Here is a 69764-nt window from a genome sequence, read left to right as displayed (position 1 = left end):
AGGTGTATTGAAAGTTCTAGAGAAGCATTCACTCTGTGGTCTGATGGCCGTGCTGTAATAAGCAGTTTGCTTTTGTACCTATTGATTTTATTGTGCAAGTTGAAGGTCGAGGAGGAGTATTGACAAAATACATTAATCATGTTCTCTGACATTGCAATAATATACTGACTAATTCCTCTCTGCCTCTCTCTCCCCTGTTTGTGTATGTGTGTGTGTGTGTGTGTGTCTCTCTTTGTCCTGTCCATGTCTGGTCTGTCTGCGAATGTTCTGCTTCTCTGTCTGACTTTTGTCCGCTTGATGGAATTTCACTTTTTCCTCTCTCCTCATTTCTATGATGGAACACTGCTGTTTGTATGTGTCTGTCTGTCTGTCTGTCTGTCTGTCCTGTGCGTGCCAGGCGGCGGAGGATGGAGACGACCCGACCCCACACAGAAACTACATCAGCACCACCATGCAGACAGGCCTGTGTGACTGGAGCGCCAAGTACTTCGCTCAGCCCGTCATGAAGGTACTCGCACACACACACACACACACACACACACACACACACACACACACACACGCGCGCCCAGAACTACATGCATCATCTGTACTCAACAGTGTTCAAACCCCCGTGGCCTTGCTCTGCTCTATAGCATGTGATGGCTTGAATGCACCGTTACCACATTTCAGACAAAACAAGTGCAACAATGCTTCTGGTTCTCTCTAACACCATGTAGCCCGTTGAGATGATCTGAATGGGTTTCTTCACCAGAGAGGAAAATGCACAGTGACCGTGATGAGAGCATGCTGACGGTCTCTGTTTGTAGACTGACAGATAAACAGATGAGCAAAACATAGCATCTGAGCACATTTCCACGGGGGCAGCCGTGGCCCACTGGTTAGCACTCTGGACTTGTAACCGGAGGGTTGCCCTTGAGCAAGGCACCTAACCCCTCACTGCTCCCCGAGCGCCGCCGTTGTAGCAGGCAGCTCACTGCGCCGGGATTAGTGTGTGCTTCACCTCACTGTGTGCTGTTTGTGTTTCACTAATTCACCGATTGGGTTAAATGCAGAGACCAAATTTCCCTCACGGGATCAAAAAAGTATATATACTTAATACTTATATACTTAAAGAGGCTCTTCTGAATGGTATTAAAAGCTTGCTGTAAATCATAGATCAATTTGTGATTTCATAGAATGCAACTGCCACTGATTGTAACCACAAACAATCTTGGGACTTGTTTTGAAGACTCGTTAGCACGTTGGATTAGCCACTTGTCTCCACAGAGGCCCTTCCCCCAGGAGGAAGCGAGCGCATCGCTGCCCGCTAGCTATAGATCCAGTCTAATTGGCAGGGTGGCCTGTGATGTAATTAATAATGCACTGCATTATTATGCTTGAAGATCAGTGGGGAATGTTCATTACCGGTCACACACACACACACAGACAGACAGCCCAATAAGACGTCACACACACACACACACACACACACACATCTCCGCACCGTTCTACCTACTTGCGTCCTGGCCATTTCAGAGGCCCCGCCCAGCAGTGGACTAAGTCCTGTCGAACATGCCCACGTGTGCCACCTGAGGAGGTTGGCCACGTTCAACTTCAACCGACAGCTTCGGTGAAAGTGAAATAGTCCTCACAGCACCCACGTTTTCCATGAAGCCTTGGCTTGTAATTGACATTGACAAAAAAGATTGACATAGTCAGTGATTTGGAATCAAAGCTTTGTGCCTTTGATGTTGGCGTCGTATAATGTTTGTCTTTAAACACTGGATGGAAGACGCGGCGTTATTTGATTGGCTTTGTCGTGGAACACAGTTGAGACGTTGTTCCCGTGTGACGCAGTGCATACTGAGCACGTTGGCTCGCTTGCCTTGACACTCTGCTGACAGTGGCTGCAAGCGCTAAGTCCTTCCTTGTCAACTCGGAGGAACCTTGAAGTCATGTGAGGCTCTCATCACCGGCGTTTGCTCCACCCAGCAACTCAGCTGACCTCCACCCACCCACCCACCCACCCCACCACCACTCCCCCCTCCTCTCTATCCCTCCCTCCCTCTCTTCCTCCCTTCTTCCCTTACCCTCACATCCTTTCATCCTCCCAGCACTCAGAGAAAGAGGAGGGAAGGCCTGTGTCAGCTCGTCTTCTCCGACTCGGCTGAATCTGCCAAACTTCCTCCGTGCCCGCGCCTGGGCTGCGACTGGGCCGTGTCTGGGCCGGGTGGCTCACCGGCTCCTCCTCACCACTCCTGCGCTGGTGCTGGAGAAGCTGCTGCTGCTGCGTTGCAGGATTTTGAGTGCACCCCATAAACTTCCCTTTAATATCGCCGGCCACCACTCACTTCCTCCCTCACTCACTCACTCGCTCGCTCTCTCGACGCCGCGCAGGTTAGCGGATGCCTGTGTCAGCAGTGCTGGCTTGTGGGGATCGGTGGCTGGTCGGTCAGATGTGGCCATTTGTTTACTTTTTTGTGTGTGTGGATGGGATCGGTGAAGTCAAAGTGGACCTTTCAAGAAGAACCGCTCAGTGAAATTCAATATTTTTTTGCACTTTTTTTCTTGCCCAATTGACTGTGAATGGCAAAGAGCAGGGTGTGTGTGTGCACGCATTGGTTGTGTGTGTGTGTGTGTGTGTGTGTGTGGGTGTGTGTGTGATGCATGGTGTGAGCACACACTGGTGAGTTGTGGCGGTGCTGCTGTATATTTCACGTTTGCATTAGCATTGGTCCCTGTGGCCCCGGGGCTCAGAGTGTTCATGGAGCTGCAGATCAGACCGGCCTGATCTCGCTTTCTCTCTCACTCCCTCCTCCTCCTCTCTTGTCTTTCTCTCTCTCGCCTCTTTTTCCATACGCTTGCTCGCTCACTCGCTCCCCTTGTCTCACTTATTCTGCTGCACACATGCACTACCATTTTTCACCACCTCTCTCTCTCTCTCTCTCTCTCTCTCTCTCTCTCTCTCTCTCTCTCTCTCTCTCTCTCTCTCATTCTTTGTCTCACTTATTCTGCTGCAAACCTGCACCCCCATTTATCACCTTTACCTCTCTCTCCCTCTCCCTCCCTCTCTCTCTCTCTCTCTCTCTCTCTCTCTCTCTCTCTCTCCTCTCTCTCTCTCTCTCTCTCTCTCTCTCTCTCTCTCTCTCTCTCCTCCCTCTCTCTCTCTCTCCCATCCTTCTCTCTCCCTCTCTCTCTATCCCTCTCTCTCCCTCCCTCTCTCTCTTTTCTCTCTCTCCCTCCCTCCCTCTCTCTCTCCTCCCCCCCCCCACCCCACCACACGCCCCCGTGGCAGAGGCTGGTGTAGAGAGTACATGTGCTGGAGAATATCATACATTAGCACTGGGCTTGTTTAACATTCCGCTCGTTTCCACCACCCTGGAAATGTGCTTATTAAGCATCACGGCTGGGCAGAGAGGGAGGGAGAGAGAGAGGGAGAGAGAGAGCGTAAAAGGATGAGGAGAAAGCAAGAGAGAGCGCAGCTCCATTAGGGTCCATTAGCGTGATCCTCGTGTTATTGCCGGTTGCTGTCAATAATGTTAATGTGAGGCAGTGCTGAGGCGTGAGGCAGAGAGGTTGCAGGAGAGGAGAGGAGAGGAGAGGAGAGGGCAGGAGAGGAGAAGGCAGGAGCGGACAGCTGTGGACAGCACCTCCTAAAGCCCTCGCTCACTCCAGCACGTGGCCTTTTCATATTCACTCTCTCTTTCTCTCCTTTGTCTTTCAGCTTCTCTCCCTTGCTCTGTCTCTTGTTAAGACACACACAGGTACGCATGTGGTGTATATCCAGGCTTGGGCTTTTGTCTTTCTCTTTTCTAATCATGTATTTTTCTTTCTATTTTCATCTCTTCCTCACTTTCTCTCTCTCCCTCTCTCGGTCTGTCTGTTCACACACAGCACTGCTCTGTAAGTAGCACAGGCCGCCATCACTCTTCACGTGACCCAGTGGATGTCTAATCCTGGAATGGAGGGGGTGGATGGGCTCTTGAAACAGACACTGGGTTTCCTCTATCCAAAAGCGTCAAAATATTTTTTTATCAGAGCTTCACAAACAGCTATGAAAGTTTATCTCTTGCCATACCCCCAACACACACACACACACACACACACACACACACACACACACAGAACATAAGTCTCCCACTGTCAGGGTCTGTCCAAGTGAACCACATGGATTTGTCACCGCATGGGCCCGGTCAATAGCAAACATCCCCACTAGCCCTCAGCACTGCCCTCCAGTGCACCGGCTCTCCCCACGAGTCTGATCGGGTTACTCACTCAGCCCACTGTTAGGAGCACAAAGGCTGGCACAGTACCACACCAAGTCCACACACACACACACACACACACACACACACACACACACAAACACACCCACAAACACACACCCACAAACATACACACACACACACACACACACATACACACACTTCTCCCGAGGCTCCCTGGCTGGTGGAGACGCTGGAATCGATAAGTGCTAATTAGCCGGTGCGGCTCGCGCTCCCCTCCGAGGGCGCCGTGGCGGAGGGAGAGGCCGCGGCCCGAGGAAGTGCCCTCCCCGATTCACCTCATTAGTGGGAGCGCGGCTAGCGGCCCAGGCGGGAGGAGAGCGAGCGCCAGGGCTTCTGTAGAGGTGGAGGGAGACGACAAAGCACCGGGGCTGTAGAGGACGGAGAGGTCGAGGACGATTGTGCTCATCAATGAGATGGAGGACTACACGAGCGAGAAGGAAAACAACATTTTGCGCGTTGAGAGATCAATTCCAACGGGGTCGCTTTTAGCACCTCTCTGCCTGCGGCTTTGAAATGGGGTGTGTGTGGGGGGGGGGGGGGGGGGGGGGTGTGTGTCGTCGTGTGTTTCTGGGGGGAAATGACAGAAGGGAGGAGTAGAGTCTGCCTTGGCGGAGCTCGCAACTGTATGTCCTGCTGTGGTGTTTGAATGTGTGGAAAACGTGTGTATTTATTGACGTCCCCATTTGCGTGCTGTTCCGGCAGATTCCAGAGGAGCACGACGTGGAGAGTCAGGTGCGGAAGGAGCGGGAATGGCGTTTCCTGCGGAATGCTCGCGTGCGGAGGCAGAGCCAGCGCATCACGCAACGGGGTGAGCAACTTGCGCGCGTGCGCGCACACAAACACACACACACACACACGTTTGTTGAGTCACTACCTAGAAACTCAGTGAATGCATTAAGGAAGTGATGTAGAACTCATTTCAGCTCTCATGTCTTTTCCTGGGTTCCTCCTGCTCTCCCTCGCACGCCTCTCTGCCTGACGTCACCCTGATGCGTGCGCTCACATGCACTAATCACCGGATATGAGGCCTTCCCTTTCAAATCATCCCTACTTATTTATCTCACCAGCCGTGATGCTGCAGTACTGCCAACATGATTTCTGCGGAACTGATTGTAATGGACCTTAGTCTCATAGTGGGTGTCTTTAAATAACGGCGACAGCCAAGTTGACTGGCTTAGAAAAAAGAGAAACAGGAACGTTTTGAGAGGAAAGATAAGCTGTGGATTTGGGGTGGTGAGTAACGGCGTGGAGAGGCTTAGCTGCTGCAGCCACTACTGACTCTGCTGACGCAAATGCTGTCTAAAGGTTTGTAAGAGAACGCTCCCCGAGGCAGAGAAGAGGAGACGAGCGTCCCCCCCCCCCCAACCCCCCACCCCGCTTAAGGCACGCGCAGTAAACACGTCCGAGTGGGAGCCCCCATCTCTCTCTCCTCCTCTCCTCTCATCTCATCTCTCTCTCCTCTCCTCTCCTCTCCTCTCCTCTCTCTCATCTCTCTCCCACTCTCTCCCCCCAATCTGGCCCTCTGAAGTCAGTGGAGGCTCAAACAGAATGGATAACGCACCCACGTCACTCTCATCCCCAAACACACATCAGCACATGTACTCAATCACTCTCTTTCTCTTGCATACACACACACACACACACGCCACATGTGCTCTTGATGCCGTAAGCCTGTGTGCGTCAGAGCAGGAGAGCCCGACGCATGCACCCCCCCACCCCCCCAATTCCACTCACGACTCCCTTCATCCAGGCTCGCTTCCATCCTCTAAAGTTTACACTTGAAAAGAGAGAGGGACACGGCTGCCCTCATTCAAATGAAAAGGGAGGGAGGGGGAGAGGAGAAAGGGAACAAGAGAGGGAGGGGGGGGGGGGGGTCACCAGGCCTTTCATTCTGCTGGTATGAAGACAGATGTGAGACTAAGGGCTGAGCTACACCAGGCGCGTAACTGAAGCATTCCGTTGCGTCTGCTGCAACAATTAGCTTCCATTATAATCAGTGGAAGTAGCTACACCAGACGTGACAGTGGGGCGTACGTTCGAAAAAAATAGACCATTCATCTAAAATGGATTTTACGCGTCGCGAACGGAACGCTTCTGTTATGCGCCTGGTGTAGCTCATACCTAATGCAGCCAGGCATTCATCTCCCTCATCTAATATGAGATGTTTGTTTAAAACACCATTATATTATTCAGGCTGCGCCGCTCTGATGTTTATTTCCACGCCACCAAAAAGAACAAAGTTGCAGAGCGAAATGCAGGAAACCATCGATCAGCAGCACGTTCTCCGCTCGTGAGGTCGTTTCTTCTTCTGTTTGAGGTAGTATCATGATAAATGCGATCCAAGCCTCTAAAGATGCCACTGGCCCCCAAGGGGCCTAGATCAGAGCACAGTACCAAACTGAGAATCTGTTCTTGCTGTTCTTCTTCTTCCTGCTGCGACAACAACCCGGAACATTCTCCCTGTTGCCGTGAAACGGGCTCAATTTGCACCAGGCAACCTGGAATATTCTCCCTGTTGCTGTGAAACAGGCTCGATTTGCACCAGGCTCAGATTGAGTTGTAAGACTAACTGCCGTCACCTCTGACCAAAAGTTCCTCTGTTCCAGGTGTGTCTCGGCTAGACGACCAGATCTTCATCAACCGGAACCCTGGCGTTCCGTCAGTGGTCAAGTTCCACCCCTTCAACCCCTGCATCGCTGTGGCCGATAAGGACAGCATATGGTGAGTGTGGAGACCTCAGGTGAACGGTGACGGTGAACCTCATCTTTGGCATACAACACAGCAAAAGCACAAGCACCAACGGTCCAAATTGATTTCATATTTATCCAAAGTGCTGCTCAGCAATACCTGAGAAGTGGTTTCATACTACAGTAAGCAGCATCTTCCATAGATCCATCATTAAGTTGGGTCTTTCAATCAGGTCTTTTGACACAATGCATCCCAGGCAACTTGGGACACTTCAAAAGCACTCTGGCCAGGTTTTGGGGTCAGCGCTCCATCCATCGCTCACATTTGGGTCACTTCCTTCAGTACACCTCAACAAAGTTTGACAGTCCCCGAGTTTGCAAAGCTTGCCCGGCTGATGAGAGGTGACAGTTTGAATGCCGCTGACTCAAGTTCCCCTCAATCCTCTCGTCTGTCAGGAGCGAAGAGAACTCAAGATGGAGCTCTGAATGACAGACGGGTGACCCACATATGGGAAGTGGCACAGATGGATATATAAATATGATATACTGATGCACATAGCCTAGGCTCACCCCGCCACCAACTCCAGGCTGCTGTTTGATGTCCCGAATTATTTTTGGGGCAAAAGTTTTAATGAATCTCTAGAGATTGTTTTCGAGAGCCCCAGATGGCTTCTGGGCCGACGTGTAACTGAATAACAGAAATGTGTGTGTGTGTGTGTGTGTGTGTGTGTGTGTAAACATATTTGTAGCTTTTGGGACTGGGAGAAGGGAGAGAGGCTTGATTACTTCTACAACGGCAACCCTCGCTACACACGCATCACAGCCATGGAGTATCTGAATGGACACGACTGCTCACTCCTGCTCACAGCAACCGGTCAGTCCGCCTGTCCGCACCGCGTGTCTGCACAACATACTGAATGTGCTCATTTAGTAGCGCACTAGTGCCACAGTACAGATTTACCTATTTTAACATGTTTTTCCCAGATGTATTAACAATAAGGGGATAACTTCTAACTGCTAAGATAACTGCTTGCTAACTGCTAAGAGAAGTTTTTTCCTGTAGGGATGATTCATAAAATATGAATATAATTATTATATTTTACCTGTATTAAAATATAGTGTAAGATAATTGCTAATAGGTCACAGAAAATATATTTCAGTGATGTCAGTAAAGCCAGTGCTTTCAGGAAACTTGAAACTTCCTCTTTATATATATATATCTTTTCTGCCCTTAAAATTATACAAAAGTTTTGTTAAGATTAATGCCAGTCTTCTTTTGTAATGTGTATGCACCAGCAGAGTTTATATACAGTCTGTATCTATGTTGAGCTCTCTGTAGAACTTGCCATTATTCAGCCTTCTCTCTTCATCCTCTCACTTCTCTCTCGCTTTCTCTCTCTCTCTTTCTCTCTCTCTTCATTTTGTCCCCTATCTCCCTCTCGCTCTCTCTCTCTCTCCCTCTTGCTCTCTCTCGCGCTCTGTCTCTCTCTCTCTGTCTGTCTCTGTCTCTCTCTCTCCCTCTTGCTCTCCCTCCCTCTTTCTCGCTCTCTCTCTCTCTCGCTCTCTGTCTCCCTCTCTCTGTCTGTCTGTCTCTCTCTATCTCTGTCTTTCTCTCTGTTCTTCTCTTCCTCTCTTTCATCTCCCTGTCTGTCTCACCCACACTCTCTCTCCACACTCTCTCTCCTTTCTCTACATCCATCCTGTTCATCTTTCTTTTTTCTCTCAGTTTCTTGTTCCCTCTCTCGCCGTCTCACTCACACCATCTCTTTGATGTCCCCTGTCAGATGACGGAGCCTTGAGAATCTGGAAGAACTTTGCCGACCAGCGGAACCCAGAGATGGTGACAGCCTGGCAGGGTCTATCTGACATGCTACCCACTACAAGAGGTCTGCGCACACACACACACACACACACACACACACACACACACACACACACACACACACACACACACACACACAGTTGCACTACACACACACACACACACACAGTTGCACAACACGCCTACACACACACAAACACACACACACACTCACTCATTCATTTCTATTTGCCCATCTCCCTTCTGTGTGCTCAAGTCCAAACTCTGCGCTCTGATAAATGACTTCTGTCTGCTTACCTTTCACTGTACGCCTGCCCGCTGGAAATGCAGTGGGAGTTGCTGGACATCAGGGAACTGGTGAGATTTCTATCAGAAACCCCAAATCTGTAACGGTGTTGTTATGCCTTTGATGTGAGATGTTAGTCACAAGTAGGCTCAGCCCTTTGTGTCTCAACAACCTACACCCATACTGTACACATCAAAAACCTCACCCCCCACATTGTCAAGCATACTGTACGTGTTCATGACCAACTATTGTGTTGTGTTGTACTGTACGTGTATCTGTTATCTGTTCTGTTATGAATGTCGTTTGAAATTCCATTTCACATTTGAGGGAGGGCCAAAGTGGAATCTGACTCCTCGGGTTGGCAGGTTGGCACCAAGCGGCGTGCCCCCAGTCAATCATTCAGCCCAAACACACAATTACATCCAATAAATCCAATAAGAGTCAGTGTGACACCTGCCACAGACACAGCACCTGCTCCGCATGTGGGCCCCTAATGAAGCTGGGGAGCGCGCCTGCACGCCGCAGGCAGGGAAGGACACCCACCCCGTCAGCGCTGGTCTGGGACCTGTCACATTTGGCACACCATGTAGTCGTCATGCTGTATGCTCCGCCACCCACACTGACCCCGAGCCAGCGCTGGGATTCCAAGCTGAAGCTGACACCGGTGATGCTCCACAGCACTGAGGGGTAGACACGGGCGTAGGCTGGGCCTCCCACACATAGGAAATATGCTGTCAGTGATTCAGACTAGAGATGCTGTTTTCATGGATTTCATGAAATTCATTTTATCTGAGAGAAGGACCACAGTTGTAAGAGACTTGCTCCTTCGTTTTCATAGAGAATAACCAGTGTGGCAGGTGATTTCTCTTTGAGAGGAGTTAGAGAATGGCATGTATAGCTTTAGGTAACGTTAGACTATAGTGGCATTAGGTCTACTTTGCTAGTTTTCTTATTTTATTAGACATAGATTTCCTACCAGTGCAGAATTCTTAACCCATATAATCTCCAACATCTCTCTGCTGACTGCTGAGTGGCCTGTTTATCTCTTTAAGAATGGGCTTGATGTTTGTTTTGTCTAGTGCTGTCTCTGAAGGGTGTGTGTTGACCTCATTGTTTAGTCTAACTCTTAGATGCTAGCACACCCCAGTGGGGATGGTTTTGCTGAGAGGAAAGGGGGGTAAATGTCCACCTCACTGTGGTTGTGACCTGCTACAATGTGCAGGACCAGCAGTTGTCTTTATCAGTTGAGTTGAGGTCGATCAAAGGTAGTTCTCGGTGAGGGGCACCATACCTTTGCTTCGCAACAAACACACACATACGCACACACATACACACACACACACACACACACACACACACACACCTCACAAACACACACACACACTCTGTCTCTCTCTCTAAACCAAAATCCATAACAGTCTACTCCAGGCTCTCCCCCCACTCCAGCTGATCCCCTCTCTGAAGGCTCACTGGGAAATTCCCCTGCATCCAGTAACAGCTTCTCAAGGCCTTTCTTTAACCGTTTCCATCGTGGCTTTTTGAGGCTCTTTGACATTGCTTATTCTGTGCACATATGTGTGTGTGTGTGTTTTCTGTGTGTGTACGTTCAGTGTTTGTTAGTGTGTGTATATATTATCCTCTCCACATCTCCGTTGTTTTTGAGTTTGTATCATCCAAGACTCTTCAGGCAGGCAGAACAAGGCTGGGCAACTTCACTCCTTCTGTAACGTCTCCAGATTAGCTAAACACACAGGCCCTCCCCTCCCCTCCCCTCCTCTCTTCCCTATGCTGTATGTCTGCACCAGGAGAGGCCTCTTCCTGCATTAGCTGGTTTCCTGCGGGCGTGGGGCTGCCATGCGAGGGATTATTGTGGCCTCCTCCCTCAGGCGCTCTCTAGACGAGATTAAGGGCTCTCTCTGCCCTTATTCCCACCCCACCCCTCTCTCTCTCTCTCTCTCTCTCTCTCCCCACCCCACCCCTCTCTCTCTCTCTCTCCCCACCCCACCCCTCTCTCTCTCTCTCTCTCTCTCCCCACCCCACCCCTCTCTCTCTTGGGTTTTTGGAAAATGGCAGAGAGGCTTTTGGGAGCGGCTCCTTGAAATGCAGAGGGGGGCCCGTACTAGAGGAGTGAGCAGGGTGTTTAATTGGCATATGTCACAGCTCCAGCCTTGTTCTGGCTTTTGCCATCCCCAAGTGTGTGTGTGTGTCTGACATTGTGTGTACATCTGTTGCTCTGTTTGTGTATCGTGTTTGTGGAATATGTGTATTGTCTTTCTGTCTGTCTGTCTGTGTAACGCGTGTATGGAGTTTGTTTGTTTGTTTGTTTGTGTGTGTGTGTGTGGGTGCGCCTCCTTGACTCTGCTAACTCTGTGGTGTCCTCTCCTGCTGGTCTGATGTTCTGACCCCATGTCCGGCCCCTCCTGGCTGAACCGCTGCCCTGTCTGCTCCCCCTCTCGCAGGTCTAGCGCGACGTGTCTCCATCTATCTTGACAGGAGTAAGCAGGGAGGTGAGTGCTTCTCTCTTTTCTCTTCTCCTGTCTTCTACACACTTCCTCCCGTCCTCCTCCATACATTTATTTGTGTTCTGTTTGTGTCGCACTAAAATCAGCGTCATGCTGTGTGCTGTTGTACCCCCCCCCCCACACACACACACCCCACACCTCCTCCTCCTTTCACAAACAAACCCATCTTTCATCCAATCACATTCTACCTACAGTATAAGCACATTGATTGCCAGTCACTATACCCTCTCCTGTTGGCATGTACACTGACATGATGATTATGCATTGTTCTGTAAGGGACTGTTGATTCCTTTAAATCACCAGTGTGAAATCAGGCACCTTAATCGTTCTGTGACTTTTCTCCTGATCAATCGTATGCTGACCAGTTATGGCTGACCAGTTAGGACTGTCCTGATCATTTCAGTTTGATTGCAGTTTCATGTGTTAAATATTACACCTGCCTTCACAGGAAACATTTACATTCTACTTGACTTGGTCCTGAAATAGTCTTTCTCTCAATAAGAACACCAGAGTCTCACTAGTAGTCTTAAGACCCTAAGAATAGCCTCGAGTCCTTAAAACAAAAGCAGCCTGTGAAAGAGACAATATCTACAGGGCTCAACATCTTTAGCCTTCACAGTTCTCCACCTGGCATTGGATAAGGGGATGAACAGGAACTAAAAAACATAAAAGGGAAAAAAAAGTAAACGAGTAAACAAGAGTAAACAAAACAGCCCCAGTGCCTCCGCCCTGCTCGCGTGTGGTGATTGTTTGGTGTGTGGGTTAGCATGCAGAGCGTGCAGGTGGAGCCGGCAGGAGTGTTTGTGTTTGGGCTGAGGGGGGAGTTTAGCGCGCTCAGGCCTCATTACACGCCCGGCCGACGCCAACCCCACCGTGCACCCACCCCCCTCCCTCCCTCTCCACCCGTGTTTGTTCAGTATCTAATCACACCACTCTGCTCCTGCACCTGCAGATGGCTCAGAGATCCACCTAATGAAGCCATTCACCAGACACCCCATGATCAGGTGTTCTGGAGACCGCACACAGTAGCAGCCATTTTGTGCCTGGCTAGGTGCAAGTGTTGTAAATGGGACATGATGGGGGCAGAGTCCATTCGCATGGATGGGCAGCCCTGTTTGAGGAAGTTGTTGTCAGATGAAGTTAGTTTGACTGGAAACTTGTGTGAATTTGGACGGATGGAGGAGTTGTTCAATTAGGCCACCAGCGTGGGTCTGGTCTGTGTTTACCGCCCGTGGCACAGTTGGCACCGCGGAGAGTGTGCCCTACTCCATATAGCTGTTTACTGGCTTCTCATTAAAGGGGAATCCTTGGCACTGCAGGACCGGACTGGCCACGACACCGCCGGCTCCAGCAACATGAGCCGTGCACAACATGGGCTCCAGCAACATGAGCCGTGCACAACATGGGCTCCAGCAACATGAGCCGTGCACAACATGGGCTCCAACAACATGAGCCGTGCACAACATGGGCTCCAACAACATGAGCCGTGCACAATATGGGCTCCAACAACATGAGCCGTGCACAACATGGACTTCAGCAACATGAGCCGTGCACAACATGGGCTGGAGAGGACTAGGGCCAGTATCAAGGAAACAGTACAGTATCGTTTGAAACAGTAACGTTTCAAAGACAGTCGTCGTCACACGTCAGTGGTGGTGTAAGGTGCTCGAGAGAAAACACCTTTGGTGTGAGAAGATTCTGATTAGTTTGGGAGTGTCTGCTGCTCCGCACAACAGACTGAAGCTCCAGAAATAAACGCTGAAAGACAGAGATGAAAATGGGGAATAGAGAGATAATGAGAGGAGAGGAAGAAAAAAAACACTGCAACTCAATTAACTCCAGCTAAACAAAGCCAGTCTGCGAGAGAAGAAATATATTCCTTGGAAAGAGACACTTGAAAGAAAGAGTGTGGGAGAGATTTGGCGATGTGGACAATAGAGAGATATGAAGGCTTTGTGATGTTGAATACCAGAGCGGCACAGAGGCAGGCGAAGATTTGGTGTTCTTTGACAAACGAGAAACAAGAAACAGAAAGATGGGTGTTGAATGGCTGATGAGCAGACACCGCAGCTTAGCCAGGCGACGCGGTTGAATCCCGCTCCCCAGCGCGTCTCTACGGATGCGGCAGCTATCGATCTCGGCGTGGGCTGACCTCAGCTCGCTTTGAAAGGCAGGTGACGGCAGGCGGGCGGGCGGGCAGGCATTGGGCATAGCTTCAGAGGGGGTCATCAAAAGGCCATGGAGGCGGCAGAGGGCCCTACAGCTGTGTGCAACGGCTTCTCTGAACCCCAATCCTCAAAGGTTGATTAGAGTCCACAAAGCGCTTGGCCATGTGCAGGAAATTGCATAAAACCTGCGTGACTTTTCCTGTATCGGTTTATCTAGGGATGCTCTACTCTCCCTGGGAAGAGTCAAAAGGTTTTTGAAGCCGATTGTGACCCGGCACCCAGGGTTGACCAACACATTGATTTTGTCCCCGACACTAGTAAATCCTTGATCATGCAAGTAATTACCTAACGCCTTAAAAGACTTATTAAGCCACACCAGTTATCCTTCAAGGTCGTGACACCTCGTCAGGACTCCAAGCCTCCATCTCTCTGTGTCCTGTGGAGCGGTAATCCAGACCACTGATGCTCCTTGTCCTTACTAGTGAATCACAGTGACTTAAAACCTCCGGGTTTAAGAGTTACAGACAGGCTACACCAGGCACATAACTGAAGCGATCTGTTCGCGACACGTAAAAATTCCATTTTAAATGAATGGTCTATTTTTTTCGAACGGACGCGCCGCTATCACGTCTGGTGTAGCTACTTGCTTCAGTTACGCGCCTGGTGTAGCTCATACCTAAGAATGGTTTTAGAAGACTTGCCTATTGATTTTGTATGCACGCACTGCTAGCATGACTGGTGTACCAGTTCCATTGATTATAGTGGAAGTTAATGGTTGAAGCTTACGCTCCGTGAACAGAATGGTTCAGTGACGAGCCTGGTGTGGGCTAGCTGTTAGACATCAAAGTCTAGACACAGCAGAATTAGGAGGAGTCACTCACTCACCAGCTCCCCCCTCTCCTTCCCCAAACTCTCCAACGTCACCTCTGAGTTTGAGTGTTTGGGCACCTCTGCTGCCCTGGGTCACAGGGAGCCGGTGACTTTGATGTGACCGCTGCTCTGCTCCGCTCTTGACAGACAGCGACTCCTCATCGGAGCGAGCGCTGGGTCTGCGGACCACCCCGTCTGCCACTTTAACTCGGCACTCAACCCTGTGACACAGACCACCTCAGGCTGCAGCTATGCTGGGAGGCCGCTGTGCACATCCAGCCACTGCTAAATGGTGATGATATTTGGAAATAACATTAAACTCACGAGGACCAATGAGGAATGCTAATGTAGGGCGTCGTTTTTTCTGATCTATTGACGAGAAGTAAATATATTTATTGGCTGTGAAGTCGTACATATTAATGAGCTTCCCGGATCGCTGTCTGAGCCTCACCGAGCATCCCAGCATGACTGAGCCACGGAGGCGGTGTGTTTGTCAGAGAGATGCCACAGAGAGGGCACCTTGCCAAGACGCCTATGGGAGGCTGGGGTTCAGGTGGATGCCACGCAGGTGCCCTGCTGAACCACAGAGTGTTCTAAATGTGTGCCTGTGTGTGTCTGTTTGTTTGTGTGTTTGTGTTTGTGTTTGGCTCACTCTGTTGGATAAGGTCACACAGCATCAGGTTCCATGGAATGACGAGTGAGGTTGATATTAAGGAGCAGTGCTGTGTCATGCTCACTTTAGGGTGCGTGTGTGAGTGTGCTAATTGGTGTGTGTGTGTGTGTTTGGGTATAACACCCCGTCTGTGTGTGTGTCCTGGCCCCAGGCGTAACCCCTCGTCTGTGTGTGTGTCCTGGCCCCAGGTGCTGGCATGGTGGTGGACTGGGAGCAAGAGACGGGTCTGCTGATGACGTCAGGAGACGTGCGCATCATCAGGATCTGGGACACCGAGAGGGAGACGAAGGTTCAGGTGAGCGCAGCGCCCACACTCACGTCCGTACGCCACGTATTCCTCAAACCCACTCGGACACTCCTCAGCATGCAGCTCCTGGAGCTCCTAGCAGCGTAGCCATGTGTTGATATGGCTACAGTGGTGGTTTGCATCCATGCGCTGCCCATGATTATATTAACATCTAAGTAGCATTTTACAATTTGAAAGTGTACCTGTGACCAACCTACTGTGGCAAAATTCAATCAACAGATAGTTGAGTACCAGGTCCCTTAGGACCTCCAGAGAGAGTCTACCCTGTTGAGTTCACTAATTAATGTGTCTGTGTGTGCGTGTGCGTGTGTGTTTTCCCAACAGGACATCCCAACCGGAGCGGACAGCTGTGTGACCAGCTTGTCGTGTGACCCCCAGCGCTCCCTCATCGTGGCTGGCCTGGGCGACGGTTCAGTGAGAGTGTACGACCGGCGAATGGCTCCCAACGAGTGGTGAGTCGCCCCGAGTCCGCCGACGTACAGTACAGGCCAAAAGTTTGGACACACCTTCTCATTTCAATGCATTTTCTTTATCTTCATGACTATTTACATTGTAGATTCTCACTGAAGGCATCAAAACTATGAATGAATGCAAAGTTATTTGGCCCACAGATTAATATTTGTCAAGTTATGGCTTGCTGAATATGGTATTAAATAATAATAAAAAAAATAGCAACTTTGAAGAAACTAGAATATAAGACATGTTTTCAGTTATTTCACACTTTTTTGTTAAGTACATAATTCCACATGTGTTCATTAATAGTTTTGATGAATCTACAATGTAAATAGTTATGAAAATAAAGGAAACGCATTGAATGAGGTGTGTTCAAACTTTTGGCCTGTACTGTACTGTATGTGCACCAGTGTGCATCTCTGACTGGATCATTCAGTATGAATGAATGGCCGCCATATAGACTGGCTTTACATGTCCATGGAGTGGGAAGGTCTGGGAGTTCGGAAATCCCAGCGGTGTGTGAGTCCGTAGCTCAGAGAATCAGAGAATTACGCCGAGTTTCAAGTGACTTGAGTCTGGAGGCTCTCTGGGGAACTGAGTGGCTGGCAGAGTTTCACAAAAAAGTTTCTCGACTTCGCCGCGGAGAAGAAAAATGATGCCATCCTTTTTGTTCGGAGAATCGGAGAGGCTGTCTGGCTCCGCTGCAGGTTCATTCGAGGAGACTCGAGCATGGCTCGTCAAGGGCACAGCCGTGTGTGTGCGTGTGTGTGCGCGTGTGTGTGTGTGCTCATGTGGGCGCTTATGTATGCAAGCAAATTGCATTTTGTCGCAATAATAACTTTGAGTGTAAGATTATCAACCCCAGCACAAAAACACTGTAAATCTTCCAGAGCCATTTGTCGTCGTCGTCCTCCTCCTCCTCCTCCTCTTGCTGCTGTTGCTGTTCTTGTATGTTAATAGAGTAAACAACCCCAAACGTGAAATCATGTATTACCTTTCTTAATTATTCAAACTCCCAACAAAGCATGAGCACTGAATATGCTTACCTTACGGTTCACGTCGCTGGGGGTAGTGTGTGTTCTATAGCCTGGAGACAACACACACACAGACACCCGCAAGGCCATTAGTCATCAAAACATCTTGCGTTTCCGCCAACCTGTTATTCCAGCCCCTTCCTCTCGATGAGAAAACAGGGCAATTAAGCCATAAAGCAGCCCCATGAATCTTTAACCAGTGCTAATTTAACCGCTCCCTGGGGCACTAGCATTTTAGCAGCGCTAGCTCTCCACCCCTTTGCTACGCCCCTCCAGCCAACCCGCCAAATGTCCCTCGGTAAACCTCCCCCCTCCCCTATCCCCCCCTCCACCACCCCAACCCCCCACTATCTTAGCCTGGTGCCCTTTTCACATTCTAACATTTTCTTTTCTTCCACCAGCTCGTTCTCCAGTGCCTAATTTGTTCCCCTGTCTTAGCTCAAGCTAGTTTTTATAATGGAGCTTTGCAGTAGGTGCTCGCTGGTGTTAAGACAGCTTGGGTATTGTTCAGAGTGTGGATGGCGGTGGACAAGACGAGACGGAATCCTCTCCTCCTCTCTGCCGTCCTGGACTGATATTAAATAGAATCAGTCTTCAGTCCCTCAAGACTGTTTGTGGGCACAATAACGACTTTTCAAGCGCCGCGTTCCTTGAGTCGGCCTTCACTAGCCCTTGGTCGCCAGCGATGCCTCCCGGCTGACCCCAGGTCTGTGGTAGTAGGGCAGAAGCTGCAGCGCAGCTCTGCAAAGGGCCCTCGGATGCTGTTGCCATGGAGACGGTGCACTCTGCTGTGTAGATGGAGCTCTTTTTGTGTGTTCTTATAGCTGCCCCTAGTGGGCAAAGAGGGGGACTACATACAGCGTGCAGACAATGCCAGCCATGTAGAAACACATTTGAGTAGATGCACAGTTCTATGAGCAGTGGACATTTTGTAAGATGTTTCTGTGTGTGTGTGTGTGTGTGTGTGTGTGTGTGTGTGTGCAGTCGAGTGATGACGTATCGGGAACATGGTGCCTGGGTGGTCAAGGCCCATCTACAGAGGGAGACGGATGGCCACATCATCAGTGTTAGGTACTTGTGTCCTTCTGTGTCCATTCATTAGTGTTTTTACTCCCCTCTGTCTGCATAGCATGTTGTGTCCACATGTTTGATATTATTAAAACATTGCTGTATGATATCTGGTCATTCTCACCGCTGTACAAAAATAACCCATTGCCATGTTGGATCCCGAGTTGTACGATGGAGTGCATTTTGTATTCTCTCCTCAGTGTAAACGGAGACGTACGTTTCTTCGAGACGCGTGTACCAGAATCTGTGAACGTGCTGCAAACAGTGAAGGGTCTGACCGCGCTGGACATTCATCCACAGGCCAACCTGTTTGCTTGGTCAGTCTGAGTTTTGTGTGTGCGTGTGTGTGTGTGAGAGTGTGTGAGACGTGTTTCAGCTGTATGGGATCCAGTTCTGCAGTGTTTAAAGCATCTAAAGTGTTGTTGAACTGGTGTTGGTTCATGTGTGTAAAGTCAGATGTGTTCTCTGGTCCTCCTCTGCCACTCCTCCCCCTCTCTACCTCCCAGTGGCTCCATGAACCAGTTCATAGCCGTGTACAACTCCAACGGCGACGTCATCAGCAACATCAAGTACTACGACGGCTTCATGGGCCAGAGGATCGGGGCCATCAGCTGCCTGGCCTTCCACCCCTATTGGGTACGTACGACGGCGCACACACAGCTAAATGCACATGACTCCTGAGTTTGACTACATTTACTCTCGAGAACAGCGCTCTTTTTTTTAATCTCTTGAACGTTAACATGGGCTCAGAAATTCAGTTGACCTGTGCCTAGAGTCACTGTGGCGTTTATATCTATTTTTAAAGTTAGCCTGGGATGTTGGGAATTGGCATTGCCCGACAGCCTTGTTTAACCATATGTTAATGCTAATGCTAATATGCTAGCCCGTGGCTGCTGTTTTGGTGGTGATGAGACTGACACTCACAGGCTCTGTTCTGTACTTGTTCCCCCTGCAGCCCCACTTGGCCGTGGGCAGTAACGACTACTACATGTCCATCTACTCGGCCGAGAAAAGGCTCAGATAACACCGCGGCAACACCCAGGCCCCCTCCCAGATGCTGAGAACACACATACACCACCACCACCACCCTTCTACCCTGGAGCCAGGATGTAAATGACTTCTGATGTACATATGCAAAACTACCACCCTGAATGTCCAGTGATGGCTGCTCTATCTCTCTCATGTGATGACGACCTATATTATTATTATTATTATTATTATTGTTATTATTATGATCGTTACTACTAAGCATTATTTTGGAGCTAATGATTGTAGACTTTGGCTGTGCTGAAGAGTGTACATTGAATTTGCATAATATAATGTTGAAAGAGCTAGAGGTTCTATTTTAAAAGGTACAACCTGCGTGTGAGGGGGGTCTGAGCGCAGACTCACCTCCGCCAGTGTTCCGGCCTGTTTGATTTGAACTCTGACCCTGCTTGAACCCGTGACCTGTGTGGTGAAAAGGGGGTGTGAAGGAGAGCAAAAGAAACGGACATAAAAAGAAAAAACGGAGGCGTGAAGAGGTGGAATGGAGCTGTGAGAGACTCCAGGGCGAGACCGGGTGGATGGCCGCTGATGTGCCTGAGTGCTCAAGGTGTGGCCTGCCTACCTGGCCTGCTGCTGCTGCCGCTGCTGCTGCTGCTGTGGAAGATGGAGGCCACCTGTGTTTCAGGTGGTGGTTGTACACACACACACACACACACACACACACACACACACACACACACACACACACACACACCCACCTATGATGGGTCCCAAAGCCCTATCAATCATCAAACCTCCTGTCTGTTTACACACACACTTGGTCACATCTCACTCACAGACAGAGACAGACAGACAGACAAACACACACACATTCACTCTTCCACACACACAGGCACTCTCTCTCTCACACTCACACACAGTGCCAAACCAAGCATCTCCCCACCCCTCCCTCTTCACCACCTCGGCTCTTTGATGCATAGGGCCGCTCGTCCTGAGGTGGACCTGCCCGCTGTTACCCTCCGAAGCCTCCGTGGAGGCTGGGGGTCACTACCTATCTTCCTGTGTGCCCTGCTAAGCAATAAGGACCCCAGGGTTGAGACTGACACGCTTCAACTGGAGCACCTCACTTTAAAAATCAAAATGGACTTGGGCCTGACAGAGGACTCTGACAATAGCACCCACTGCATCATAGCTGTGAAGATCACAAGCTTTGATCTCTTTTTTTTTTTTTTTTTATGATCCTGCTGGTCATAGCGCATTTTGTTAGAATCCAAGCTGTGGCTGTGTTTTGGCATGACGTTCACTGCTGACCACGTGGTCTGCTTTTGTCTGACTGACTGAGGGACCGACTGATGTGGCCTGTTTTTGGGTCGTCCAATGGCTGGTCAGGACTGCTAGAAGATCCGAAGGCCGACCAGCTGACACACAATAAGCACCAGGACCATGCAGCCTCATAACCTGTCCCTATCCCCCCCCCTTACAACCAAGGGGTGATGAACTCTGGACTCACAGCTCACAGCCACACCAGCCTTTTAGCTCGACCCCAGCTTTTGTGCCAACAGCCCCCGTCATCTTCTCATTATTTTGGCCCTGCAGGCCGCAAGGGGATCATGGGAAACGCAGTTTCCCTTCAGCTTCCCCACCCTCAGCTCTCTCTGCGTTCATCTAGATCTAATTATCCTCCGTTCTCTTTGTTTCTTTTGAATTTTATTTAAAAGTTTACTTTTACTTTTGGTTTCATTTTAAATCTTGATTTTATTGGGGACTCGGGGACTCATTGTGTGCTCCTGGTTAGACATCATTAAACAGGGTGATGCCAGATGTCCGTAGACTGAGGAGAGAGGCGTTTGTGGAGAGGAGGCCGTTAGCCTCAGACCTCTTTGCCCTCTCTGGCTGCCTTACGCATAGCTGATTGCTACTTCATGGCTTCGTAGCTGTTGATTGACCGTTTCTTGTGACACACTAGAACCAGAGTGCCATCTATTGTACACGTATTCACCGACCACACTGACCATTTGCATGTTCCGCACCTGCTGCTTTTCGTCCTCTCAGACCACCCTCCATGTTTCAGTGCACCATACACATAATTGTTCACTTCTATAGCTCGTTTTGGGTGCTCAATTGTAATCAACAGAACCAGCAACGGCCCAGACAAAAGGGATGCATTAATAAAATCACTGGGAGAACAGTGTATTCATTGCTATCCAAGTTCTTTTGAAAAAAGGCTGTGTCAAATTTAATGTTTTTTTAGGCCTGAGGGTCGGCTCTCTGCTCCCCTCACAGTAAATATTTCTTTACACCGAGGAACTGCTTTCTAATTCTTAAAATGCCTCCCTCCAGGGAGTGACAATTCTTAAACAAGCTTATCAATTCTTGACTTACTTCCCAGAGTCCTCTGATGAAATTATTGTAAAGATGGTCATCTAGAAGAGCCGCCAAGTCTCTTTGGTAATGAAATGTGGCATATCTGGTTGGAACGGTGCCGCCACCACATAATAAAGGTTAGACTATGCTCCAATGATAAAAGTATAATAGGACCCAAGCACTTGTACAGTGAAATTATTTTCTCTTTTTTGTGCGTCACTTTCCCCCTCTCCCCCCATACTCAATATATATATAATTTTATTTTTGTCCTTTTTTCATACCCTTGAGGGTATATTGTAATTTGCTTTCTCTCATTGTGGGTTTGTGTTTTAATTCTATGGTCTTTTTTGCTTGTCTCCTGCCTTGGCGTTTTTGTGATGAGGGGGGTGGTTTGGAATGAAGTAATTGCATCACACACCACTTGAGTTATTCCCTGGCTTAACCCTGTCATGAAATTGAAGCCCTTACTTTTGCCACTTTATCTTGCTTGACTCCTGAGGATAAAGATGAAGAATGGACAGAAACACTTGCCTTGTAGGCAAAACTGGCAAACACTTGACTGTGTAGTAGTCACAGTCCTACCCCAACCAATGCTCTCTGGACTGTCTCCCCCTGGGGTAGTGGAGGAGGTACTGCAGTTTTCACCGCTTCACAGTCACCCTGCTGAGACATCTCTAATATCCTGCTCTGCGTTTTAACATTTTAGATAAAAAAAGAAGAAACTAGTAGAACGAGTTTGAAGAGAAAAAACAAAACAATCAGGAGTTTTCTGTGATAGGCTATTTGCTGACTGTGGTCTACAAGACAGGGGAAGAAATCCTTGAAATAAACCAAATACACAACCCAGTGCGTCCGTGTTTCTGTTCTCATCTGTTTCCTTGGAGATTAGATTTGTTCTTCAAGGACCATGCAGGTTCCTTGGTATAGATTCTGAATATGTCATCCATATATATAGCCAAGGAATCTGATAAATAATTTGCTTTGAATGATAAAGTTGTACTTTATCATTCTGTGATGATGTGTTGATCAGATCTAAATGATGACCCTTTACACCAATAAAACAAACAAAGTGTATTGTTCCCACTCACAATAACATTCAACTTTGATATGATTATGACAAATCATAACAATCTGTTATGAATCACTTAATATGACCTCACTCCGGTCACGATGAACCATCCTTACTGCTGCTTAGCATCACCTATTTGCCCATAAGCTATCTGATGAAGGTGGAGAAATGTCTGAGTCAGTCCACATCCTCAATTACTGCAAAATCCAAAGTTGACAAAAGAAAGAAGTTACACATCTGGCAGAAAACATGGGATAGTGAAACTGGCCACTTCTTCATAGAATACCGTACAAATGGCATATAGGCACAGAAATGTAAGCATATGCTTAATTGTTTTGTTTTTTAGATCTTAGTAGGGTTGGGTACCGTTTCAAATTTTATCGATTCCAATTCAGGTTCCTAACAATTCCTCATTTCGATTACAACATGTAAAACTTATGATTCAGATAAATATATATTTAGTCAAGGAATGGGCTATACTGTAAGCCATAACTGAACATTTTTAATACTGATCCTCAGAATATGCATTAAAATACTATGGTCTTAATATTGCACAGATCAATCTAGAGCTGCTAATTAACTGCTAGGCGTTTCAGAGAGTCTCAAAATTGGTGACATACTTGTGCATCTTTATTTACCCTTCTATGCAATAATAAAGAGGCTGTAGTGTTTATGAATTAAAAGGTATAACTAAATTGAAAAAATGTAAATTGTTAATGTTTTTTTTTTTTTTTTTAAATTTCGGTTTTTGTTTTTCGTCTTATCTGTTCCGTTTCCAGTTCTTATCAATTCTGCTGGATTATAACATTTCGGTTCCCAATCTTAGTCCTCGGACATTTTTTCTCCCCCACAAAGGGTCCTTGGCGGCAACAGTTTGAGAACCCCTGAATTGGTGCATTCCACTTACACAAAGTTTACGTGAGCCACATTAACACAGTTCCTCTGAGGAAGTATATGGTACAACTGTAATTTATTTTGATGAGTAAAACAAAGTTCAACTTAAATCATTTCCATGGATCACAATTTATCCCCCAGACATACCAAGCAGTTAACATGGAGTCAACAGAGACATATTATCTCATGAATATTGAGACTGTAATATTTTAGAACTTAAATATTAAAAGGAATCAGTACAGGGATGTCCGAATCACAAGCTACAGTTAATGGTTCCCCATTTAAACATTGCTTTTCAAAAAAAGCCTATGAATATCCATTATAATGTTTCTTCTGGAATAGGGCTGTCCTCCATCTCTGTTGGTTATTACTGTCACTGGTTTTGCACTGTTAGACATTGAATTAAATTTAAAACTCAGATAAGAGTACCTTCCATGGTGCGGTTATTGCTGCAGTTAGTCTGGCCAAGTTCCTTCTCCTGGCCTTCATACATCAGCAACTTTGAGCAAGTGAGGAAACCCTCAAGTGTAAATATCAACTGACTTTTCCTCCCTTAGTTCCTTGGTCCTTTGGGAATCAAACTAGGAAAGCCTCTTTGGGCAAAGTTCACATGGGCTCACACCGAAGACCATCCCCCCTCCCCTCCCCCAGCCCTGTCAGTCCTGTGAAGTACCTGTGCTAGCTGCAGGTCAGAGGCTGAGCTGGGGAGAGCGTCCAGCAATCTCCACAACGCCATTGGCCAACATTCCAAAGAGGCCGAGAGCCCTGGCCCACTGGTGCTTCCTGAGGAAACAACAGTCACTTCCTGCTGTATTAGGGAAAGCTGAGGCTGTGCTCAGTGATAACCGTGCTGAGGTAGAGACCAAACACTCCCACCTCACCACCCATAACCACCACCTTCCTCTCTCTCTCTCTCTCGCTCTCGCTCTCTCTCTCTCTCTCTCTCTGACGTTTCTTTTTCTCGCTTTCGTTGACTATTCCGCCCAGTGTGAAGTTGTCGTTGGTCACTTCAGTGCGTCTGTGCTTCTCTCGACAGTCACCTCTGCAGTCCGCCATGTGGGACCACCAGCGGCCTTCGCACAGGATGGCCACCTGCAATCTCCTCTTCCTCCTCCTCTTCACATGTAAGGATCATCTACTTTTTTTGTTTTCATTTTCACACATTTGATACATTGGATCAGGGCTCTGGGTTCAAAGAGGTTTATGCTGGTTTTGTTGTGCATTTACCCTGTTGAATATGTTGTCTGTGTTTTTATGTTTTCGGTTCTGCTTTTTGGATCCTCCATTTGTAAGGCCAAAGAGTAAAAGCGGGTAAGAACACACTTCTTCTACTACAGTTGATGAGCAAGGGTCAAAAAAAGCTTCTAGTTGATCATATGATAAAGATTTTCTGGTATCCTCACTGTGATTTGTTGTAACCCAAGCGTTCAGATAGAGAGCACAGTAACTTAGTTAGTCATCAGGGGAGAGGCTGTTGTCTTCATTAGGCTTTCCAGATTCCTCTCGGGAAACGGCCGGCCACCTGCGTTGCCCCAGTTGCTCATGTGGTAGCTGCTGATCGAGATAGCCGGTGCTGCTGTGGTCCTCCAGGAGCTAATCTGTGTTAGGATGAGGTGGTGGAAAAGCTTTGGCACTTGCTGCTTTGGGAACACGTCTGTCCCTGTTGTCCCACGCCGCCTCCAGCTTTGGAAAAAAAGACAGAAAAAAAGAAGTCAGCACGTGGCCGGAGAATGAGTCAGTCCAGCTGCATAGGTCCAGTGTCGGTCAACACCAGCTCCACCTCGAGCCCAGCGCCTCGGCCTATCTTACTCTCATTAAGACTCCAGTGCTTTTGTGTGCCTCAAACAACACTGGAAGCAGCACTGGGATGCCTTTTCCTTGCTTCACGCTGTGTGTGTGGGAGCTGGGAGACTCCAGGCCCCGGGTTGGGTTTGGCTCCACAGCCTCTGGGCTTTCTGTAGGAGGGCTCTCCCCATGTGTGGCTGGTGGTATGTCTGATCGGGTGAGGCTTATCTGGTGCCTGCTGCCCCTGGTGTGGTCTAGTGGTGGGGGATTTTGAATCTAAAATAGCGCAGATCTCCAGAGACGCTCCGTGGTTTAGTTTGTTTAGGAAAGTACATTTCCTTCCTCTGCAAATCGGCTCCCTTTTTCTCTCAGTATGTGGAGGCAGGGGGTTGGAGTTCAACCTGATGAGAGATAGACAAGTTGGAAGAAACGCTGTCTGTCTTCATGACTACTTCATGTTGCTATGTTTACATCTGATTAGAAATTAGGGTTTGTAGCTCAACTGACTTACAATGAAATAAAATCCCATGATTGAAATCAGCGGCATACTTGATGATCACACACACACACATCGCTAGATATAAGTCTCACTGCCTTAGTGTGTGTGTGTTGCGCTGTGTGTGTGTTGCGCTGTGTGTGTGTTGTGCTGTATATGTGTTGCGCTGTGTGTGTGTGTGTGTGTGTGTGTGTGTGTTGTGCTGTATATGTGTTGCGCTGTGTGTGTGTGTGTTGCGCTGTGTGTGTGTGTGTGTGTATTCCATAGGCATGTGAGTGCATTTTGTCATTGCCCTTCTTCCCTGATTAGACTTCAGCATTGATGACCTCAGCCTGACATTTGACCCCGGTGCTGATGTGGGGAGGGACACCAATGTGACTGTAACGTGCCATGCCACTGTTAGCAGAAGCCAAGGCTTCACCCCACAATACGAGTTCAGCATCGAGAAGGACAACAAAGTAGTGAACAGGACCACCAGCACTTCCGACACCTTCGACTACCCCATCAAGGCAGCCAGGGTGTCTGACTCAGGGGGTTACCAGTGCCGCCTGTCCATCCAAGGAAAGAAGAAATCCAGCAAAAAGGAGACACTTACCATCACAGGTCTGACTCTTTAGTTTTTCCAGTTATAGATTATAGATAACTGTAGATCGTCTGTGTGGTTCTGGTTGTCGAGGACAAGTTTTTCTAGGTCAGATGTTGCTCTATCTGGGTGTATTCTGTGTACATATCCTTCCTGTGTATACATCATGAAGAAATGTTTAGTTTTGACAGCAACAAACTACAGGTTGCATATTTAAGGAGCACAAATGTAGATGTGTTTACATTGCAACTACAAATCCGTTTCCTGATGAAGTAGCTTAACACTAATATATCAGTTAATAACAACGACATGTATTGTCTCTCCAATAATCCAGTTTTCTGTCCATTTCTGTTATCATTTGGTCAGCTTTGTGATGCAAACTTCTCTGGGATGCCCTTTAACGTGTGATCCGCATTTCCTTTGAAGGAACTCAGACACCCCAGATTTCTGTGGATAGCAGCAGCATCATGGAGGGCGATGAAGTGACTGCCACGTGCAGAGCCCCAGGAGAGAGAGGCGCGTTTACTTATTACTTCTACGTGGGCGACCAAGAGGCTGCGATTCGTGAGTCCAATATAGAGGAATCAAGTGTAAAGCTGCAGCTCTCAAACAGTGGCCGCAACAATTTGACCTGCCAATACTTCGTTAGTCTGCTTGGAAAACACATGCCATCGTCTGTCAGTACGCCAAAGTATGTCTTTGTCAAAGGTAAGTCCAGAGGTTGAGATCATTTCTTTGATCTTTTCTGTTGCATATTGTAGACAGACATGTCTGTAGAAGAAAAGAGAAATGTGTTATTTGTCGCTAAACGCATCTTGATTGCGACCCATGCTTTGCTTGTTTATGTGATTATTGACACATCCTGCAGTCAAGCTGTATCTTTCTGTCATTGCAGAGATAGCCATATCTGTTTCACTGGCCATCTCCCCGTCTGGCCAAATCATTGAGGCAGACAATTTCAGTGCCTCCTGTGTGGTCAACTCTTCGCCTCGGTCAGAGACGGTCAGCTTAATCATGGGCAAAAATATTCTCTCCCAGGGGAGGGGCAGGGTCGATTACAGCGCAGTAGCAAAAGCAAATGACTCTGGAGAGTACATGTGCAAGGTGGAGGTTAATGGTGTTGCCAAGACAGACAAGAAGATGTTGATGGTGAAAGGTAAGACCTCAGAAGGAGGCATTAGAATGCTCCGTGATGGGCATTAGAATGCTCCGTGATGGGCATTAGAATGCTCCGTGATGGGCATTAGAATGCTCAGTGATGGGCATTAGAATGCTCTGTGATGGGCATTACAATGCTCAGTGATGGACATTAGAATGCTCTGTGATTATTATATATTTATATATTTATATATTTTTTTTATATAAAGCACTTACTACTGGGAATCCCTTGGGGCTGTTGATAATCAGTATGTTTTTTAGTGGCTAGAAACACTTGGCCCATTGTATCACATATTATAAGGACATTGTCATGCCCTGCTGGGATTCTTAGTGTGTCTGTCTTTTAGCTCTAACATCATTTAACATCTAACCCAACAGAGCTCTTCTCAAAACCCAGGCTAATTTTTAATCCAGAGCAAGCATTTGAAGGTGAATTTGTCCGTCTTTCTTGCGAAAGCACCAACTTGGAAAGAATCAAGAAAGAGGACATAAAGTACTCTATTTATAAAAACAACTATCTCCAACCAATGGGAAACATAAACGGCCAAATGGTTATCCAAGCCGGCCCTTCAGGCAATGACAATTACCACTGCATGGCAGAAGCAAAGTCCATCTCAAAGAAAAGCGACGTGATCATCTTCAGATCTAAAGGTTTGCTATGCCTTGTCTACTTCATACCGTGTTGTCTGATGTTAGTCCTAGTAGATCACTTATGCAAAGAAGTGCACTAATATCTGGGACCCTGGCACTGACATTATTTAAGTTTTCTTAATTGCCTCTGATGTGTATACATTTAAATGACAGAAGTTGTGCTGTTGTCATGTTCATACTCATCATCTTAGTATAAAAGCATGCAATTATTTGTGTTTCAGTATATTACAAAAACTCACATACTCTTTTTGTTAATGAACATTTCATCAGTCAGTTTATGAGGCACTAGGAAGTGTAGTGCCTCATAAACTGACTGATGAAATGTTCATTAACAAAAAGAGTATGTGAGTTTTTGTAATATACTGTAATTTCACACTATAGACTTTGCAAAGCATATTGACGAACTGTCATGACAGACTCATTTCTGGTAACTGATGGTGTTCTGTTGTTTGTGTTGTTTGTTTGTCTGTTTTTGCAGTGCTTGCCTCCAAGCCTGACATTTTTGTCAAGCAAAAAGTCATTCTGGGAGAGAAATTTGATATCTATTGCAAGTCCAATGGCACCCTTCCCATTACCTACACACTATACCAAGGTGGTAAGAAGTTACAGAACACCACCATTTACGATTCATGGGCCGAGGCTCGCTTCAACACCTCCATCAAACAGAAAGAACACATCGGCACTTTTCGGTGCCGTGCTCAGAATGACGGTTCCAAGAACTATAGCGACAGCCTACCTCTGAGTGCCGTTGTTGTAGGTGAGGCCATCCTCTCCACAAACCACCTTCTCATCCTGCCCTGCACCATTTCTACACGCAGGTTCCATTCACTTCTTGTTCTGCGTTGTACTGTGTTCCTGTGTTCTTCTTACCCCATCTCCATCTATCTTCTCTCCTCCTCTCCAGAGCATTTGGGCAAGCCCCTGCTGACCACCCTGCCCGTGCCCCACAACGTTGAGGAGGGCCAAGAGCTGACCCTCATCTGCAACGTCCCCAGTGGCACACCGCCCATCACCTTCAAGTGGTTCTCCTCTGGAAGCAAAACAGTCCTCCACACCAAAACGGTCAACGCCAACTCTAGCCACCATGTCATCCCCCAGATGGAGAAAACGGACAGCGGCTACTACTACTGCCATGCCCTCAACGCTGCCAATGCTGTGGACAGTGATCGGGTCATCATCCAAGGTTGGCTATGAGTACTCTCTAACCATAATGTCTGCACATGCATTGAGGGATTCAGAGAAGATATTCATCAAGTAACTGGATGAGTAGAAACTGGGAAATGATTGGTGCTGAGAATTATTTAGCAGCTGTAATATTTTCTTCCGTGTATGAAAAGCCAAATCTAAGATAAATCTATCAATTGTATGTTTTTAGTGTGATGTGTTGCTCAAAGCTTGCTTAACTTTTCAGAGCATAAAACCAGTTGCCTAGTGAATGAGCGGTCAACCTCATGTGTTAGCCGTTTGTGGGTGGAAACATCTTTTAGCCTGTTGTCCGTTTGTGGGTGGAAACATCTTTTAGCCTGTTGTCCTTTTGAATCCTTTTTTCTTTCACCATTGTATTCCCCCATCCATCTCTTCCTTTCCTCCAATATGGTGTTTACAGAACTAGGACTATGCGCCTTAGACTTATGAGGAAGCTACACCTGGCGCGTTACTGAATCGCTCCGTTCGCGATCCATTTGAAAAGACTGGTCTATTTTTTTCGGACGTACTGTACGCGCCGCTATCACGTCTGGTGTAGCTACTTCCATTGATTATAGTGGCAGCTAATTGTTGCAGCAGACGCAACGCGAACAGAACGCTTCAGTTACGCACCTGGTGTAGCTTCCCTGTAAGACTACTTGGATAAGCCCCAACAAAAAGTTTTCTCACAAGCGTAACGGTTGTTAAATTTAAAAATGTAAACTTTTAACTTTATCTGAGCCCCAGTATGCTCCTATGCCTGACCTTGGTGTTGGTTCCTTGCTCAACCTGCAGAGCAACTAAAATGATTGTCCCTATGCTTATGTCTTATGTCTGCAGTGAAGTTGGCTTCCTGGAAGAAAGTGGTGATCGTTGGCATCTGCCTGCTGGTTGTCGCCGCCCTAGTGGTCGTCATTATAGCGCGCTACAAAGCCAAGCGAGGTAGAAATACCTACAGTCCACCAGCCTCACAACAAGTCTCCTCACCAGCCAGCCCGTGAAACAAAAACAAAAAACAAAACAAAACAAAACAAAGCCAAACACCCCCCTCTCATCTTTTCTTTCTACTGCAGGTAAAAGAGAGACGACTACTGAACTGTCAGTGTGAGTTGGCTTGCATTCTTGCTTTTCTCTCATCAGTCTGAAGCGACTAGGTCTTGCATGTCAGCGGGTAGGCACTGAAGGCATTGATGGTAACGTTAGCACTGTACGTCATCCATAGGTGAATTTCCATTAAGCGTCTATGACACTAATGCTACCCATTAATCGGAAGACTTTGACAAGATTTGGGAAAAATTCTTGAAAGATTGGAGTCTTTTAACTAACGCTCCCCGTTCAAGCTTTACTCAAAAGACTACAATCTTTCAAGAATCTTTCCCAAATCTTGTCAAAGTCTTCTGGTGTCAGGATGGCTGAAATAGTCATTTGACAGACTAATGTAGCTGTAGCCTCTGTGATGTAGAGCATCATAGATTACTGAGATTGGAATTGGATCTAGTTCAGTCATGATGAGATGAGCTGTAGCCAGTAGTTTGTCACCAAGTGGACCCAAGCTTCAGGGTCTCTCCCATCTGTCTAGAATGCCAACCATGACTATCTTCCCCCTTCCCCAGAAAGCCTGCGAGCCCTAAATCAGATGACACTCTCGCAGTGAATATGAGCCCTGACACACCGTTTTTAAACAAAGGTAGAGCTCACCTTCAACTTTTCTCTCCCGCCTCTTCCGACCCTGTTGTCCTTGCTGCCGCCAGCACACTTGAATGAGTCCTTAGCATGTCCATTGTGTCTTATCATCTTAACCCACTTACATGTTTACCTCCCCATACCATCTGAATGTCCCGGGCCTTGTTATCATACCGCCATGCTGTGCTGAACTAATCTGGCTGTTAAGTTGTTCGTTTTTTTTTTTTCATTCAGTTGTTAATGTTGCAGTTGTTCTTTTCAGCGAAAGTTGCAAGTAGAAATATCTCGGTGGCCACTACCCATCATGTCTGCGTGTTGGATGAATTCAAAGGGTTGCCGACCGGTCTGTTTTAACCTCCGCTATGACCCCTTTTCCGCTCGTTTTCCTCATAGAAGAAAAAAAAAACCCTATTTGTCCCAGTCGTAGCACTGACCCCTGTACAGCTCCTGTATGCGTGCCAGCAGGAACGTTAGGCCTGAGGAGGAATGCAGGCTTTTTGCAGACATGTGCATGTTGCATCCTGCTGGTTGCTTGTGTTTTCGTTTAAGTTTCTTGTTTGTGTTTGAGGCCCTGTTATGTCTATGTGTGCCCCCCTATGTCTGTCCTGTATGTGTATGTATGCATGTCTCTATCTCTGTCTCAGTCCAAGCATAAGCTGAGGTTCCCAGCATTGTTCACCATGAGTCTGCATGTATTTGCTAGAGAGAGAGAGAGAGAGAGAGACACCTTCACCTAGGAGCCTCATAGAGCTTGTAGGCTGCTGCTATTCTTAGTGTTCGTGGGATATGTAGTTATGCTCCCTGTGCCAAGTAGCCAAGCATGGATCACTTACTTAACAGTGGTGAGTCATGACTTTGACATAAGCAGCCATGTGATGGGACCCACCCCCTCCCCCCCTCCTCCCCCTCCTCCTCCCCGACCATCTGATTCCAGACGCAGTATCACACTTGGACGCGATGGAGGGGAATTCAGCCAATGGGACATGAAATAGCGTGGCAGTGCGCCCTGGCGTCGGCTGGCACCCCTGGAGCAACGTCAGTCTCCCAGTAGCAGTGTTAGGGCTAGAGGCCAGCGCGCGGATACGGCCCCATGTCCTAGACAGATATTTTGGACGAGCGCAAAGTCAAACGTCTCCCTGCGCACTCTGGTCAAGTTCCTCGAAAAAGCCTGGATGTTCAAAGAAGGAAGAAGATCTGCCCAGAGGAGCGTAAATGTCAAAATGATTATTTTCTTCTCCTCTCTCCTCGCCTCACCTCACGCTCAATTCTGTTTTATATCACCGTGTACTCATCCTCAGCCACAGACGCGTAGATTGGTATTTAGTAGTGCGCACATGTACATGGATACCTTGTGGAGGTTTTAGGTCTGGACGCTCCAGACTCTAGCATATGAACTCTGTCCCCCTGGATGCCACGTGTGGCGTAATAGTCCCATCCTCTCGGCTGGTTTGCCCCGAGTGTCCCGAACGCCATCGCTGTCATTCCATACTCCATGTGTCCTCAAGTGCGTGTCTGTCCACATTGCATGTGTTCATTTGATGTTCTACAGTGACATTCACTTAACTGATTGCTTCACCATTTGTCTGATTATTTGATTCATTCTGTATTTGATTTGTGATTTGTTAAGATATTGTTTTTGCACTGCTCACTGTAGATAAATTTACGAGAAAGGGTATGTATATATTTTGCTTGGTTGGTTTGAATCACTTTTAGAATTAAAAGGTTGGTGTTTATTTTGGAAATGTGTCTGCTGTCTTTCTGTGTTAATCCTCAGATGTTACAGAATAGAGAAAAAAAGTGTGAGAATGCCTTTCCTCCTCTTGCCTTATGAAAAAGATTATTTAAATTCTTTAAAAATGTCCATGGTCTTTACAGCCATTTCAAGATATGAAGTAAGCCAGGTTCCACTCGTTCTACTGAAACAATACTTTCTACGTAGGATTTCCTATTTGGCCTCAAGATGCTGATTGTGTGTGTGTGTGTGTGTGCGTGTGTGAGAGAGAGAGAGAGAGAGAGAGAGAGAGAGAGTGTGTGTGCACGTGCTTGTGAGTTTCTGTGGACAAAGGCATGAGTTTCAGGCCAAATGCAAGCAGCAGTCTGAGGAAATCGATTGATTACACTGAAGGAGAAACAATATGGCTGAATTAAAAACAGTCACTTCCTGTTTGGTGTTATTGTTCTGGTCACTTACTCCAGCAGGGCTGGCTGCAGCTAGCTCTCCCTTCATCCTCTCTCTCTCTCTCTCTCTCTCTCCTTACTCTCTCTCCTTTGTCTCTCGCCCTGAACGTGTCCACCCCCTTATGTTTTGTCTTACAGTGGGTGTGAACGTCGGACCAAGTGTGTGGACTGAAAGACCGTCCAGCTCAGGTAACCACATTACCATGGTAACCATTGCAGATGTCCTGCCAGAAACACGCCTGTTTCAGGCTCTGGCTATTGACCTTTTGTAAAAGATAGCCAGAGCTTCTCCCATATTCTGTTCTTCTCCCTCCACTTTCTCTAGACAGCAGCGATCGGAGCAGCGTCCACTCCCACAACGACCCTGATGTGGAGTACACAGAGGTGGTCCATCCACAGCCTGTAGATCCAGCCAGAGGTGAGGACGCACTGCATACTCACTGCAGGTACATCAGCTAGGCCCAGACCCACAGGGGCAAGTTCCTATTTCACTATCACTATTATTCTAAGTCACTTGAGGTATGCCTTCACACACATCACTATTATTCTGTCACTTGAGGTATGCCTTCACACACACACATACATGAATGTGGAGGACACAGAAGCTGGACAAGGTGCGGAGAACTTCTTCTGTTCTCTCTGTCCTCTCATCTTTTTCCCACACTCCGGTCACTCTCCTCTCTCGGCCTCCCGCCCTTTTTCGTTGGCTGGTCACTCTGTAGTTTCTGTCTCAGTCATGTCTCCGTCCTCAGCTAAGTCTCTGTGAAGACACTGAGAACCCAGTGGCAGTTTCCCAACATTCTTGAGCTCTGATAAGAGAGTGGGGCTTTCCTGGGCGTGGGGTAATTATGCTTAATTGACACAGGAGCGCTAGGTTATGGCGGGGGGCACAAGATTTTTTTTTCAACTTCTAGAAACATCTCCTAGTTGATAAACAGGAAGGGTGGAGCTAATTGGCCTGGTAATCCCAACGCTACTCACAGCTCATGACTACCTCATGTCCTGTCTAGTCATGCTGGCTTCCACTCAGGCAGGGCATGGTTTTACACTGGTTGGTAGGGAATCTCAAATCTCTCTATTGGATTAATGTTTTAATTTGATATGATCATATAATAGTGTATAATAGTGTTTCTTAACTGGTGGGTCGGGATCCAAAAGTGGGTCGCGGAACTGTTCTGGCTGGGTCGCAGAGTTTATGGTTAAAAAAAAAAAAGAAGAATCACCCATTTAAAATGCTATGTTATCAGATCTAATGTCAGACCTTTATTTTAATAGACTTTATTTGTATGCCAGTCGTTGCCATGGACATAGACAATGTGTGTGACAGGTCATGTTAGACATCACTTTAGTGGTAAATATGGCAAAACAACCCTGAAGTATGGATTCACTTATGTTGAGGACAAAAAGAGACAAAAACCCCAGTGTGTGGTGTGCAGTGAATAGCTGGCACTGTGGCACATGAGAGCATGAAACCATGAAAACTAAAATGCCACATGGAAACAAAGCACCCTGCTGTCAAAGACAATCCTGTTGAATACTTTGAAAGGCGACACAGGAGTTTAGGACTTTGCAAATTTCAGAACATTCAGAACATCAGCATGTTCCAAACAAGTACAGGCGCTTTGCATGTCTTACCACATAGCTCACCATATCTGTTGGCTTGAACGGTAAAATATGGGTCGCGACTTAATGACCATGGGAAATTGAGAGACCAAGGCCAGACCAGTTAAGAACCACTGCTATATAATGCACAATACATTGCATAAGTGTTCAATTCCATGGAACAGGTTTTTGATTTTTATGTGGGCTGTTTGTGTTTGTGTGTGTGTGTGTTTCCACTGTGTAGTTCCTTTAAAGAAGGGCACAGATACCGTGTACAGTGAGCTCCAAACAGCCCCACTAGGTAACTTAAGCAAACATCTCTCTCACACACACACACACACACACACAAAACAAACACACACACACACACAAACCATTAATGCAAATAGCACTTATCTCAGTTGTAGTCTGTTAAACAATAAGCCCACTCACTGCATGGAAGGGCACATATAGAACTCCTACAGTAGACGCTCCTGCTTTGTTCATGTTTTGTGGTTGTGTTTCACTCTGACAAGAGCGCAGTGATGATCACACAAAGTTTGGGCGGAGGCTCAGTTCTGACCATAACATTTATATTTAATATGTTTATGGTGTACTTGTCAGACACACCCATACAATTTCACATTTTGCATTTGCACACAAGCATGCAATGCATGAAAACCACACACACACACAGTTGTTTACAGGCTAATATGTTGAAATAATTCCGTCAACAACAGCCACATTCTCTCCTACACAGACGTAGAGTTCAATAGTTCACAGTTGTATGTTGTTGTTTATAATAAGCAGACTCCGCACCACCTACACTCACATTTCAACTGTTTTCACACAACAAGTGATAAGTCAAGTGAAGTGCTTTTCATGTTTTTTTTTCCAGACCCATCTGAGCATGTAGATAACGTAAGTACAACTTGACCTCTCTCTCTCTCTTTTACTGTATCCTTCTCTTTCTTTCTCTTCCCAGCTCCTTTCACCTCCCCCTTTCCTTCACCTTGGCCTTGGAGCCCTGCAGGAAATCTGCTAGTCGCTTAGCCTCCTCAGCTAAACACCAGCATGTCAAACAGCTGTGAAATATTGTAGGGACTGCTAATTTATGCCTGTAAAAGAACCTTTGCCCTGCCATGGCGTTGCAGCTTCATCCTGTTGCCAGTCTAACTCCTCGTGGCAACTGCTGTAATTATTTTAAATGGAGTTAGTTTTGATCGTCTGTTAGGTTTGTGAAAGAAGTAGCATCTATAGTAGTGTCCATGTTTTGAAATGCATTTCTTGAATGTCACACAGGATGTAACACCTTTCTGTTGTTGGTGCCCACACACTCAAAACTAATATCAAAATTGTAGTGAAGACTTGAGAAGACTCTCCACTCTCTTCTTTAAATTCACACATACACATCTCTCTCTCTCTCTCTCTATCTCACCCACACACACGCACACACACACACACACACTCTCTCTCTCTCACACGCATGTGCATACACACACACACACACACACACACACACACACACACACTCACTCAACAGGCTACAGTGGGCTATTTAAGAGTAGAGTGCTGATTGTGCCATGGGTGGGGGGAAGCGACACTCAGACTTTCCGTAGGGAGAACAAAGAGAAACAGGGTTGTGGCTTCCTCTGCTATCATGCACTAGGATCTAGTGCAGTCAGGAATCACACACACACACACACACAGCGTTATCACACTGTCCAAACAAAGTATTCATAAGCATATTAAATAACTCCAGCGTCAGAAACATAGCTTGCTCTTATTATGAATTTTAGTGAGTAGACAGCCTAGCAGTGCTTCAGCGTGTTATACCCCCTCTGTGGGGTAAAAGTATTATACCTGATTTATTGAATCTGGCTAGAGTTGCTCAGTTGGACATTGTGTTGTCACAGGGAGGGAACTGGCAATACAAAAGCTCAGGATGTGACTGATTCTGTAGGAAGTTGAATCATGAGTACCATGTGTACTACCAGGTGGAAAACGTTGGTCCAGGATTGTGTTCGAGCTTCTTCGTCATGTTTTTGTGTATCATGAGATCACTGCTTAGGAATTTGTCCCGTCACAACATTCACCATGAGTGTAGCTAGGGTCCAGTGACATTCACCATGAGTGTAGTTAGGGTCCAGTGACATTCACCATGAGTGTAGCTAGGGTCCAGTGACATTCCCTCCAGTTTCACCATGAGTGTAGCTAGGGTCTAGTTCATTCCCTCCAGTTTCACCATGAGTGTAGCTAGGGTCCAGTGACATTCACCATGAGTGTAGCTAGGGTCCAGTGACATTCACCATGAGTGTAGTTAGGGTCCAGTTCATTCCCTCCAGTTTCCAACGCATGACATAGATGGAGAATAGGAGAATATATCACCATCATTTGAATTGTTGGAATGTGTGTGGTTGTGTATCTTTGTGTGTGTGTGTGTGTGTGTGTGTGTGTGTGTGTGTGTGTGTGTGTGTGTGTGCGTGTGTGTGTGTGTGTGTGTGTGTGTGCGTGTAACAGGGTGCAGTGGAGTATGCTGAGCTTAATCATGATCTTCCTGAGCCTGTGGACTGATGTTGTCTCTGCTGGAGATGGTATCACGCCACCGCCGGACTCTGCTGCCTCTTGCCTGGGAAGGCTCCTCTGGGAAAACTGCCATATTTGGAAGGCTCCTCTGGGAAAACTGCCATACTTGGAATTGGAAATAAATGTAATTGTTAATGGAAAATATGGGATACAAACGGTATCTCACAATTACTGAATTAATTAAGGAGTATTAAGATGTGTTTTTGTGTACATTTTGCTATGCCTCACACAAGTTCCCTAATTGTTTGGGTGACGTTGTATGATCCATATGGCAGTGAGGTGAGGTTGTGCAAGGCTCTAGACTAGAATTCTCATCTTCTCATCATTATGTTGCCTCCCTGTTTTTACTGATCTTCATCCATTCTTAGATATTTTGTGTTTTGTTTTACCTTTCATAAATTCTTATTCTGTATCTGCCAAAATCTATGATGAAAAGTCCTTTAGATTCTTTATTCTTAGGTACTAGATACCATTACTTCCCAATGTTATTTAATGATGACTTTTTGTGTTGTAAATGTCTACTCAGCAAAATCAATGTTTATCCATTGAGACCTGACTGAGGCTGTTCAGTAAATTGTCACTGAACAAAAGAAAATGACTCCTTTATCTCACATTTATTGCATCACAAAGTCAAGTCTTACTGGCTTTTAACGACGCCTCCACATCTCCCTAGCACCCTGGCCGTCCGCCAAAGGCCCTCTCTTCAGAACGTCTCCACGAGAGGTGGCTCAGAGTTTGAGCTGGTAGCACAAATCACTCTGGATAAAGATAGGCTCTCTTTGATGTCCAGAATGGGGCGCAGTGAGGGAAGCCGTTAGTCAGGAAGACGAGAGGATTCATACAAAAACACACATTTCCGCTACAGTGCTCTTGGGAGCGACAGATAACCTTTAAAACGCCAAAGGCCAGTGCCCGCGCCCACAGATGCGCCATCTCTCGCGGCTGTTTGGACTTGGCTTGTGGCTCAAGTTAAGCAGCCAGTCATTTGAGTGTAATCAAGAACTGCCCACCACTGGCTTGATGATGACATTATTTCCTGCCCAGGAAATGCCACTGTCAAGAGTGGCAACGATGACACACAGCCCGTGGGACAGCTGCAGTGGAGGATAAGGGTCGCTGTCTGGACCATTTACACACACATGGTTTTCATTTTTATAATACATAAATCTGATCATTTGCCCTGTCCGAGAAATATGTGCTCATTGCAGGGATGGTTAAAAGGTTTGAGAAGTGAACCGAACAGCCATGAGGGGGTCTAACAGAAATGAGCAAATGGCCTGACTGTGTGGCTATATGGACATGGTGTAAATTCATCATATACCTATAGTGTGGCGCTTGATTGAACTGTAAACACTCTTACACAAAAATAGTGTTGCTACCTTGTTTGCTACCTGGTTAAGATTGAGGTGAGTCTCACTATGGTTCAGGTGGGAATCGAACTCGGGGAGTCTTGGATTGCATGCAATGATTGATCTATTGGCCAAATCACAGTTTATCATGTGTTTGAGAGTTTATACAATTGAATAATGTTTTTTTTTTTTTTTTTTGAGAATGTCATCAAATGTTGCATGTGTCCAGGGGTTGTCATCATGATACTGAAAATTAAGTTTTGTGATGTTGGGCACTTGAGATATGAGCCAAAATGAAATAAGTGAACTTGATTATTATAGCGTCAGCACCATCTATGTGCAGTAGGCTACCCCAGGTTTAGGGTTCTGAGTAGTGAGGGGTCTCCGGGACCATATTATTATATATTCTGAGTTTTTTTAAGTTACCAGGCCTTACGGTTTTTACTCCATAAGCACTTTTAGGGGGAGAAAAATAAGAACCATAATAAAAATCTGGGGAAAAAAACAACAATATATCCCTTGGGGATCAATAAAGTATCTATCTATCTATCTATCTATATGGTTCAAGCAGCTTCACTGCTTGGACCAGTAACAATAATAGAGACAGTAATAAAAAGTCTTCATAACAGCGATAACTATTAACATTTCCAAGACATGATTCTGTATTCAGATACAGGGTAACATACAGTATGCTTTAGTGGTAAAACAAAGTGATACAATGTAAAAAGAGTTTTAACATCCAAACTAATGAGGAACCACAAGTGAAAAGAGTCTTGATTGTCTTCTCTTATAATCGATGGAAGCGGACAGACACACTCATCAGAGAACCACAATTAATGGGGAATCATCCTAGGACGTCAGGCTCTTAGCTCTGGGGATCCAAAGGTGAGTGTTTCTGGGAAACTTATGGGAATGGCAACCAACCATCATAGTAAAGGTAGAAATAGGAGCAGACAGTCAACAGCGAGCTGCCTTAATGATTACCGTCCAGTTGCTCTCACCTCTGTTATCATGATGTGCTTTGAGTGGATATTACATCCTCCCTGTCTTCTACATTAGAGCCACTCAGTTTGCCTATAGGCCAAACAGGTCCATAGACTTTGCTTTGAACACCTGAACCATCATCTCCTCCACTCTAACACTCAGCACTGGTGTCCTGCAGGGATGTGTGCTAAGCCCCCTGTTGTACTCGTTGTACACTCATGACTGTATGGCAACTCACCTCCAATACCATCATTAATTAAGTTTGCTGATGACACCACCATAATCGGCTGTAGGCCTATCACGAGTGATGATGCGTCTACTTAGGCCTACAAAGCAGAGGTGGCAACCCTAACATCTTGGTGCTCAACGTCAGCAAAACCAAGGAGCTGATAATGGACTACAGGAGACTGAAGGGAGAGGAGCACACACCCATCTACATTAGAGGCACAGCAGTGGAGAGTCAGGCTGCTGATCAGCGGGCTAGAAGCTAGCTTTTCCAGAGTCATTAGCCTGGAGAAGTCGCTCACGACATCTGACCGACAGGCGCCTCCGGAGGCCTGAAGTCGTCCTAAATCGGCTGCAGCTAGATCAGTGTTTCTCAAACTTTTTCAGATCAAGGACCACTTAACCAATAAAAAAAACACGAACCATCTAACTAGAAAAAAACAACAACAGCAGACCTACTTCAACAGTATATAATAGACCTACTCACTGAACACCTTACGTTAGGCTATTGTCTTATTGTGTCAGAGAATTCATATTATGAGTTAAACTGGTGTAGCTTACGGTAGGCAGTGTTGCAGAACTGTTTGGATATACAAGTTGGTTCAATATTGCAAACATATTATATTTTACCACGTCTGCTCGCAGACACTTGGGATAGATTGCGGACCACACTTTCCGATGGCGTTGGGTGGGAGTAGGCTACAGCTCCATTCGGCATCTAACATATTTGTTAGGCCTATTGTTTGTGTCTTGTATGCGAAGCACGTTTGTTGGACATAGAAAAGCGCTATATTCATGTTTGTATGTTAGCCTAAAATGAAATTTCCTTGAATTTACCCTTGGGGATCAATAAAGTAATCTATCTATCTAAGCACTTTGCGCTTGAAAAGTGCTTTATTAAAAAAATCCTATTGTTTTTGAAAAACAACAGCACACGAATTATTGCATCATCAGAATGCCTTAGTTTTGAGCTGAACATTCCACTGTGTTTGGTCTACATTCACTTAGTTACAGTAACCATGCAGACACGTTCTGTGTGTAATGATAACCGATGATATAATAAAGGAAACTCAATGACACCATAATATAGAATGTAGGCATTCACTCCAAGGTTGTAGATTGTGCTCAGTCTCTTCTAACAATGCGAGGGAAATGTCACGTTTAAAGAGAGCTCTGTGTTTCCTATGCTGCCTTAGGGCAGAAACGGAGGCAGAGGAGGACCATGACTATACAAACATGCTAGAGAGAGCAAGGTTACATCGGGAGACATGGCGTCTGAACGAACTGGCCCGACTCAAAATTGAGTTGGAGAGCCAAGGCAGGGTCCAGCAACCTGACCAGGCATCACAAGACCTTGCTACTAAGGCATCTAGAGGGGACAGTGTGGAGATAGAAGATGTGGAGAGGAAAAGAGCACTGGAACAGGAGAGAGAGCAGGAGGAGAGAGTGGCCCGTCTGATGGAGATCAGACGGCAAAAGCTGCAGAGGACATTTCAAGCAGAGAAGGTCAGACAGGCAGAACTAAATAGAAATGCGTGTGTATAGTCTTAAGGCCTGTTCAGTTGTTAGCATGCGTCCTGTTGATCTTTACAGCTCCGTATGGAACTGGCTGCTGTTATGGTTCTTCAGTCTGAAGTCAGGATGGGCACAGTCTGTAAGTGTGAACGAATGCCACACTAGTCAAAGCCACTCAAACAGGGAAACGTGTTGTAGGAAAGCTACTTATCATGGATTTTAAATTGTTATGCCACTGTGTTTAAGCTACAAAGCAGGAGAGACAGGAAAACAAGGGCATGTGACCTATGGTTTCATTGTGTTTCAGTGATCAGTCAGGGTGTCAATGGGACCTCCAATTATGTAATCTGGAAGGGCTCTGCTAACATCATCTCCAACCGCAAGGTAGGCCTAAATCAATTCCCCACCAACAGGGAGGTCCACCGGTTATATGTATCTGTTTGAATATAACAGGCCTGTGATTGAAAAAAAAGTTGAAAATGTTTGTTTGAAACTAAAACATCAGTGTGAGATACTTGAAGTAAGGAGTGCACCATGCTGCATGTTCTTCCGCCGCAGGGTGTGATGACTACCCTGCATGAGGGACAGGACCTGCTGGCCCCCTTTAAGAGAAGGCCTCAAGTGGTCAGGCCAGAGCATGTCTGCCATTTCCTCCGAGTAGGAAATAGGGATTTTATGAGCATCCTCAAGGTAAGAATCCACTACATGCTGGAATTATAGAGTAGGCCTACATGTGTATGGTGCTTGGGTGTTTGTTCATGAACATTTGTTTGTTGTGAATATGTATGCGTCCTCACACCCTGGGTGTACTGAAGGATGTGAATGCAAACATGGTGCATGTTGAGGAGAAGGGCGAACCAGCACTCATCCTAAAGAGGAGCTCCGAACAGGTGTTTGCTCCAGGTGCACCAGAACATGCATCCTGCAGCAATAAGTGAGTACTCTGGCTGGGCTAACATGACAAATCATTGTACAAACAATAGGAATCAAACAAAAGATCTGGTGTGAGGGCACAAACTATTAATCTGATGAATGACATAGCTGTTCAGCTCACTGACCAAAAATAGCCTGATCACTTTAATCCAAGCCTTGTGGTCTATGGTCCTCTCTGTGCCTTGTGGTCTATGGTCCTCTCTCTTGCATGAAACCTGATGTCTTTATCAGGTTCTTGGTGAAGTTGGGGACACCTGACACAATTCTCCAGTTCCTGCTCTTCTCAATGAACCCAGATACTCCAGATGACCAGATGGGTAAGTCACTTCATGTGTGAAGGCAGCTGGTGTGAAACTCAGAGATATATACCAGTTACATTGTAGATGGCTGAATTTTTTTACGTGACAAAAAAAAAAAAGTCGTTAGTGTTTATAGAGTGGTTATGAGAGTTGTTTTGCTTTTTTTCCCCTGCAGATCCATTTGTTTGCAGTTTCCTGCTCACATATTATGTATTCATGACACCTGAAGAGCTGTGCTCCGCTCTGCTGAAGCAATATCCTTACAAAACAACTGCCACTGACTGACCATTGTTTATAGTAACAGTAAGATTTTAGACATCAACTGCTACACTATAGAACTTGGTTAAGTCAGAGGTCACTCTTCCTTAACGATCGTTTCACTCTCCATTCTGAGCCATCAGTGGACACTGGGCTGGTGCAGGTCAAAGAGAGAGTAGTGACGCTGGTCGTCCAGTGGGTGGCACTGTATGGCCTTCTCCTGCTGGACAACCCTGCAGTGGTTCACTTCTTGGAGGTAATGATGTTTCTCTGACCCAGTGAGTGTGTGTGATCCTAAACAGTGAAGGCTGTGCAGGTGTCTCATGAAAAAGTCCAAATCAAAGTTTTTGTTTCTTTCTCCTCATTAACAATTTGCCCAGAAATTGTAGCTGTCAAATTACATTTCATGATATCACTTCTGAACATTTAGCATATAGTTTTGCATATTCGTCCTTTTTTTTTGATACCATTTAAATTGGTCATGGAATGGTACGTAGGGGCAATAAACCGCAAGAGAGTAAATATGACAGAATTTGATCTAATGAACTCAAATGAAGTAATCAGGAGGGGATGGGCATTTCAGGTCATATCTTTTTTCTAAAAGTTCTGATAGCTATTGTGCTATTTGCATCATTTGCTTTTGTGCTGTCTTAAAACAGAAGCTGTCAAAACAGGTGAAAGGCCATGCACATCTCCGCATGCTGAGAGATTACATCAGTGCAAGGAGATATCTCTTGTGAGTAACACACACACACACACACACACACACACACATTTAGAAACCTTATGGGAGTGGTATGCTCCTCCATCTGTGTGGCGTGCATCATCAACGCGGCATGCGGGGGGTGTCATGTGCCTCCCAACAATTGAGACTGTGATTGTCAATGATGCGCCTCTTCCATGCCCACAAATGTGTGCGAAGGAGCATACCACTTCATTTAGCCCCTGAATGATGTGTAATAATGTTAATAAATCTGTAATATTGTCATAATAATAATCATATCTTCAAATGCTTCTCTAGATTGGACAATGGACAATGGACTAAGAATCAGACCTCAAATAGGGTAAGTGAAGTATTCACAATATTCTGAAATTTATTAACCTACTTTTGATTCTTCTGAAAGTACACTACAGTTGCTACAGTGACCTTCATTTCACTCTATGATGATCATTGCTTCATGATTTCTTTCAGGGACGTCAAGTTGACTGGTCCCTGGTTTGGAACAAACATTATCAAACAACCCGGCCAATCAGGATGAAGGACAAAGGTGTGTACCTACTACCATTCTTATTCCTGACCACTGAACCTATTGATCGTAGTTCCTCTGTGTATAAAGTAAACTATGCTGCTCCCTTTATATGATAAGAAAGTAAAGTAAGGAAATGGACTTAGACCATCACCTTAGAGACTGGTCTTTGCAGTGTTGCTAAAGGTCTACAGGCATGACCACAGCTTTACGTCTGTGAGGATGCCCCTCAACGCCTCTGTAGAGGATGTCATGGCTGCCTTGAAAGCCCCAGTAGGAGACAACATGCTGATAAGGTTGAAGTCCTCTGGAGGTAAGAACAAATGATCAAACATGAGGATCGAGTTGTGTTACCTTTTATACTCCAACTGATCTGGAGCTAGGAACAAATAATCAAGCAGTTAGTTGCCGAGTTTTGAAATGCCCGTACTGTATCTCACTTCAGCAAGGGAGCAGCTCAAGATGGATGCCAGGGCCATCTCCATTCTGGGCATCAATGAGAGGCTGTTCCTCTGCTCTGCCAGCCAGGCTGCTGAGCTGGTGAGTGCTCTCTGAATCTACACTCATTTGTACAGACACACTGTTGGACTCCACGGACCATAGAAATCAGTGAGGTCTGAGATCTGAGCTTGAGGGAGTTCAGACAGTGTCGGGATTATTGGCAAAAGAACATGAGCAGCAGTGGCACTAGTCTCGCAGGCGTATTGTATTCAGAGAAGTGAAGTGTGTGTGATCCTCACAGACGCCCCTGCAGGGGCAGCTCGGCCCAAAGGCAAACAGGAGCACGCTGGAGAACATGAGCGCCAAGGCCATGGCAGCCCAGCTCACCAGCTATGACTGGGAGCTCTTCAGTGCCATGCATGAGGTGAGAACCTTAGGCGAACTACGGAGGGGAGGGGAGGAGTTCACTGAGAACTGAAAACTACAGTATAAGAGGTTGACTTTGTTTTCCATTTCACCGTCTACGTTAGTACTTATCCCTTGGTAACACTGTATAGCCACTAAACTGTTTTGCAACCCTTACCTAGAATGTTGGCTCTTTTATTGGCCCATGTGCATCATCTATCAACTCTGTGTCCTGCATACACCAGTTTATACGTATATGTATTATGTTGCACATGTACAATACTGATATTGTGGTAGACATTTTGGATTGGTACCTAATAAATCTTATGAAATATAACTAATAATAATAACTTTGTATGTATTAGAAGTGAATACTAATATACATTTATTACATAGAGGTGATTAACATTACATAACATTAACATTATCTGTTTGTTTTTCTATACATTCGATACTGTGCATCGACTTTGCTTTGTATTGTTTGCATTTGCTCTCCCCATGTCACAACTTGCTAATAAAGGTCATGCGAAGGTCACAAGTTAAGGGTATTTATTCTGCCTGAGGCAGTAATATTAGGAATATCCTGCAGGGAGCATACTATGGCAAGAAAATGCTGAAGGATGAATGTTTTGTATTAACCAATTATCTTACTTACTTGGAGTAGCCACATGACTTGCGTATGGTGTATGGATCACATGCTATGTCCAAGAAGTGTCCATTTATTGTCGTATTTCTGCATGTTAAGAGGAGTTTTGGAAAAGACCATTGTACTCATGTGATTTGTATTACCACAATGTTACTAACATGTATAAGATGGGGCCTTGCCCTAGTAACTTTGAGTAGTGTTACTGGAACATGCTGTTGCTAGTGACCTGCTCCTGGTATCGTGAATAAACCTAAAGTGATTTCTCACTCCTGAGTGTGCCTGGATATTTTAGACCACAATATGCTTAAACCTGACGAATCATACCTTGACGATATACAATTTCAAATAAGAAGAACATTTAGAATGGTAAACTTTTAGACTGGTAAACTCGGGGCAGCCGTGGCCTACTGGTTAGTGATAACCGGTAACCGGAGGGTTGCCGGTTCGAACCCCGACCAGTAGGCACGGCTGAAGTGCCCTTGAGCAAGGCACCTAACCCTTCACTGCTCCCCGAGCGCCGCTGTTGTTGCAGGCAGCTCACTGCGCCGGGATTAGTGTGTGCTTCACCTCAATGTGTGCTGAGTGTGTTTCACTAATTTACGGATTGGGAGAGACCAAATTTCCCTCACGGGATCAAAAGAGTATATATACCTATACTTACTTACTAACTTTTGACTGTGCTGAACTGCTCTGAACAGCTCTTAACGCCATGTGTCCATAGGGTGTAAAGGGCTCTGCAATTATTTTAAAGGGATGACTGGCTGATGGCCTTTTGGAATTACACGTGCTCTCTCTTTTCTTCCCATGTCCATCCAACCAGACGGAGCTACTCTATTATGTGTTGGGGAGAAAGCAATTCCCCAACAGCCTAACAGCGAACTTGGAGCGCTTCATACGCCGCTTCAATGTGGTGACATACTGGGTGGTCACAGAGCTCTGTCTGTGTGCAGAGCTCTCCAAGCGAGCTCGGCTGATGAGGAAGTTCATCAAGATGGCCACAGTGTGAGTTTGACAGTGCAGACACCGATCATACCCCACCAGGACTAATGTCATTGGCTGCAGGGATAGTGAGATAATGGTTCTTTTGTGTCACACTGTAGGAGGAACATCTTAATAAGATGGGACAACGTGTATAGTCACAGTTAGTTTTAGAGATCCATAATGAAACTTCTAACATGGTCAATTGCTTGTCACTTGCAGTTCACAGCTTTCTTTGTGAAATGGTTCCAAATGTGTGTTTAGCTCACGTGGCAGTAGATGCATGATCCTGGGCTTTCTCCTTTTTGCAGCCTGTATCGTGAAAAAAATATGAACTCATTCATGGCTGTAATGTATGGCCTGACAAACAGTGCAGTGTCTAGACTGCATAAAACCTGGAAGGTAAGAACGGTTTAAGTTGAATTCTCTGATTTATTGATTTATTAAAGACTCATGCACAAAATAGGTTTCTGTTATGAACACATCTTGAGAACTTTCTCTCAAATGCCTCACAGAAAGTGCCAAAAGCACAGCTGAAGCGGTTCAGGCAATATGAGCTCATACTGGTGAGTTCAGTCAAATTTCTTTACTATATTGTCAGGATCAGTTCCTGTTTTGTCTGTCTTGTCTTGTTCTCCCCGTCTAATGTTTTTCCATCATGTCTGCTCATCTTGTCTTCCTGTTTGCTTTGTTTACTTCCTGTGTCTTGTGCCATGTGCTCCTTTGTTTGTGTGCCATGTGTCTGTTCCATGTGCCTGTGTCTCCGCCCCTCACCTGATCCTTGTTAGTTTAATTATGGTTTCCACCTGTCTCTTGTTCCTTGTTCACCTGTGCCCTGTTAACCCCTGTGTATTTAAACCCTCTGTCTCCCCTCGGTCCCCTGTCGGTCATTGATGTTGATTCGTGGTTTGCTGTAGTGTTTAAGTCAGATTAAAGAGTCCTGTTTGTGCTTAGTTTTCCTAGAGCGGTATGCATTTATTTTTCCCTTTTTACTGTGTTGTGTCTTGTTACTGGACTACTGGGGGCGTTCGAGTGCACGGTCAAATGAGATACTGGGTGACTGTGTGTGTGGAGAAAGAAGAATAAAGTTGGAAGCAGCGTTATTTATGTCTCTGCTTTTGCCTATATAAGTATAAAATACAACATACTGCATTTTGTATTTATTTGTACTCAGGATCCATTCCGTAACCATGACGCACTGAGGCAAGTGGTGGCTAAGCTTGACCTACCATATATCCCATATCTGCCCCTCATTTTAAAAGGTAATATTGATACAGCTGATGCTAAACAACTGGGTTTTATTACATGTACATCCACTGGTCATATTGACTATAGGCCTGACACTTTCAAACCTTCTTATGTCCTGTTAATAACAGACCTAACATTCATAAATGAAGGGAACAAAACAAGACAAGACAATCTTGTGAACTTCGAGAAAATGGTGAGTTGTTACAAAAAAAGTGCTGAAGTGTTTTGTTTTGTTTTTTTCGTAATGTTAAAGGCACCCTTAACAAGATTTGTTCTCGGGGTCCCCCTCTGGTTGAGAAGCCCAATAATAAACAAACAAAATATTCGTCTTTTGAAACAAAGTATGAACACAATATATATAAAATCTGTATAAAAAGATTGCAGAATTCCTGTAGCATAGCAGCTCCTTTGTGCTTCAATTTCAAAGGGGGTGGGGCAGTTATACCCGACACTAGAAAGTTACTAGGTCGGTAATCGCCTTCAGAGGGCTGCTCATCATGCCATGAGGTTATGTGCCATCAAAATGATTTTGTATATGTTATGTTAAGGTCAAAAAACTGTTAAGTGTGCCTTTAAATACTCTTCATGTTTCACATACCTTATATGTGCAATTCTAGAATTGTTCTTCCATCATTCTTTTCACTGTTTTATTATTCTTTTTCGTAATCTTACAGAATTTATTTGCCAAAACCTTAAAGATTGTGAAAGACTGCCGGAATCAGCCCTACTGTAAGCATAACCATATTTCCTCCTTATTATCACTCTAAGTGACACTGTCAGGTTTATGATGAAAACATGCAAACATGCCATCCTTCCTTTACAGTACCCATTGTACCACAACGTGGCGGCACAAAGAAAGGCACTGGCCTTCACAACATACAGAAGCCCTCGTGTAAGAAGCCCTCATGTAAGTATGCATGTGCTGTCTACTTGCAGAACATCTGATTCATTTATTTACATACAATCTTCACATCTTCATAAACTACAGGTAACCACATTCTCTCCCATTTCCTTCTTTAACCCAAAATCTCACTGTCTTCCATCCAGATCCTGAGCAGTTCCATAATAGCAGAAAACTGCACGTAATTAGTGACCAGCTGAAGCTGACCCAGCTCTCCAGGGCCATTGAGCTGTGAGGGCTATTTTACAGCAAAATAAAGATGAATTCAACAACAGAAAAAGTCAGACTGGACTTAGTGTTGTCAGTTTCCTGGCTTTACGTGTCACAAAGGCCAAGTCAGGTCAAACCTGTGTAATTAGCTTAACTTTGATAAATATGCAAGACCTCATGATTGACATGTCAAAAATCCACACCGTATGATATCATTTTTGAATAGGAGGACATGTTTAATATGGTAAAAATCCATAATTTGTGAAGCGGAAAACATGTTTGATATGGTAGAGATATAATAATAACCCCACAGTAGTCCAAATCTAACTATAAATGTGTAAAAATAATGATTTGCTGTTTTATTTACTAGTACATTTAACATTTTGGTGAATAAACACAAAAGCTGTGAGCTAGCCTACGGAGAAACACTGTGATAAGGAATTACTGAGTAAATATAATATAAACAGTATTACTGAGTAAATATAATCTAAACAGTATTTATTTTTTCAGTCTCATCAGTATTGTACTGGCTTCCCTTTTTACATTATGATCATCTCCTGTAGAGGGAGCCCATCGTCTGTACTGCGGTCTTCCATGACTACTGCACTGTGACTGTGATCAGGAAGCGTGTACTGCGGTCTTCCATGACTACTGCACTGTGACTGTCTGTGATCAGGAACCGTGTCTTCTGTACTGCGGTCTTCCATGACTACTGCACTGTGACTGTGATCAGGAAGCGTGTACTGCGGTCTTCCATGACTACTGCACTGTGACTGTCTGTGATCAGGAACCGTGTCTTCTGTACTGCAGTCTTCCATACTGCACTGTGACTGATCAGGAAGCGTTCTGTCTGCCACCCTGTGTATGATGCCATATCAGCGGTTACTTTGTCAAGATTGTGGCACACCAAGGCCTAACAGAACGTATGATTGCATCAGAGTAAATTGCAATAAGGTCTAATGGCAAAAGCTTACAAAACCCAACGTTAGTTGTTGAACCAAAGCTCTGTTTTCTACACAGCCCGTGTTAGTTAGAACTTGTATGCTTTCTATTACTAGCCCTCGCTACATTGCAACAAAGCTTTTAAGCACCACGAAATACACAGAGAAAGAAAACATAATGGCACATTGTAGCTACATCAAACCAGAAATAGAACAGTAAAACAACTCAAAATGTATATTGTATTGAAGTTCTTTGGATTCCTGTGATAATACTGTGCTGTATTTCATCGGTTTCCTGTGATAATACATATTTTTATTTTTACTCAATCAAAACAGCAAAACTTGTATTGCAATACAACCCCAAAACAGAAAAAGTTGGGACATAAAATGTGAATAAAAACAGAATGTAATAATCTGCAAATCTCTTAAACTCATATTTAGTTGCAAAAAGGACACAGACAACATATCAAATGTTGAAAATGACAAATAACACTATTTCATTTCGTTGAAAATATATGTTAGTTTTGAATTTGATACCAGCAACATGTTTCAAAAAAAGTTGGGACGGAGGTAAAATGCTGGAAAAGTTGTGTAATGATAAAGAAAACAAAAGGAGGAATGTTACAGAACTAATTAGGACAGTGGTTCTCAAAGTGTGGGACAGGCCCCACTAGTGGAGAATGGAAACAGGTGGGGCGTGATGAACAGGAGGCAATTTGGGGGGAGGTTTGTGCCTATCTTTAATCATTTTTTGACAAAGAAGATCATAGATTCAAAACAAAATAGCCACACACACAAACATAGGAGTTATAAACAGGCTGACATGAACATCTGTTAACATCTGATCCAGTGGAAACAAAATGTGAAAATAATATTTTAACATGACCATTTTGCTGGGGTGATGGGGTCAGGTGGGGCTTGAAAATTCCCCACCTCCAAAGTGGGGAGTGACTACTGAATTAGGGTAACATTGGCTATGAAAAAGTATCCTAGAGAAGCAGGGTCTGCTCTTAAAAGTAACAATGTAGGGGTATTCATCACTCTGTGTAAACCTGTGTGCACAAATGATGAAACAATGTCATTTTAATCTTTCTTAAGATAAAATTGTAAAGTATTTGGGGAGTTCATCATCTACAGGACATAATATCATTAGAACATTCAGAGAATCCAGATAAATCTTTGCAAACAAGGGAAAGAGCTGAAAAACACATTGGATGGCCGTGGTCTTTTGGACCTCAGATGGCACTGCATCAACACCAGACCTGTTTCCAGACCTGTCATTGTATGGGCTCAGGAAAACCTCTGATAACCATTGACTATGTGCACAGTTTGATACTCAACTCAACTAGAATTCAAAAACTGCAGCCAAGATTGTAACAGTCAAAACAGCCAACATTGTATTGAGACATGATACAGAAAATACCACCATCTTATCTGGGCCTAAAATGGACTGAGGTAACATGGAAAAAGGTCATGTGGTTAGACCAATCAAAATTTGCCATTCTTTTTGGAAATCATGGACTCATCTGGGCTGAAGAGGACAGGGCCTATCCAAGTATCCAACCTATCCAACTTGTTTTAGTGTTCAGTTCAAAACCCAACATCTATGATGGTGTGGAGGAGCATTAGTGCCTGCATGGGCATCTTGCACATTTCGCAAAGCACAATTAGTTCAGAATGATGTATACAGGTTTTGAGCAACATACTGCCATATAGGCAATCAATTTCTTTTCCAGGGAAGACCTTGAATATTTCAGGAAAACAATGCCAAAATGAATTCTGCACATATGTAAACAGTATTACTCCATAGAGGAAGAGTCCAGGTGCTAAGATGGCCTGTCTGCGGTCTAGATTTGTCAAATTAGGTGTATAATGGAATGAAAAACATGACTAAGAATATCCCATACTGTTGAGCAACTGAAATCCTATATCGGGGAGTAATGGAACAACATTTAATTCTTAAAACTCTTAACAACTGGTCTCCTCAGTTCCTAACATTTACAGAATTGTGTTAAATGAAGAGGTGAAGCAGCACAGTGGTAAACATTTCCTGTCCCAACTTTTTTTGAAACAACATTCAAAATTATATTTTGATATGAAATAGTCCAAATTTTCCTTTTCGACATTTGATATGTTGTCCATGTCCTTTTTGCTGCTTACAAGGCTGTTATGTAATCACATTCTGTTTTTATTTGCATTTTACACAACATCCCAACTTTTTCTGATTTGGGGTTGTGTGTTTGTAACTATCATACATTGTTACTTAATTTCAGTTTTAACCCAATACCCTTTGGGAGGTTTTGATTTTAGCGTTCTTATAACTTAAGAGTTCATCAACTATATTTATAACTCTGTAATCGGGTAACTTTGTCATCAGGCCAATAAAGTCAGGTCATCTGGTCAGTCATTCATAGCCCATGCTGACGTTAACCTCATGCCTCCCACATTCATGTCACTCTGCTATTTATCATCTCCAAAGTAGTGCTCAGAGTCATCTGCTGTTATACTGTAAGCATTATGTAATTTTTCTCAGAAAGCCTACTCTACCAAATAGGAATCTACTGACAAAAGGTTCAAAGCTCTTAATGATCCGATCTGTAACCTCTTAAGCTGCTGGTACCTTTTCAGCAGCAATCGACTGATCTTCAATCCACCGCTGCTGGCTCATGTTCTTCACTTCAAGGCTCAAAAGCCTTTCAACCTTTTCACTCTGTGCTTTTCTTCCCCTCCTCTCCTCTCCTCTTTCCATTGACTACTACTCATTTCAGAACTCAAGGCTTGGATTAAGACTATATAACAAGGATCTCATCTATACAGCAGATGCATCCTTTTCATCTCTTTAACCTTCAAATAATTCAGATTCCTCACTTTGGATTCTAAGTACACATCCGGCAGCCTTGCTTTTTTCCTCTCCTAGTAGCTCTGCTCTCTGCACCCTTGTTCTGTCCGTCTACTGACTTAATCCCACAAACTCACTTATATACTTTTACAAATTAATTGAAGCAAAATGGAAAGGAGACATTTCTCGAAAACACAAAGGAAATTGGTTGTAAGCAGAAAACAATACCCAGAGACAGGTGTTTTACTGAAAGAAAGTTAAAAAAAAGGGAGATCCTTAGGGATCATGGGGGAAAGGAATATACAGATTAGGTCATCCTCAAGACAGCCAGCTAACACTTGTCTCAATTAATTTGTCCAAAGGTGTGTAGGTACATGTCATACTACATCTCCACAGGTGCATCTAAGTGCTGAACAGAAAAAAACAAATTAGATAGAACAGTATTATTTGATGATAAAAGTAATGAACCACATTCATCATCCAACAAGAGTTAAACTCAAGTTGCTCAATAGAGTCAGCATAGCTACCATAAAGGACACCGAGGTCATGTCCTCAGTATTTTTTTCTTCAAGTTTCGTTTCATTTATTAAGTAGGCCCATAAAATGTATGGCTTTTAATTGGCTATAGCCGACGAGACAATCCTTGCATCAACCCACCGTACAGTCCTTGCATCAACCACGCATAAATAATGAAAACAAGGAATCGAGAGCGTACAGAAACTGAGGGGTGAAACTTAATCTCGTGGTGAATAAAAACACTAATCAATTGATTGAGAGCACAGAAATGACATTCGCATCGGGCCGCTCACAAGCTCTGTCCTCTGCCTGCTCTCTCTTTCAAAACTTTAAAAAAATGAATATCGTGGAAAATTTTGTTGGTTCAAGTTATAAAAGAAAAACATGTTAGCTAAACAAATCTATGGTTCTACGTCATTGTTCGCAAAATTATACTCCCAGCAAACACCCGACGTTACGGGAACGTTCCCTGAAAGCCACACAAAAATAAACCTTTAGAAGACGTTCTGGGAACATCCTCTAATGTGTTGTGTAGCATTTAGAGAACATTCCCGGAACATCCTCTTACAGCTGTTTTCCCATTTTGGGAACGTTCCCTGATGGTTATATTGGATAGATTTTTTTTTATCCTTTAACTGACATTCCCAGAACGTCATCTAAAGGTATAGTTTTATCTACTTTCAGCGGACTTTAAGGGAAATCTATGATTCCTTGACGGTGGTATTAAGGATAGGCCTATATTTTTTATCCATTAAGGAATGTCCCCAGAACATTCCCTTTTGGTCTTGGCAAACCATAAAATCACTGGGAATGTTCCCTGAAGGATTATGGTTGAATGTTTGTATAATTGCTACCAACAAGTGTTACCAACCACTCAAAGGCAAAATAAAGTGTTTCAACCAATAACCGACGAGATGCAGGAGAGTTTCAATTGCACGGGAGGGAGGGGGAGGGAGTAGCGAGCTAGCTCTCTGTTTTGCTTGAACGTCAACAGAAGTGACGCCATCGCTGATACAACCTTTAAACATGGTTCAATGAACGTTCTGCGGACATTCCTGGAACCAAAGATTTAACCATGAAGGAACATTCCGGCGCTGTCAAGAAAACTTTCCTGAATGACCGTGAGGTTAGATTAGCAGCAAACGTTCCCACATCCTTCAGCGGACGTCCGCGGAACGTTCCCCGAACCGACAATTGTTTGCTGGTACTCTATATTTCAGTCATCATTTAAACGGTTAATTTTTTATTCGATTGAAAGAAGAATCCCTTAGCATTTTGGAGTGCCCAAAAGGCAGCCGTGGCCGGTTAGCTCTTCGGACCTGTAACCGGAGGGTTGCCGGTTTGAACCCCGACCAGTAGGCATGGCTGAAGTGCCCTTGAGCAAGGCACCTAACCCCTCACTGCTCCCCGAGCACCGCTGTTGTTGCAGGCAGCTCACTGCGCCGGGATTAGTGTGTGCTTCACCTCACTGTGTGTTCACTGTGTGAAAATCCTGGCTACGGCCTTGTGCTTCATATGCTTTGTTATTAAACATCAGCAGACTGTATGGATCTGCTACAAACCAATCAATGTATCCGGTTGTTTTACAAGCGAGGCTATAATTATGACCGCCGCTTGCGAAGTGGTCATATAGGGATTGGGTTTTTTTTTTGTTTTTTTTTTTCCCCCGTCATCTTCTTCCTGAATTTTTGGTCAACGATACCCGGGGCACATGAAATTTGGTGGGTATGTAGCCCCCCTAGACTTTTACGGAAAAATTTTGTTTGGTCCCCGGGGGCCACTCCCCCCCTCCCCGTGCTGGGCCCCCCGAAACCCAAAAAGTGCCGTTTTTCCTAAATAACTACCTGAACCGTGGCACCGAGGATGAAGAAATTTTTATAGCATGTTGGTCTCAAGGGCCCACATCAACCTAGCCCATAATCACTCATTTGTGATTTGCACCCCCCCGGGTAAAAAATGAAAATGCAATATCATTCTGCTTTAATCGCCCCTCTCTTCAGTTAAGATGTTCAGAATTGCGACAAATTTTATGTGTATGATTAACCTGACATTCTCTGGGGGTATGCAAGTTTCGTAGAATTTCATCCATGGGGGGGGGGGGGTATAAAAAAAGTTATGTGTACATTTAGTGACTGTACACTCATCAGTATTTTTCCCACGAACAATAATGGATGCAGCTCTCAACTTTGCCCCGTTAAAATGTCTACAGTCTAGCGACGCATTTCATGAAGGCCCTTTTGGACATGTCAGTTATTTGTACTACTGGTTAGATGTAAAACTGCATTTCGTTTTAGACTATTGGTATTTAATTTGTGCATTGACAATAAAGTTGAATATCATATGAACTAAAGATGACTAAAATCGTGCATATGTAGAAGAAGAAACATTCACAAAAATTCATGGCATGACATCTCTTCTTGATAGCTGTTGAAAACTGCATGGAAATGACAGGGATTGTTTTGTTTGTTAATAAATAAATAAATGTAAAACTGATACCTTCTGCTTTCCCCAAATACAATGTAGCCTACAGGTGTACATGACCTTTCATCAATCCAGCTGCAATGGATGAACTGTGATGAACTGCCCTACTTGTGATTGTTTAGAGATTTTAAAGGTTTTATAACAATGTTTCAAATTTTTTTGGCTAGTGCTACAAATCTATTCACCTTCGCAGTGCCAGCAGGCTACTTGCTGTGCGGCCCGCACACACACACACACAGGCATGCCAAACAAGCATACACAAAAGTTTCAAGAGTGGGGGTGGAGTAGAAGATGGATAAAAACATTTTACCGCTATGCGGTACATCTAGTGATATAATATATAATAACATTGACTATCAGTCAAGGGGTTGTCCACTGGCTGCCATTGCTGAATGCACCAGCCAAGCAGGTAGTCTGTAGAGTCTACATTAGTTAAGTTTTTGACCTGCATGGCAGAGAGAGCATTCCCATTACGCTCATAAAGAGAAGCTCCACGTGTCACAAGCAGTGGAGCAGCATACCACGTCACAAGCGAGTCTGCACTTAATTGTGATTTCCTCCACACAATGACCTCAAGGTGAAACAGTGAGCGGGATGGACGGGGTTGGCATGGCAACAGCTCCCCCTCTCCCTTTCTTTAAATTAGTGGAGATATGCGTCAGTCTCCAGCTTCGCTGTCTTGATAACAAGGAGTTGATTAGAAACCAATTTGAAGTCTAATTTAATTTAGAGACACAGGATGTCTCTGTCTCTGCTAAATAAAAATCTGTATTTCAGCTCTGACAATCTCCTTGTGTGCTTTGTTGTTATGGGTTGTCTAGATATTATTAATTGTTTCCTCTGTTTTACTAATTGGACAATATTTATCAAAAGTAAACATAATGTTCAGTGGGGTATGTAAGGGATGAATGTTATATCAGTCAGATATCATTTCTACTCAGTTACATAATCTTTAGAACAAGCACAGGTTCTAGCCTATATAAAATAAATGCTAATATTAATTAATTTTTTGTTTGGTTATAATACAAACTGTTTAAAGTACCAACATTGTGCGGAGGAGGAGTGCAAGAGTGCAAGGGCACCGTGCTGGCCCAATCATATCATATGACCCAGCTCAAATACACTCCTATTTGCCTTTTCTGATTCCCACTAGTAGATTACAGAAAAGTTCACCTTCTTGCCAAACCAGACGCAGGGCTTTTCCTGGTTACTGACACTGGCAGAAAGAGAGCGGCAAGCGAGCAGGAACTCAAAGTAGGAAACAAATCTCACTAGTCTTCCTCATACTTCATGTGGGTAGAGGCTGATGTGGCCAACAGACTGGGGCGGGCCACTGAAACAGCAGCTATTCTCACAGTCTCTGCCAGTAGAGTGTGATACTGCCAGAGCCTGTTAGCAGCTTGGTGTGTAAAATGTAAATGAAACAGGTTGATAATCTGCAAATCTTGTGAATATTTAGAGGATGGTATATTTCATTAAAATTATATCTTTGGATTTGAAACTGATCCCAGCAACATGTTTTTTTTTTTTTTTTAAATGTTGGGACGAGGCAACAAAATCAAAGAGTATAAGGCTGGAAAAGTTGTGTACTGGCACCATGATTGGGTATAAAAAGAGCATCCAAGAGTCTCTCAGAAGTAAAGATGCTGGGATATTCATCACTCGGTGAAAACATGTGTGGACAAATAATGTAATAATATAAGAATAATGCTCCTCGATGTGAAATTACAAAGAATTTGGGAATTTCATCATCTATAGTAAGCTACAGTATCACTAACACACACAGAGAATCCAGAGAAATCTTTCTAAGCAAGGGATAGGGCAGTATTGAATAGCTGTGATCTTCTGGGATGGCACGGCCTGTCATTGCAGTTTGACCATAATTAGAGATGATCCTGAAATGCTGCCATCTTATCTGGGCCCGAGCACATTTAAGATGGATGGAGGCAAAATGGGAGTCAAAACTTGTCATCTTTATTTTTGAAATCATGGACTATGCATTCTCCAGGCTAAAGAGGAGAGTGACCATCCAACTTGTTATTAGTGCAGAGTTCAAAGGCCAGCATCTGATAGTATGTGAGTTCATCAGGGCCTATGCACATCTGGAAAGGAAATCAGTGCAGAAATGATACAGGTTCTGAGCAACATATGCCGTCATCCAGACAACGTCCTTGTCAGGGAGGGCCTCGAATATTTCAAGAAAACAATGCCAGACTACATTCTGCACTATTACAACAGTAGTCTGGCTCCATTGTGGAAGAGTCCATGCGGGTGCTAAAATGAACTGCCAGCAGACCAGACTTGTCGCATTCAAGGAATGAAAAAGATGATTGTTGTTATCAAGCAATGATTGCTGTTGTATTTGCACTATTAGGCTTACATCATTTGCAAATCATAGCATTTCTTTTTTTATCTACTTTCTACACAGCATCCCACCTTTTTTGGAAATGGGGTTGTATATCAAGTACTATGAACTTGTCATGACAAGAGAAGAACTGTCTGTGTGTGTGTGTGTGTGTGTGAGTATACTTCACCCTAGCAGGCAATTAAAACAGGTTGGCCTATAGTTTCAACTGATACAATAGCCTACAGCACACATTCTAATATCAATTTGACTCGTTTTGCTTGTTTAGCTAACATTGACTCCTGGACCACAAATATTTAAACAAAAAAAAAGTTTTGTTGTTGTTGCAGACAAGATAGCCTGGTTTTCCTGGATTTCCTGGTTGTTTGATAAATGCAGCTGAATATAACAGAGCTCAAGGACATATCACACGTTTGACTGAGGACAAATAAGTTTGCATCTGTGTAAACACACCTTAGAAAACTGACAGTGTACTGGTAAATGCGTGCGCGTGTGTGTGTGTGGGGGGGTGGGGGGGTTGATGCACAGAGGCTATGGTTAATTATGCTATAAATATGCTCATTATGATCCCTCAATATGCTACAAATGCTAATGCTAGAACGTGGCCACATAGTTCTACTTATGTAGCCTTCAACATAAAACGTAAATAGGCACACATAGAAAGACCATCGATGTCGATCATTGATTGTTTTGAAAACTAATCTCATGATGTTCGTGTGTAGGGCCTGGGATGACAGATTTCGGCTAACATCATTTTACTCTCGGCACTCAAAACGGGTGCATGCTGATTTGCTAGGATTAGTCCAGAAAGGTTGTAACGATTTGTACATAAGACTTAAACAAACGCATGTTGCTATTATGAAAACAAATCAAAGCCTGTATGAATGCTAAAGGTCTCTTTCACTTCCAGGTACTGTGCGCCGTGGTCCAGTCACAATTCAACACGAACAGCATTCAACCTCATAAATGCGCATGCGCAAATTGGTTGACCTCTCCAGTTCTGCACGCACTGCCACGTTAGTAGCGGCAGAGACAAAATACAGGCGACTGTAACAAGAAAAAAAAAAGATTTAACGACGCAAAGTGTCAGCCTGTGAATCCGCCGGCTTTAGTCTGCAAATCTGCCTTCTTCTGGTACTGCCGTCAAGTGCAACCATGCTTAAGTTTTTGTTACTCTGTACCCTAGCTGTGGCAAGCAGGGCTGAAATAACTGAGGAAGAAGATGTTCTTGTATTGAAGAAAAGTAACTTCGATGAGGCTCTGAAGGCTCACCCACACATTCTGGTTGAATTTTGTGAGTATCCCGCCTGTCTGCTATGATGTTGACTTAACTCACTTGTTCATTTCTGAATGACAACAGTGTCGCTGATTAAGTTATATTTAGGTATGATTGTCTCATCATGATGATGCTTCGTCAGGTAACTTAATGCAGAACGACACTTGCATCGCGACCGTTAGCAAACTGACTGGAAAGCTAGCTTCTGTAACGTTAGCTTGTTCGTAAATGTCTCTAACGATTAATTGTAATAATAAACTATTAGTTTGATTGTCGTATAATCATTGTAATGTTATACTTCGAATAGGTAGTTGGTGTTTAAACTAATATTACGGAGTGAGTAACAGCTTAGCAAATGTTGGCTAAGTCAAACGTCTCCGTTAACACGTTAGCAAAATGAATGACTGTTGTGTGACGTTGAAATCGTTGCCATTAGTTAGTTAGTTCGGTAGCGATAGTCTAAGTTAGTTTGGCACTTAGCAAGCTATGTTGTGTTTTTTAACCCAATGAACACGTAGCTATCAGTTAGCTGGCTAATGCTGTTAGCTCAGTTTCTCTATGGTGAACTTGAATAGATAGCGTCGCTCTAATCTTATCAAGTTTTTACTGTTTCGCAATGATGAATTGTAAGATTGAATTGATGGATCCCACCAAGTATTTGACGTTAACTGCGTCTTAATGCTAATCGTTAGCGCGCAATACGCAGAGCAATCAGATGGCCAATATATCATTTTTATATGGCTGGCCTGGTGGGATGCAAGTAATCTAATAAAATTAAATGTTTTACAGCATTTTTTGATGACCCATGGCTTACGTTAATTTGGTTTGGACTGATGTTAGGTGCTCATGGGCATGACATACCAAGCGGATGCATTGCAGATTGTTTACTCGAAGTTTAGGTGTAGGATTTTGTGGTTCTGACATTTACATGGCTAGTTTCAGTTAGCTGTGTGCAAATGATAGTGAATTCTATAGATTAGAGAAGTGTATAATGTGCTAAAAGCCTGTTCAATGAGATTCCACGCTGTACAAAATGGGTATTGGATTTTATATTTCCTTGTTCTGGAAGTTGAGTTTCTGTTTCACTTGCAAAAGAATAATGTGATCTGCTAACATTATGAAGTCGTAGCAAGTGAAGTTAACAAAGTCACCCTTCAAATGCATTTTGCAGATGTTTCATTGATTCTGGGCTTCTTAGAACATCCACCCCATTTTGTAGTGCAAACAGGGGAATCCTACCACGACTTCATTGGCTGTCCTGAAGCGATCCCATAGTTTTGCACGACAACCCCCTCACCCAGTCAAACAACTCCACGATGTAGAAGTCCCAATGAATGTAGTGTAGGGGGAGGGCGAAATAGTAGTTTCCCCACAGTATTTGATAAACGGGCGGGGCAAAGAGTTGGTAGGTTGACGTGTACATAAGACAGCCGGTTTTTAGAAACTTTGCTGGTTGATTATCACGTATTCTGTTTTTCCTTTACCGGATAGATATGAAATGTAATACATGTACAAATGACATTTTATGAAGTGTTGTGAGAAAGTGTACTTCTCATTGCGAAAAGGCGGAATGCACCGTATCCATGTGGTCTTTGGACTTAAGACTGACAACAAGACACCAATAAAATACTGAGCGTCATGCTGGGATACGTAAGCGACGTGTCGAAATGCAAGAGTGGTTTCCTAGGGCTAACGTCTAAGCTCTTGGGCGGTGTCAGCTAGAATCACAATGAGGTGCATCTCTTGCATCGGTTTAAAAGGTCAACAAAGCATATGGCGGTGTAAATGATTGTGTTCAGACAGACTATTGAATGAAGATTCGACCTCTGTAGGTGTTTTTGCCTCATAATGTGTGTGATTAGTTTTGGAAATGATAAAAAAAAATGATTAGATGTCTGATATTGCCACACATATGGCACAGTTTCATTCTGCAAAGTTTTGCCTCGCATGAGTAGTTCCTTGCAATAGAAAGTTGGTTTCTATTCCCTCTGAAATAATTGAAAGTGAACAAGTGAAAGTGTCTTAGTTTCAGACCATCATCTTTAAACTCTGTGTTGTCTGCCTCAGATGCGCCATGGTGTGGCCACTGCAAGGCCCTGGCCCCAGAGTTCGCCAAAGCTGCCGGTATGCTGAAGTCGGAGGGCTCGGAGATCCGTCTGGGGAAGGTGGACGCCACCGAGGAGGCAGATCTGGCCCAGGAGTATGGCGTGCGCGGTTACCCTACCATCAAGTTCTTCAAGGGTGGCGAGAAGGAGTCTCCCAAGGAGTACAGTGGTGAGTTAAAAGGCTCTTCTGCTTCAGTTTCAACCTCTGTCACTGGCCCCCTTATCCCACTGCTGACTTTAGTCCAACTGGATTTGTTTAACATAAGCGTGCCAAGTTAATGAAAACTTTACTGGCCATGGTCATGATATCAGTAACCTTGCTTACAGACAGGAGCTGATGTGGTCTTAACAATCAAAAGAGCTAGAGGCAGACTAGTGGCTTAACATTGGTCTCCAGCTGAATTAGCTGTACCCTGGCTTTAACCAGAATCATTCATTTGAAATTAAGCGCTAACTATTCATTTGAAATTAAGCGCCTAAACCTTCCACATTCCTGCTGACGTGGTGTTGTGTGTTTGGAGACAAACAACTTCCACATGCTTTTAACGTGACCCCATCTGGAAGAGAGGAGGGTGAGTGGTGGTTGTGTGTGTGTGTGTGTGTCACTTTGTGAGAGTGCAGTCTGTGTGGAACGTGTGAGGCTCCTCCTTCTCCTGGGGCCAGAGAGAGATGTGCAGTTCCGCACGTTTCCTGCGGTCTGCAGGGCAGAGGACCTGGGACGGGCCTGAGCGACGGCCAGCTCCTGCTACTCTCCTCCCACTCTCTCCAAAAATGGAGCGGGGGGGGGGGGGGGGGGGGGGGGGGGGCTGGACGGGAGCCGCACCTCAGCCAGTCAGCAGCTGCACTTACCGGAGCCCCCTGAAGCATTGCAGCACTGTTGCATCACTAAACTCCAGCTTCAGCATTTACCTGCTGCTGTCTGCCATTGTTATTACGGACAGCTGTTCGGTTTAATCCACAGTACAGCTCCGGGAACAAAAACACTGGGTGCCTTTAGGAATGTTTTGTTAACTCGTTTAATCATGTAAAATCACTAAAGCTGGAAATATCCAGTTCAAAAAAACAATGCTCCAGGTTTCAGGAAACTATTTAAAATTCTAAATCTTACTTTTGAATTAGCGTATCAATTTTCATGACTGCTCTTTTTTTTTTTTTTTTTTTTTTTAAGAGCGCTCTCATGAAAATTGGATTTGTTTAACATAGTATTTTTCAGTCATGCAGAGAGATTACACAATATCCTGTCCAGAGGAATTTAACAAAAAAGATGCTTCCCCTGCCCCGCTGGAAATGGGAACAGTTCCAGCTCTCTATTTGCTTTCTAGGCGACTAACGGGAGGCTGAATTGCCTCTCGCCCTGTTGACCTAAAGACAGTGTTTGCTCAGTACCAGCAGGGCCGCTCGGCTCCGTTCTGCCCGGCGCGGTCACGTGTGCTCATTGTCCTCTCCTCCACAGCTGGCCGCACCGCTGATGACATCGTCAACTGGCTGAAGAAGCGCACTGGCCCCTCCGCCACCACCCTGACCGAGGTCACCCAGGCCGAGACTCTGATGGCCGACAACGAGGTCGCAGTCATCGGCTTCTTCAAGGTGAGGCGTGTGCCCGCTTTCAGCCGCTGACAGGAAGTGATTGTGCCACGTATTAAAAGATGGAACAAGAGATTATTATGATGTGTGATTCCTGCACATGTGTAAAAATCGCCAAAAGGAAGCAATTGACACGGTAGTGACCTCTGAACACTAACAGTTGACGCGTTCAGGAAGTTTGTAGAGAATGAGTGTGTAGTCAAATGAAACTAATGTTGCACTGTGCTGCTCTTCAGGATGTGGAGTCCGATGGTGCCAAGGCCTTCCTGAAGGCTGCAGAGGCCGTAGATGACGTTCCTTTCGGTATCACCTCTGACGCTGCCGTCTACTCCAAATACGAGATGTCCAAAGATGGAGTTGTCCTCTTTAAGAAGGTATGAAGCGGCTGACCTCACCACAACAACCCAACACTTCATTGCACAGCTTTGTGATTTGTAGGGATTTAATGTAGATTTAGTTAGTTCACAAATGTAGGCCAATGAGTCCCTAAGAGTGGTTTGAGGATATGCAGTTGGCACTTCCCTTCACCCGTGAACTTGTGAACATGCAGCTTTGTTGTGTTATGGTTGTATAAGCTACTAGATGAATAACGTATCTATTCTATCTAACTCCTCATATTGCGTATAGCCTATAAGGTGCATCACAGAAGGCACCAGCCTATAGTGACGACGCCCCGTGTGATTCAGGCCAGGAAACACGATCCAGACAGTCGTGTCAATCGTCAGCGGTATCCAGTCATGGTTGCTAATATTGGCCTTGGCTGCACATTCTCTGAATAACCTGTCTCAAAGTTATGACTGCTTTAGGGCATCCACTAGCTCCCATTATGTTTATAGGCCAGTGGGGGTATTTGAGCAGTCCTTCCTTCTGCTGGGTACTAGCAGGGTACCCCCCCCCCCAAATATCCACTTGGTCATGCTTACATTTGCAATATGTGGACCAGAGCAGTGGGCATGACCGTCATGTGGTTAGCTTGTTTAGTTGGACCAAGCCAATTTTGGTTGGTTTCCAATTTTGTAAAACAGAAGCATCTAGATTGTCGTCAGCTAGGGGTAATGAGATTAGGTGGGTCCTTAGATAACAGTTGTATATTTTTGCATTTTGACAGTTGAACCTTTCACAGTCTGATATCTGATGCTTTGCTATCCAGAGTCTTCCAAGAAGTGGCTGGTGTATCTTACTTTGTTGCGCAGACTGTCTCTGTCATTTTGATATCGCGCCAATTGAGGTTGCTCATCTCATCTGGCCACTCGATTTGGGTTACGCCATTTTCTGCCGACCTATAGGCTATGCTGTTGGTATCGGGTCAGTATGCTGAATACGTGCTGTCAAAAATACGGTGTTTCCGGCCGGCCTGACAGCCAGTGTTGAGGAAACCACTGAAATGTGGTGGTGCCCTCTCCCTAATTTGCATGAAGGGGTGAGGCTGATGGATCAGCCTTGAGATCAGTTTTGGATTTGAGAATTGATGTAATGCTTTAAAATGCAATTATTCTCTAATCCCATGATCATCTTGTGATCTACTGTGTACTCTACTATCTAATCTAGTCATCATTTAATTATGATAAGAACAACAATCCTACATTATGACATACTTAAATATAAACCTGCCTTTACCCCCTATAGAACATGGCATGCACGTCTCATATTAAATGGTGTCATTAGCATCTGTAGGTGGTGACTGGATATGCTTTGCCTCCATCGTTCTTGAAGCTTAACCTCTGCATTGGCCTTGCAGCCTAATGAGGCATTGATGAGATTGTTATGCCTTAACACTCAAACAGACCCCCCACCTCCCGCCCTCCCTCTCTTTGTGGCTGCCTGGCCGTTCTCTCTGTGGGCGTAATCCAACATTCATCACTGCTATTGCCTTCCCCTGACCTGTGTTTAAACAGCAGCCCCCCCAAAGCTGGTGCTTTAATTTCAATAAACAGCTGCAAGGCTTGTTTGTTATCCGCATCGCCTGGGGAAAGTTGGGAAACCCTGCTGTGTATTCTTGGTCAGTGTCTGTAACTGTTGTGGTCAGCCAGCGATGTGTCTGCCTTTCCAGGGGCCACCAGTCACTGCCCAGTGCTATTCTTAACACCCAATAAAACTTTGTTTAGACTGCCGGGTCGTGCTTGTCGCTGGGTTTTCGGTTGCCCGGGTGTGGGATTAGGGCCATGCTGGTTTGGTAAATCTATATTAAGTTCATTGAATGTTTTATAGCGTTACTGTCATAGAAGCTAATCGTGCTCAGTCATGTTTCCACTAACCCCCCACCCCTCCCCTCCAGTTCGATGAGGGCCGCAACACTTTTGATGGCGAGCTGACCAAGGATGCCCTCCTGTCATTCATCAAGGCCAACCAGCTGCCCCTGGTCATCGAGTTTACTGAGCAGGTAACCCCCTTCCTCCCTCGTCTGGGGGTACACATTAGACATTTTGTTTACTCTTTACCAGCTGTGTTTGTGTGTGTGTGAATAACGTATCTATCCTATCTGTGTTTTTCTGTTTTGTAGACTGCCCCTAAAATCTTCGGAGGAGAGATCAAGTCCCACATCCTGTTGTTCGTGCCCAAGGCTGCAGCAGACTTCCAAGATAAGATGGACCAGTTCAAGAAGGCAGCACAGGGCTTTAAGGGAAAAGTGGGTACCAGCCTTGTCAGAGCTGTTAAAAACTTTCAAGTACAAGATTTAACCCCCCCCCCCCCTCCAAATCACACTGCTTAATGTCTGCTCCCTGCCTTGGTTCCGTCTCCTTCTCCAGATCCTGTTCATCTACATCGACAGCGACGTTGGCGACAACCAGCGCATCCTGGAGTTCTTCGGCCTGAAGAAGGAGGAGTGCCCCGCCATCCGTCTCATCACCCTGGAGGACGAGATGACCAAGTACAAGCCCGACACCAGCGACATCACCGCCGAGAACATCATCTCCTTCTGCACGGCCTTTGCCGACGGCAAGCTCAAGGTGCCGCCGACCCCACCGAGACTCTCTCTAGCAGCATGGCTCTCGTTTGGTCCAGTGTCCAGGTCATTTTTAGCTCAGTGAAGGTCAACTGGGTGCTCAATTTGTATGTGGTTACGTAAGCCTCAAGTTTCTCAGCGCAAAAGGCCACCAAAAATGGGCATTAAGCAACTATGTATAAAGCTCGGGATTGTGTAGTAAAATCGCTATCGATTTGTGGGAATCACGGTAATGGTGGCTACTGTACCAATAGAAAGTCAATGGGGTAGCAGTGTTTTCTCTTGATTTTATTTTTAGCAGTGGGGGCAGGCCATCCGCACCCCAACCCCCCCTCCAAACGCCAGAACTCTATAGAGCGGTTAGCCGTAGCAGCATTTGTGCTGCCTGTGCAGCAAAGCTCTAGACGTCATTTGACAGGAACTGAACGCGTCGGGCTGTCTGTGCAAATGTAGGTTGCAGTGAGCACAGACTGTGCCTTACTGTCAAAGACGGTGATTGCTGACGCCAACAGGGTGCTCGAGGACTCTTACGTCAGGGCCGCCGCACGTCCTGCACAGTCCACAAGCACGACGGGCCGGAGGTGCAGATGTGAAACTGAGACGGACTAATTGGCTTTCCTCTGTTCTGTCATGCACACAGAACCTGATCAGTGCAAGGCAGCAGGAATGCCAGGCAGCTCCGCAGGGTGCTGGTTATTGCTTTGCGGAATTCAATTCTATTTCATTAATTTGTATAGTGCCATTAACAATAGACTCTGTCTCCGAACTTAAGACCTAAACCCCTAGAGCAAGGTGAGCGTAACTAGGGGGGAAAAAAACAGCTGCTTTTAACAGGATGAAACCTTGAGCAGGACTCTGCTCCCTGAAGTCTTGGTGATGTTGATGTGTTTATAGCTTGAGTGTAATGTGGTGTGGTTTGGAACGATGATCACCTTCCACTTTGTTTCTGCAGCCCCACCTCATGAGTCAGGACATCCCTGATGACTGGGATAAGAACCCAGTGAAGACCCTGGTGGGAAAGAACTTTGAAGAGGTGGTCTTTGATCCTACCAAGAATGTCTTTATTGAGTTTTGTAAGTATTTCCTGTTGTCACCCCCCACAACACACACACACACACTGTAAAGCTGCATCTGTTGCTAAGCTTTTCAAGTTCAGTCCGACCCCAGGCACGACCGCAATTCAAGCAAATCTCCTTGACCAGCTGGTGGCCCGGCTCACTTTCACACATGTGAATTGCATGATTTATTTTGAGGAGGCTTTGCCTGATTACACTCTAGGGGTTGGGGTGGGGGGGTTGAGCAGCAGAGAGAGAGAGAGAGAGAAAGGCCCCTGGGTGTGAAACGTGAGTCTCCCCCGCCGGCCGCCGCTGCTGCTCCTGCACCCGCTCGCTAAGCCCGTGTGGCCACGCGAAGGATGGAGGCTGTGAACAGATCAAGTCCTCCACGCTTTGTCTGCCAGTAATGCGAGATATAGCGCTGGAAAACATTTGGATAAATTTAGGCTCCAGCAGGGTTATTTTGGTAGCAGTCGCTTCCACAAATTTGCTGTCTCTTCCCCCCCCCCTTAGCGCGAGCCCAGCTGATGCGAGGGAGGCATTTTTTCCACGGCTTCACTTTAATGTCTCACGCTCATCCGAGTGCCGATGGAGCGACAAGGGGGTTTTTCCTGATGGGTGTGGAGCGGGGGCGTCCGCGGTGAATAGGGTCACTGAGCCGGGCGCACGTGCTGCCGGGTTTGCATGTCGGCTGAGATCCTGGTGCTGCCCAGGGGGTAAGGCTTGGTCTGACTGGTCAGCAAGGCCACAGCTGTCAGTCTGTAAACGAGCCTGATGCCCTCATATTTTCCCATGAGTGTTTTAATTGAAGCAAATTGCCTTACTCATTCTGACCGTCACATGGGATTCTATGCTATATGCTCAAATTACTGCAATCATAGTATCGTATACTCAGCCATTCGGTCGTGTTTCCATTTGTGGTATGTCTATTGATCTCTTTATGTGAAGGAAAATGAGGCACTTTTTTTTTTTTCTTCGCCATACATTTAACCAAAAAAACAAGGGTCTATGTTTCTGACTCAAGATCCTATTCTTAATACATTTTCCCTAACCTAATTCTGTAAATGTATACCTGTGTTTTTGACCTGTGGTCCTCTCCCTTATGCAGATGCACCCTGGTGCGGACACTGCAAACAGCTGGCACCCATCTGGGACCAGCTGGGAGAGAAGTACAAGGACGACAAGAGCATCATCGTGGCCAAGATGGACTCCACCGCCAACGAGATCGAGGCTGTCAAAGTCCACAGCTTCCCCACACTCAAGTTCTTCCCTGCTGGAGATGAGCGCAAGGTGAGGAACTCCTTTACGACCCAAGAGTAGCATTTGCATCTTAGAATAATTTCATTTCCATTTAAATGGTGTCTTCGGTAACACCGTTCTTGCAATCTTACGCCTCTACTCCGCTTTGTATTGTGAGGAGGAACAAATCACCATTTGAATAGATTTAGAGCACTTCAGATAGCTAGCCCACAAAAAGAAAAGTCTTGTAACTCCAGGTGTCATTATGCAAAGCAGTAGAACTGCACTCTTGGCATGGTTTCCTGGGTCTCCCCTGTCCACTTGCAAAGTTCTTTTCTTCACCTGCTGCAGCTTTCATAGGCCAATATCGAAAGCTCCTGTTCTTCTAATAAGTGTTTGTAGATTGTGGTCCAAAATCACAAGTGTTTTGCTAGAAGTGAGTATTCCCTTAGGGGTCATTCATCTTGAACCAGGGCCTGCCACTCCAGGACGCTCACAATAGGTGCTCCCATTTCACTCTTGCCAAAAGTGCCTGCATACTTTTCAAGAGAAACTCGTGACCGCTCTGAAGACAGCTGAAATGCCATGTGTTTTAAGAGCACGCATGTTGAGTGGACCCCACCCACCTCCCAAGGTCTCTTCCTTGCTGATGTGTGATGCCCACTCGGAGTGGGTTGGGGTATGAGCATATTTTGTCGATGGCTCATTGCCCAAACATGGTAAGAAATAAAACGCAATGCATCTGGCACGGGTCACGTTTGAAAGACAAGAAGGGGTTTAATACCTGACAGCTTCGACGTTGGTCCCCATCTCCTCATCGGGGTAACCAGCTCACATTCCCCTATACAATTTTACACCCTTGCAAGAGTTCAAGGGTTATTTTTGATGGCCAGAGCCATGTTGCCACCCCACCAACCTCCATACACACAAACAGAGGCATGCACTTCTGCCCCGCCCCCCCCTACCCCCATTTACAAAAGAGCCTTTGAGGACTGATTGGACTCCTGATTTAGATGAGCTTGTTTTGGGGTTCCCTGTCAACATGTGCAGAAACCAGAGCCCATGACTCCATTAAATGTCCCCCTCCCCTCCCAGCCTCCCATTGCACATAAGCACCAGAGGATATGGTTAAAGCTGCCCGTTAGGTGCCCATATTTCACCCCCCTCCTCCCCCTACCTGCTGATCAGGAGGTGTGGCGGGGTTTCTCATTCTCTGCGGTCATTGCCGGCTGCAGTTGTTGACATGGTTTGCATGCTTGGGGTTAGTGTAGTTCTTAAGGTAGACCAGATAAACACAGTCGGCTCTGGGGACCGTGCTCAGAGATAATCTGTAATAACATGTTGCGAAGGGTTTGGATAGCGGTCTGCCTGCCCTTATGCTAGTTAGGCACGTCTGGGCAGGCGGAGATGTGCTTTGTT

The 69764-nt window shown here is 45.3% G+C and overlaps 4 protein-coding genes across 28 annotated transcripts in view; all 4 read left to right on the top strand.

Moving 5' to 3' along the window:
* The window catches only part of rptor (regulatory associated protein of MTOR, complex 1), a 154312-nt gene extending 131958 nt beyond the window's left edge, over nucleotides 1–22354 (top strand). For 7 of the 11 annotated variants that reach the window (XM_042104678.1, XM_042104673.1, XM_042104670.1 and 4 more), the window contains 13 exons: nucleotides 398–508; nucleotides 4974–5079; nucleotides 6878–6992; nucleotides 7708–7832; nucleotides 8743–8844; nucleotides 9111–9137; nucleotides 11526–11573; nucleotides 15488–15594; nucleotides 15931–16058; nucleotides 18078–18164; nucleotides 18362–18478; nucleotides 18668–18797; nucleotides 19117–22354. In XM_042104678.1, coding sequence (XP_041960612.1) covers nucleotides 398–508; nucleotides 4974–5079; nucleotides 6878–6992; nucleotides 7708–7832; nucleotides 8743–8844; nucleotides 9111–9137; nucleotides 11526–11573; nucleotides 15488–15594; nucleotides 15931–16058; nucleotides 18078–18164; nucleotides 18362–18478; nucleotides 18668–18797; nucleotides 19117–19185 — 1272 coding nt within the window. In that variant the 3' untranslated portion in view covers nucleotides 19186–22354. The remainder of the gene's footprint in view (nucleotides 1–397; nucleotides 509–4973; nucleotides 5080–6877; nucleotides 6993–7707; nucleotides 7833–8742; nucleotides 8845–9110; nucleotides 9138–11525; nucleotides 11574–15487; nucleotides 15595–15930; nucleotides 16059–18077; nucleotides 18165–18361; nucleotides 18479–18667; nucleotides 18798–19116) is intronic. The other 4 variants (XM_042104674.1, XM_042104671.1, XM_042104676.1 and 1 more) reach the window with 2 other exon arrangements.
* A 2005-nt stretch (nucleotides 22355–24359) lies between these two features.
* On the top strand, nucleotides 24360–38486 carry pecam1b (platelet and endothelial cell adhesion molecule 1b). 13 transcript variants are annotated; one of them, XR_006034210.1, is made up of 17 exons: nucleotides 24360–24599; nucleotides 24769–24786; nucleotides 26066–26359; nucleotides 26766–27047; nucleotides 27235–27495; nucleotides 27876–28148; nucleotides 28627–28905; nucleotides 29053–29331; nucleotides 30174–30275; nucleotides 30407–30437; nucleotides 30947–31020; nucleotides 33333–33383; nucleotides 33520–33612; nucleotides 35041–35097; nucleotides 35674–35696; nucleotides 37296–37412; nucleotides 37444–38484. XR_006034210.1 is itself a non-coding variant. In XM_042104692.1 (16 exons), exons 1-14 carry the CDS (start codon nucleotides 24530–24532, stop codon nucleotides 35075–35077), a joined length of 2172 nt encoding a protein of 723 aa, XP_041960626.1. In that variant the 5' UTR covers nucleotides 24360–24529; the 3' UTR covers nucleotides 35078–35097; nucleotides 35674–35696; nucleotides 37296–38486. The 13 variants fall into 13 exon arrangements, 9 of the variants coding, with proteins under 9 accessions (XP_041960626.1, XP_041960624.1, XP_041960625.1 ...); XM_042104692.1 differs by having other exon boundaries at nucleotides 33520–33640; nucleotides 37296–38486; XM_042104690.1 differs by having other exon boundaries at nucleotides 37296–38484.
* Nucleotides 38487–41031: 2545 nt separating this feature from the next.
* LOC121719243 (rap guanine nucleotide exchange factor 4-like) lies at nucleotides 41032–49070 on the top strand. Of its 3 annotated transcripts, none has more exons than XM_042104688.1 (22): nucleotides 41033–41425; nucleotides 41513–41573; nucleotides 41742–41818; nucleotides 41993–42124; nucleotides 42250–42368; nucleotides 42599–42684; nucleotides 42842–42920; nucleotides 43048–43180; nucleotides 43584–43660; nucleotides 43946–43988; nucleotides 44117–44192; nucleotides 44347–44484; nucleotides 44617–44711; nucleotides 44914–45036; nucleotides 46484–46665; nucleotides 46953–47043; nucleotides 47157–47207; nucleotides 47816–47903; nucleotides 48018–48082; nucleotides 48564–48618; nucleotides 48713–48796; nucleotides 48937–49070. In XM_042104688.1, exons 1-22 carry the CDS (start codon nucleotides 41072–41074, stop codon nucleotides 49023–49025), a joined length of 2298 nt encoding a protein of 765 aa, XP_041960622.1. In that variant the 5' UTR covers nucleotides 41033–41071; the 3' UTR covers nucleotides 49026–49070. The 3 variants fall into 3 exon arrangements, with proteins under 3 accessions (XP_041960623.1, XP_041960622.1, XP_041960621.1); XM_042104687.1 differs by having other exon boundaries at nucleotides 48713–48808; XM_042104689.1 differs by lacking the exon at nucleotides 44914–45036 and having other exon boundaries at nucleotides 41032–41425; nucleotides 48713–48808.
* Nucleotides 49071–59132: 10062 nt separating this feature from the next.
* Nucleotides 59133–69764, top strand: part of p4hb (prolyl 4-hydroxylase, beta polypeptide) — a 16846-nt gene continuing 6214 nt past the window's right edge. The window contains exons 1-9 of the mRNA XM_042104703.1: nucleotides 59133–59436; nucleotides 61486–61692; nucleotides 62977–63110; nucleotides 63344–63481; nucleotides 65383–65487; nucleotides 65608–65733; nucleotides 65855–66055; nucleotides 67004–67124; nucleotides 68215–68396. Of these exons, the coding sequence (XP_041960637.1) occupies nucleotides 59298–59436; nucleotides 61486–61692; nucleotides 62977–63110; nucleotides 63344–63481; nucleotides 65383–65487; nucleotides 65608–65733; nucleotides 65855–66055; nucleotides 67004–67124; nucleotides 68215–68396 (1353 nt within the window). The 5' untranslated portion in view covers nucleotides 59133–59297. The remainder of the gene's footprint in view (nucleotides 59437–61485; nucleotides 61693–62976; nucleotides 63111–63343; nucleotides 63482–65382; nucleotides 65488–65607; nucleotides 65734–65854; nucleotides 66056–67003; nucleotides 67125–68214; nucleotides 68397–69764) is intronic.

The sequence above is a fragment of the Alosa sapidissima genome, chromosome 9, assembly GCF_018492685.1.
Source record: "Alosa sapidissima isolate fAloSap1 chromosome 9, fAloSap1.pri, whole genome shotgun sequence".
In the NCBI taxonomy this organism is placed as follows: domain Eukaryota; kingdom Metazoa; phylum Chordata; class Actinopteri; order Clupeiformes; family Clupeidae; genus Alosa; species Alosa sapidissima.
This window is presented reverse-complemented; position numbering and strand designations above follow the sequence as displayed.

Coding starts and splice junctions, on each gene's coding strand:
- LOC121719243 (XM_042104687.1), top strand. CDS start 41,072: ATGTCACGTTTAAAGAGAGCTCTGTGTTTCCTATGCTGCCTTAGGGCA. Junction 44,485..44,616: donor AAGGTTGAAGTCCTCTGGAG/GTAAGAACAAAT, acceptor ATCTCACTTCAG/CAAGGGAGCAGCTCAAGATG. Junction 48,809..48,936: donor GCCCTCATGTAAGTATGCAT/GTGCTGTCTACT, acceptor TCTTCCATCCAG/ATCCTGAGCAGTTCCATAAT.
- pecam1b (XM_042104690.1), top strand. CDS start 24,530: ATGTGGGACCACCAGCGGCCTTCGCACAGGATGGCCACCTGCAATCTC. Junction 27,496..27,875: donor GAAGATGTTGATGGTGAAAG/GTAAGACCTCAG, acceptor CTAACCCAACAG/AGCTCTTCTCAAAACCCAGG. Junction 33,613..35,040: donor GCCTGTAGATCCAGCCAGAG/GTGAGGACGCAC, acceptor TCCACTGTGTAG/TTCCTTTAAAGAAGGGCACA.